Here is a 72,089-nt window from a genome sequence, read left to right as displayed (position 1 = left end):
GCTTCTCATTGATAGCAATGCTTGCAAGTGCCTTCTTTTTGGTGGTCTTGTCATCATCACTATTATCATCATCACTTGAGGAAGCATCACTATCCTAAGTGACCGCATATGAACCACCCTTCTTCTTCTTGAATATCCTCTTGTCCTTCTTTTCTTTCTTTTCCTTCTTGTCCTTCTTATTGTCATCATCATTGTCGCTATTGTATGGGCATTGAGCAACAAGATGGTCCTTGCTTCCACAATTGAAGCACCTTCTTGACTCTTCCTTGTTCTTGGATGAAGACTTCTTTCTTCTAGCACTGGTAGCCCTTCTTCATCATGAACTTGCCAAATCCCTTGACAAAGAGAGCCATCTTCTCATCATCCATCTCATCAAAGCTCAAGTCCTCATCTTCACTTGATGATTCTTGCTTTGCCTTACCCTTGGATGATGTGGCCTTGAACACCACACTCTTCTTCTTCTCATCCTTCTTCTCATCTTTCTTCTTCTTTTCTTCCTTCTCGTCATCATCTCTATATGTATCATTGATCATTATATCTCCCAACACTTGGTTTGGTGTCATGGTGTCCAAACCACTCCTCACTAGAATAGTGACCAATGTGCCAAATCTTGAGGGTAAGCATCTCAAGAACTTATGGGAGAAGTCCTTGTCCTCCACCTTCTCACCAAGTGCTTTGAGATCATTGACAAGCACTTGTAACCTATGAAACATCTTTGGCACACTCTCATCCTTCTTCATCTTGAAACTAACAAACTTCTCCTTAAGGATATATGCCTTGGCATCCTTCATGGCTTGAGTGCCCTCAAATGATTCCTCCAACTTTTTCCTATGCTTCATGAGCCATCTCAATGTTCTTGATTTGCTCAAATGTTCTCTCATCAATAGCATCATGAATGGCAATAAGAGCAATGTCATTATTTTAGAGAAGCACTTCTTTGGTGGCGGTGGGGTTCTTCGAATCCTCTATCTCAATCTTGGTCTCCACCACCTTCCAAACTTTCCTATTGATTGACTTGATATATGTTGTCATTTTAGCCTTCTAATAGGGATAGTTTGAGCCATCAAATTGGGGTGGCTTCTTGGTGTTGTTGATTTGAGCCATTTTTACACCGAAGGTTGTTAAGCCTCAAATCATGGTGACCACTGGCTCTGATACCACTTGAAAGGTCCTAATGGCTAGAGGGGGGTGAATAGCCTATTAAAAAATTCTACAACAACACTTAGCAAACTGGTTAGACAAATATGAGGTGAAGCGAGTGTTGCGCTAGCCTACTAAAAATGTAAGCCACCTACCACAAGTCTAGTTTCTATAGTCTCTATCCACACAATGGCTATATCACTACACTAAGTTAGTGTGCTCTCAAAGGCTAACTAAAGAGCCACACTAACCAAACTAACAAGCTCTAACGACTAGCTACACTAAAGAGCTTGGCAACTAGTTTACGGTAATGTAAAGAGAGAGAGCAAGATGGTTATACCGCTGAGTCGAGGAATGAACCAATCAATCACAAGAATGAATACCAATGAAGACCAATCACCTAGAAATCAAATGATAGCACAATGATTTTTTACCAAGCTTCACTTGCTTGCCAGCAAGCTAGTCCTCGTTGTGGCGATTCACTCACTTAGAGGTTCACGCGCTAATTAGCATCACACGCTAAACCCTTAATAGGGTGCCACACAACCAACACAAGATGAGGACCACACAAGCCACGAGCAATCCACTAGAGTGCCTTTTGGCTCTTCACCAGGAAAGGTCAAGAACCCCTCACAATCACCATGATCGGAGCTGGAGACAATCACCAACCTCCGTTTGACGATCCTCACTGCTCCAAGCCATCTAGGTGATAGCAACCACCAAGAGTAACAAGTGAATCCCGCAGCAAAACATGAACACCAAATGCCTCTAGAAGCAATCACTCAAGCAATGAACTTGGATTCTCTCCCAATCTCACAAAGATGAAGAATCAATGATGGAGATAAGTGGGAGGGCTTTGGCTAAGCTCACAAGGTTGCTATGTCAATGCAAATGGCCAAAAGGGTAAGCTAGAGCTAGCCAAATGATATTTATAGACACCCCAAATAATAGAGTCGTTGGCTCAATTATTGGGCTGACTGCTGGATGACCGGACACGCGGGTCGTGTGCACCTGGACGCGTCATGTCACTGTGTCCAGTCGAAGCCTGACCAGCCATGTGTCCTAGCTATTTGAAACTATCCATTGGCGTGCAACTGCTCACTCAGTGCACGCTCACTAACAATCGACCAGACACTCCTGTTCAATTGACCGGACACACCACACATCAGAGTTCGATCATTTCCAGAGAGCTCCTAGAGAGATAAAATTGTGATCGGACTGCGTCCTATCATAGGTGACCGAACATGGCTCAGGGTCCAGTCCTCACTGGCTTGTTCTGATGCTTGCATCAGCATATGTCATAGCCTGACCGAACGCACCCCCAGCGCGTTTGGTCCTATTTCTTCTTAGTGTCCGGTCAAAGGACCAAGGGTGGCCTTCACTGCGCACCACTGACCGAAAACAGGGTCAGAGTCCGGTCACTGCCCAAGGTAGAGTCCGGTCAATACGAAATAGCTCCTTTTTATCCCAAACTTTACCACCCTTGATCAAATGTGCCAACCACCAAGTGTATCACTTTGTGCACGTCTGTTAGCATATTTTCACAAACATTTTCAAGGGCGTTAGCTTTCCACTAGGTCCTAAATGCATATGCAATGACTTAGAGCATCTAGTGGCACTTTGATAACCACATTTCGATACGAGTTTCACCCCTCTTAATAGTATGGCTATCGATCCTAAATGTGATCACACTCACTAAGTGTCTCGATCACCAAAACAAAAAAGCTCCTATCAAGTTTCACCTTTGCCTTAAGCTTTTTGTTTTTCTCTTTCTTCTTTTCCAAGTCCAAGCATTTGATCATCACCATGCCATCACCATCATCATGATCTTCACCATTGCTTCATCACTTGGAGTAGTGCTACCTATTCCATAATCACTTTGATAAACTAGGTTGGCACTTAGGGTTTCATCAATTCACCAAAACCAAACTAGAGCTTTCAACAACCCCATGATGAAGAACTAGGATGGATAAAGCCTTTCTCCAATAATCCCTCCTACTGCTTCTTCATTTCTGCTAGTTCTTTAGGAGCCATGCGGTAGGGACGCCATGAAATAGGAGCAATGCTAGGTTCTAACTCAATAGTAAACTCCATGTCCCTATCCGGTGGCAACCTAGGTAGATCTTCAGGAAAGACATCCAAAAACTCATAGACCACAAGAATGGAAGCAAGATCAAGAGAAGCTTCAACACGAGCAACAACTGGTAAGGCTGGATCGGAGAGCATAAGAAGAGACATCCTATCTTCAGAAGAAGGAAGTCATAACTCAACAACTCTTTGCTTAAGGTTCAAGACTACCCCATAAACTTGCAACCAGTTCATGCCTAGAATTGCATCTATGCCTTGCCCAGGCAGCACCATGAACTAGAGGCGATAAGTGTGAATGGCTAGCACTAATCTGACTATGTCCATCCGAGTATTAACTCACAACTACGCACCTAGAGTACTGATTCTATAGGCAATAGGAATAGTCATAAGAGATATATTGTGCCTCTGTGCAAACCCCATGCTCATAAATGAATGTGATGCACCAGAATCAAACACAAATACTGGGTGAGAATCCATGGTAAACATACCAGCCATCATAGGTTCATTCTGCAAAATCTCCTCAAGCTCAGTGAAGTTGACTTGTCTAGAGCGGCTTGCGGGCACCTTCTTCTTGATAATCATCCTCTTGACCAGACGGGAGTTGGCTGAAGGCTAGGAAGACTACGCAGGCTGGTTCTGTGGACACTCCCGAGCATAGTGGCCCTCCTTGCCATACTTAAAACAAGCACTAGGCTTGTTCCCCTATCCCTGATGAGGTGGAACTTGTTGTCCCTGAGGCTGCTGTTGCACCTATAGGGTAGGTGCACAGTACTGAGTGGGAGGTGCTTGGTGACTCTGCTGAGTCTGGCGAGACGGTTGTCCACCCAGAGAGTGATAGGACATCCTCCTAACAACCTGCACCTTCTGAGCCTGTGGGTGACTAGAAGATCCAGTGATCACCCGCTTGTGCTTCCACTCCACCTAAGAATCATGCTGGAGTCCCTCCATAGCAATGTCTGCATTCATCAAAGCACCAAAAGTCTAATATTCCCTAGTGTACAGCTCCTTTTGCAAGATGCAAGAGAGGCCACAGTAGAAACATGGTCCCTCTTCTTCTCATTAGTGTCTACATGGGTCCTAGCATACTATGCAAGATGGTTGAACTTATTCACATAATCCATCACAGTCATACTCCCTTGCTTTAGATTTAGGAACTCAGTCAACTTTCGGTTTAGCAAACCAATGGGAATATAGTACTCACAGAAAGCTAGTGGTAAACTCCTGCAAAGTCACATGGTGGTCCATAGGCTACATGGCATTGAAAGTATCCCACCACGCGCTGGTAGACCCTAGAAGCTGCTATGTGGCAAAGCGCACCTTATGCTCTTCAGTCACAGTGAGCAGCTAGAACTTCTGCTCTAGGATACGAAGCCAATGCTCCGCATCCTAGAGGCTCAGCAGTTGGCATGAACGTGGATGGGTGTGTCTTCAAGAAGTCCTAGTAGGAACTAGGGCTCTGAGGGAGCATGGGCACCACCCATGTTCCCTGCTATTGCCACTAGGGCCTCCACGAGCGAAGCCACCAATAGCCTGGGCAAGCATCTCCAAGGCACGGGCTGACCCACGCCCAGCAGCCAGCATCTCCACCATCATCTCCGCAGGGGTTATCAGAGGTGGTGGTGGCAGAGGAGGAGCTAGAAGTGGGGCCCCTATAAGGTCGAGATGGCGGACTAGAGGGGGGGTGAATAGTCCTTTCTAAAATTAATCGTGTCGGTTTACCGAAACAAATACGGAATTAAAACTATTGGTCTAGCCAAGACTACACTCTATCTATGTTCTCTAGCACCTTGCAAAGATCCTAATTAAGCAATTAAGGATGTCAGGCTAGCTAGAGCTCACCTAATCAATTCTAGAAGCAAGGTCACACAAACCTATGCCACTAGTACTTCAAGCAACAGTGGAGCTCCTACACATGCTAGTAAGCAAAAGCACAAAGCCAACTAAGCTCACTAGCAATGCTCAATAACAAGGCAACCAATGCCAAATTAGAGAGCGCAAATACTTAGCTACACAACCTAAGAAAAGTGACTAACAAGGTTACACAAACCAAATTAGCCACGCAAGGAAGCTACTTCTATGCTACACAAGCAAGAAGGTAACTAATGAGCTACACAAGCTAACTAATCACAAGAGCAACTACACAAGCACAGTGTATATAAAAGTAATCACAAACTTGTGTAAGGGGATTGCAAACCAACTGGGAAGAACAAGGTTGGCACGGTGATTTTCTCCCGAGGTTCACGTGCTTACCAACATGCTACGTCCCTATTGTGTCGACCGCTCACTTGGATGGTTCGGGGGCTAATTGGCATCACCTGCCAAGCCCGCACGTCGGGCACCACAAGAACCTACCCTGAAAGTGAGGGTAGCTCAATGACATGCTCAACTAGAGTTGCTCTACGTGGCTCCCATAGGGTGAGCACAATGCCCCTCACAAAGCTCTTCTCCGGAGCACCGCACAAGCTTCTTGTGGGCTTCGATGGAGACCACCACCAAGCCGTCTAGGAAGTGGCAACCTCCAAGAGTAACAAGCACCACCGGCTTACAACTCGATCACCTAGTGCCACTCGATGCAATCACACAATGCAACGCACTAGAATCACACTCACTCGCAATCGATTCGCACTCTTGCAAGCACAAGTGAGTTAGAGGGCATCCAAGCACTCCTACACAAGCCACATAGGCATGAGGGTGCTCAGCTACCAGCCCAAGGCCGGCCACACACTCCTTTTATAGCCCCAAGGGCTAAAATAGCCGTTACCCCTTCACTGGGCAAAGCGCGTACTGATTGGACACGCAGGTCATAACGACCGGACGCTAGAACCCAGCATCCGGTCACTTATAGAGAGGTTCTAGTGACATTTTTCAACGACCGGACTCTCCTAGCGTCTGGTCGCTTCTGGACACGCTAAAAACATTGACTGGATGTTGTGACCGGACTCGCAGGTGCTGACCAGACGCAGACCCTAAGCGTCCGATCATTTTTCGTGCCACCGTCCGGTCACAGACCTTTCAGCGCTAAAACGACTATAACTCTTAGCTCCGAACTCCGATTTTAATGATCTTGGACATTTTAGAAAGTTTACTCAAAGGGCTACACATCCCACATGCATACTTGATCCAAATCACAATGCATCAAAGCAGTATTCCAATCCAAGGACCATCCTATAGTTTGGAGTACATCGAAAAAACCTTTTTCTCTTCTCTAAGTTGATTCACAACAACTCTAACTTCTCCTTTGCAAATGTGTCAACACCACCAAGTGTGCACCACCATGTGTATGTGTGTTAGCTTTTCACAAACATTTTCCAAAGGATTAGTCACGCAATTTGCCACGCCACTCGATCCTAGCGATGATGCAAAGTTAGATCACTCGAGTGGCACTAGATGACCGATATGCAAACAAGTTTGCCCCTCTTGATAGTACGGCCATCTATCCTAAACCCGGTCATCAACTTATCTACACACCTATGACCAGTGGAATGAAATGCCCTAGGTTATACTTTTGCCTTGCGCATTTCGTTCCATCTCCTCTAATGTCAATGCAACACATGCACCAACATGATAAACAATGATATGATCCACTTCATATGATCACGTGATCATATTGGTTCATTGATCTTGACTTCACTTGCTTTTCACCGTTGCCTTCGTCCCTCAGCGCCAAATCTTGCTTAAGCTTCACTGCCACGCGGTCCATCACTCCAAAGCCTCCAACTTGCCCTTCACGCTTGCAACCGATCCATCAAGCCAAGTGATGTCTTAATCTTCTCCACCTTGATCACATGACTCAATGTCATGCCTCATTTGCAATGAGCTCCTTCATCATCACATGTGTGAGCTTTGCAACATCTCCAAGCCATTTTCACTTTCATGGCATATGTTGCTCACACACATGTACCTATGGACTAATCACCTATGTATCTCACATAAACACAATTAGTCCACCTAGGTTGTCACTCAATTACCAAAACCACACAAGGACCTTTCAATCTCCCCCTTTTTGGTAATTGATGACAACTCTACAAAGATATGGAAATTAAGCTCTTTTAGATTCATGTTGCTTGCCCAAGCAATTTTGCCATGTGAAAATGATTTTGGACAAGTAACACAAAACCAAAACGGTAGTATTAGCTCCCCCTACATATGTGCTAGAGTGTTTGGCTTGAAGCTCGCACATATGCATAGATTGGAATTGTGGGAGAGTAATTACTACCAAATGATGCTAAGGATGTATAGAGTAAACCTTTGAAGTGTGATACCAATCGAAGTTGCACCTTTAAGTTCATCCTTAGCACCATGGTTAGCTAGATAACACTTGGAAAAAAAGCACTAGATACCTCATGAGATCAACATTAAAAGCAAGGTACTAGCATTACTTGAAAAGCATACCAAGTGTCTAGCTATCATCCTATGCATGCTAGTTTTCATTTTATTAATCAAATTCTACAACTAGCATACATCACACAAGCATGCATATTGAATTTAAGAACTTATGCAATGCAAGCAAGCACATGAATATGCACATATCAAATGCAATTTATCAAAGTTCATGAGCTTGCTCCCCCTACTTGTGTGCTTCTCTTGTCCAAGAATTTTGATCCATCTCTTTTCTTCAATGTTGCTCTCTCTTTGTCCTCCCTCTTTGTCCATGTCCATGTCCATGTCCAACCTCTACTTCTTTATCTCAATCTCTCCCAAAGCTTTCATATCTTATCTTATCTCTCTTGTACAATCTTAATCTCAAGGCTTTCATATCTTTGTACAATCTCTCCCCCTTTGTCATCAATTTCCATAAAAGGTGTGCTTCTCATTGATGCAAAGGTATGCATTTGGGGTAGATGGTTGAGGCTTGAATCTAGCATTTTTATGGACATCGCTTGATTGTTGGAATGTAGGTACCACTTGTAACTTGTACCACTTGTATTTTGTGTAGGGCTTTCTTGAGATATGACACATAGGATCTTTGATCTTGATATTAATTTGTGGGACACCTCCCCCTATGTGATAGCATGGGTCATCCATTTGATACACTTGAGCTCTTGTAGGTGAGGGGATGCATTCTTCATTTGATGATCACTTAAAGTTGAGGATCACTTATGTCGAGCACATCCTACTTTTCGCAAAACTTTTGTTGGTCAAATTTTAGGTTTTAAAAAGGATCATGAAACTCGTAACTCATTATTGGGTCTGATACCACCTGTGGTAGAACCGCCCTGAAATAGCATGCTTCTAGAGCCGCTCATCTTCCACTAGACGCTAAGCACCCCAAAAGTAAGCTACATCAGACGGTTCCATCGAGCACACCCTAAGGGAGAACTCAAACAATCCATGTTTTTCACCCCAGGATCCAATAATGAGAACGAGCTTATAATACTTAGTCCATTTCACACAACCAGAGTTCTCGAAAATACATTATTATATTATAAGTTCAGAGTGCGGAATTTAGACAACAGAATTGAAATAAACATCTAATGATAAGATACAAGGATCCTGTCTGTGCCCATCAGAAGAATCCTCCACACAATAGCCACTCCTTAAGCTACAACTATAATAGGGGTAAATAAGCCCTGAGTACACAATGTAGTCACAAGACTTACCCGACTAGTGGGAATAATTTTCCTGACTCCAAAGGATATGATAAGCTTTATGGTTTGCTGGGTTTTCTTTTTGTGAAAAGCAATACTAGTAGTGAATCCTTATGTATGTGTTTTATTAGCAGTCATGATTAGTTCATTAGCTAACCATTCTATGTAAGCACCTGTTCTACTTTCAAGCAAGAGTTGAGCAATCAGGTCTATTTCACCATCTTTCATCTTTTAGTTATTACTATAGTGCTAGATCATAGACAAGTCATACCGTATCACACAACTGATTCACGAACCAATGTATCCTAGCTAGGTACCCCAAAACACATGCCCTGCTTATACCCCTAGGCACAAGCAAGACCAACCCACCACTCTCCTATCAAGGGGTCTAGGTCCCCATCCAAACTTGGACTCTAAGCCCCCACTCCTAAGTCCCAGACTCAGTGTGGTGCTTAGACCTCCACCATCCCTGCCTCCAATCAGTCAGTCTGGAAAGAGCCAGAACCCACAACAAGATAGCAACGAGCTTTCCCGCTCCCATAAGCAAGTAGGTGCTCAGGATAATAAGTCTATGACCTGACTAGAATTCATAGCAATAGACTGGTCCTTAACCAACATGGACAGGGAAAATAGTATAACCAAGCTATGCCCCACTGCCCACGGGACACAACCTCTTACACCCACCAATACCTGTACCATATCCATGTCCGGTCTCCATTTCCTTTCACCATTTTATCATGAGTAATAATAATAATAACCTATTGTGAGTAATAGCAGGTCACTCACGCTACTGATAGCCCAAGCATAGCAGCTACTCGACCTATGCTAGTAGGACTCATAGGTAGGTTTATCTATGCATGTAGTTTTAATATAAATCATGTAACTTAAATGCACATCACATATATATATATATATGAAGTGATTATTCAAAATAAGAGTTATGCACCGAGGCTTGCCTTGGGTAGGCGGATTGTTAGCTAAGTCAGTTAGTGATGGCTCTAGGACCTCCTCCTACACAAGGACCTCCTCCTCATACTCCTCAATCACCTCTTCGTACTCCTGCTCTCCGGCGAGCATGAACTCCACCAACTTGTTCTCTACATGCATGCAATGATGATGCAACACTTAGTATTTTAGCAGTAGCAACTCTTAAAATAAGAATACACATGCTAAGCTACTAAGCTAACTCTAATGACTAAGATACTAAGCTAATCATTATCTCTACCAAATAGATTCCAAGCTCACCCTACAAGTGCTTAATTTTTATAAACCAATATCATGCCATTATTCATTTAGCCTTAATGGGTATTTAGCTACCATATTAAATAGTCTATTTTAGGGCTACAAAAATTACAGTGAGCACATATTAATACAATGAAGCTACTATAAAAATTTTAGGTTTTTTGCTATCACCAATCTACCACAAAACTCCCTACAATAATTAACTTAATAATATTGAGCACTCTCAAATGATTTAATAGCTCCTGGTATCAACACACACATATATGAACTAAATATACTAACAGATAGAGCACAATTTTAGGAACCAGACAAAATTTGTTTCACAATTTTGGGATATCTACATTATTTTATATTAATTACAAAATTCAGCTCAGAATTAAAATGAAAAGCTATTTCTATTTTCCACGAAAAAGATAAACCGATTTTGGCCCAACGCGGCCCACTTGGGGCGCGGCCCATGCACGGAGGCGGCCCATGGCGGGGAGCCCCCGCGCACGCTGGCACTCTAGCAAAAATGCCCTCGTGTTATCAGACAATAGCGTGAATACTACACTTACTATTTCTATAGACAACGACTTTGCAACGGAGCCCTCATGTCTTTTCACCTTCGCACCAGAGAGGTCCCTAAGACGCCCCACGCTTGCTGGCATGGTGGGTGGTGGCACTAGGTGGTACGCTGGCCACTCGAGACCCTTGCAGACCTAGCTAGGGGACCGATGCTCACCTATGGGTCTATGCGCGACGATGGGCGGTGGTTGCACGAACGGGGGTGAAGTAGAGCGGGCTCTTCCCGACGGCGGCGACCTATAGTAGCGGCAACCGTGTTTCGATGAGCCATGGCATACAACAGATAATAGAGGTGATGGATAAGCATCAGTGATGCACCACGATCCTACCCATGGCGGTGTCCTAGCCGGAGACGCCTTGAGCAAGTCTAGCTACGTGCGCATGGCGAGCTCGACGGCGAACCATAGTGACACGGCTGTGATAGCAGCGTGGAGGTGGCACAAGGGCTGCGACTAGCATGCGCATGATGAAGAGGGGTTCTAGGTGAGGCTAGTGGTATGGTCAATTCGACGTGAGATGGTGAGGTTGGAGCTGGCCACGATGAGGCGGGCTGGGCCTTAATGGCGCGGCGGTGGGAGCAAAGCTCCAAAATTGGAGCTTGGCCTGGCCATAATCAAGGTGGGGTAGGGCGGTCAGCAAGAGGACATAAAGGTAGAGATGTAGGCATGAGGAATTGATGAGAGGTGCTCACTCTCTAACTCACCATGATTGTGACTCGATGACGGCGGAAAGCAGAGGAAGAAAGAGAGAAAGAGGGAGATAGGGCATGATAGGTGGGCTTGGCTCATCCTTGCCTTGGTGGGCCATGAGCGGTAAGATTGGGAGACCCATGTGCCGGTGCTAGCCAATAGGCGCGTGCCCGACCGGCATGGCCCACACGGCCATAGTGTCATTAATGACAAGGAGACGGCGAGCCCGACCACGTGTGCACGATAGAGGTGACATGCATTGGGCCAATGTTGGCACATAAATGCGTCGACACACAGCAAGCCAGAAGGATCTGCTCGATGGAGCTGTAGATCTGCTTGGCTTCAACATAGGAATAACCGATCTTGCATATTCCTACCAAGACGTGTCAGTCAATTTGACCCTGCAATTGACAAGGAGAGAAAGTTTATTAGTAATTTAAGGTGAAACATGCTGGTCTGTGCCCTAGACAGTTCCAAGTGTGCCACTTCGAGAGCAGCCAGACGGGAAAATCGACTAAATAGCCGATACACACAGAAATTGGCTGTTACAGACAGTAAAGCTCATGGATCGCGATTAATTTTATGTTGATAGGTACAATGCCCGTAGATGTAAATGAGATCATCAGCTAGGTGGATATTACTAGTATGAATCATTGAGCCGATAAATCTAATCAAGAAAGGATATAACATGCAAATAAATCGACAATCTAATACAAATGGACCTACAGACGCTCTGAATCTAATCTATTACCATCAACGGTGAGGTTCGACCGGATCGATGGCAGCTATGATGATAATAACAAACTAAAACCTTAGAATTCATAAAACCATCTATACTTCGATAGGCTTTCTAAAAGACATGATATACAGTGAAGGCTCAGATGAATCGGCTAAAAATAGCCAATTTAGGTAAAAAAGAAGAAATACCACAGTGTGTGAACAATCGACTATTTCACATGACCAAACCTATGGACTCCTCAGACTTAACCTGCTATCTCTAACAGTAGAATTTGACCAGATCGATGCAGCCATGAAAAAGATAACAAATCAAACCCTTAAAGTACATAGATCTATTCACGCTTAACAGAGTCATGGACGCACACTGTGGGCGTTAACGCACAGGTGATTGGCTATTTAGCCGATGCAGGCAAAGCAAATAGCTAAGGTCACGCCTAATCAAAGAACAAATCTACTAACTAGCATCCTCCAATCTATAGTGCCATCAGTGGGGATCGACCGGATTGTTACAGCTATAATGGTGAACTATAAACTAGATTTAACTAGTCATCAAACCTCTTCAAGATTATTCGTGCCTTAATCACATACTGATGTTGCTACAAACTAATGACAATGAAGGCATCAGCAAGATTGGTAACTTAATGAATCTACCCGAAGGACGCCACCCTTGGATAGAGCCGATAACTTAACCTTAATCTAGTTCGAGCAGTGGAGGTCGACCAGATCGATGCAACCGTACTTGAACTAGACAAGAGTCAATAACTAGCTTATACTAAGGTTCGAAGTGGAGGTCGACCGGAGCAATGCAGTCGTACAAACCAAAGTATAAACCATGATGGTACTTATAGACAAACCAGAGGTCGACCAGACCGATGCAGCCCTACTTGCTAAAGAACTCGCCGAGATCTACTCTACTCCGACTCCTAAGGATTGGTTAGAGCCAAAAAAGTAAATAACTTGTGTTTGATTGATTGGATGTCCTTTTACAGTAGCCGAGGTCCAATATTTATACTCGAAGCCTAAACATGAATCCTACTCAAGTACGACTCATTACAATCTTTGGTATAGAATAAAACATTCCTAATTTAAGATAACTTCGACCCTAATCTTTCCCTTTTTATAGAGTTTGACATGTTTCTTCCAGCGCCAACCATAGCTTTTGTCATTATCTGCTGGCGCTATCTAAAGAGAGCCGATTCCAGCGCTGCATTTGAATCAGCTGATATCGTCTTTATGCAATTGATTCCTTGATGACACTGATTTTGGGAGCTTCGAGTTCCTACAATTCTTCTTTCCAAATTTTGGTGTAAACAACCGGCAACAGTGTAGAGATGCAGCGGATAGGCGTGGACGCGATGACGATGCGATGACAGCGACAGCGCGGCGAGGCAGCACTGGCGGACGCAACGGTGAGGTGATAGCGCTGGCAGTGGCTTCGTCATGGCACAACAGGGCCAGCGGTAGTAGAGCCATAGCCAGGCCAGAGGTAGCCACGGCCAGCCCCGCATGGCAGCGCACGCATATGCGACCAACGCAGCGACGCCAAGCGTCCGAGCATGGTGATCATGGCCACGCGGCCAACCAGCCCAAGACCGTGTCTTGCATGAATTTTAAAAGCACTCAACATGACCAAACGGTTGCTCCAGGAGCCAAACCAGCTTCACCATGCTTAAGATGGCATATCAGACTACCAAATCGAGCTATAACACTATACCCCCCTTTAACCCAATCTCTCACAATAAATTGCTAAACATAGCAATGTCTAGCTATTGGCAGACTTAAAAATTCCTAAGTTTTTGAGCTGGATTTGTTTTCAAGTTCTGTTTCTAGACTATTAGAAATACCAGCTAGTAACATGATTTTCCTACAGCAAGTATTTCACTGTCATCTACAAAGTTTGCACTTCAAACTTTATTTAAGTGTCACGTATATGTTCTATAGTATTTTTGTTCAATAAAAATTAGTTTTCAACCCTACTTGATATACATGAACTATCGAATCAACTTTCGTTTAGCACTTTTATTGATCATTTTGAGTTACGGAAATTGATCTACACACTTTATCACATGCATTATCACAAAAACATGATTCTCATGACATAGTTTAGCAAGTTGTTTAAGCGGTAACACTGAGGGTGTTACAAATCCTGCTTACTCGCACCTTCTAATTGAGATGTTCCAAGGTGTCACAATAGATGGGTCATCTTCATGCATCCCTAGACAACAAGCATATGATGTTGTAGGGGATGACACGGTTGAGGTTTCTAGGGGCTGCTGCTTGGAGTCCTACAGGAAGTGATGTAGATGTGTTTGGGAACAGTCTAATGAGTAGTTCTAGCCACAAGAGGGCAAGCAGCAGTGCCACTACAGCCGAGAGTTCATCCAAGAAATGCAAGTCAGGCGATAGTCCACCCTAGAAAAGCAAGACACCTTTGCTGAACATGATGAGTGGAATCATGTCCACTCGCCATTGACTCGTTTGATTTACTTACTGATGTTTATTAGGGAACTTAAGCTAACATGTCCATTGACCATTGACTTATTTGATTTACTTACTGTTGTTTATTAGGCAACTTGAGTTGTGACATGTCCATTAGCCATTGACTTGTTTGATTTACTTACTGTTATTTATTAGGGAACTTGAACACATTTCGGATTGCCTTTGCTAACTACTCCTATGCCATTTAATCAGCTATAGACTAGCTATTCAGTTTCATGTACACTCTCTAGTTTCTTATATATTCCACCTTACCAGCATTCTAGTATGCTTCATGTCAGATAACTGTTAACAATTTTTATTTTATCTTATATATACTGGTGGGTGCTTCAGGTAGTTGTGCATGTTAATTTTTATGCTGCAAGTCTGCAATTGCATTTATGTCTTAATTGCATGTTATGTAGAGAAGTTTTATCTTGTAGACTCGGGTTACCCGAACCAAATGAGTTATCTTGCACCGTACAAGGGAACAAAGTATCATCTCCAGGAGTTTCGGCAAGCACCAATGCTAAGAGACAAAAAAGAGCTCTTTAATTATTCGCATTCTTCACTTCAAAATGTCATCGAGCGGTCTTTTAGAGTTTTGAAGATGAAGTGGAGGATATTGTTAGATTTGCCGAGTTATCCAATGGCAAAGCAAAGCCAAATAGTTATGGCTTGTGAAGGGGACCATGACGCTTAAGAGGGGGGTGAATTAGGCAACTTAAAAATCTAACTCTTAAACTATGGCCTCTTTTTCTAACCCTAGCAAAACATATGCAATAGATAACCTATCTAAATGTGCAACTATGGTTTTGCTAGTGTGTTGTTATCTCTACCACAAAAGGAGTAATACGATCAATGTAAATGCGGAAAGCTAAAGAGCAAGGTAGAGATATGCAAACTCCCATCGATGACTCCGGTACTTTACCGAGGTATCAAGAAGTGCGCAAGCTTCCCCTAGTCCTCGTTAGAGCCCCTCGCAAGGAATCCCTCACAAGGGCCAAGCTCCTGGTCAGGTAACTCCATGGATAGCCTCGGGCCTTCCCCATGTGCAAGTGGGTCCTCAGACGTGCCTTCTGGCAAGCCTCTCCCAGATGCTCCTCACCGTCTTCACTATCAAGCTTTCGGCCAAAATGCCACTGGGCCTTGTTCCCTTCGGTACATGGTGGCGGCCACACCACAAACGCGGTTGGTGTGATCTCGCAAAACTACAAGCCCCTCTGATGTACAACAATGGTGCTCGCAAGCACCAAGTGATAAGAGGTATGCAAACCTCACTAAACACTAGGCCTAAACCTAAAGCAAGCGCATAAGCGGTGGTCTAATCAACCTAAGAACTTCGCAAAGCACCTACGCTAATCACCTAATAAAACACTAAGCACTATACAAGTAGAGATCACTAAAATGGTGTATCAACACCCTTGGTATGTTTTCTCAGCTCCACTCATGTCAAATGGCCGGTTGGGGGTTGTATTTATAAGCCCCATTGAGAAAGTAGCCGTTGAGGACGAAGTCCTCGCTTTTCTGCTACTGACCGGACGCTGGAGTCAGCCCTGATCGGATGCGTTCGGTCAGTCCCGACCGTTGGAGCCGCGAACAACTGATCGAACGCTGCCAGCATCCGGTCACATGCCACCAGACGTGTCCGATCACAAGTTCGCCTGCTCTGGAACCTCTCTATACTCGATCAGACGCTACAATCATGTGTCTGGTCGGTTTACCGCCAGCAGTCCGGTCACTTGTTGAGTGTGTTGTCGGACTAATGAATAGTGCCATTGGTGCGTCCGATTGATTCACTTGGTCAGCGTCCGGTCGCTACTGCTGACGCCTGCTATTGCTGAGCCACTGATCGGAGTGTCCGGTCACTTTCTTCCAGCGTCCGGTCCAGCGTTCAGTCGCTTCTGTGAGCCCGTTTCTTCATGATCTTGTATGTGGCTTGGTTTCTATCTTTATGCTTGGACTTTGCTAGATATCTTGGGTCTTCTCTTGTGCTCCTAAGGTCTTGCTTGAGGTGTTGATCATCGGATCATCACATCGCCTTTGTCCAAGTCACGTCTTGCATCCTATTGAACTACAAAACAATCACTTGCAAATTCATTAGTCCAATTTGGTTGTAGTTGGTCATCAAACATCAAAATCCAAAGTAAATGGGCCTAGGGTCCATTTTCCTTACAATCTCCCTCTTTTTGGTGATTGATGACAACACGACCAAAATAAGCAAATAATACAAATTTTGGATTTAAAAGCCTATCTACTTGCTAGGATGCAATGCAAGGGGCAAGATTATATGATGCTAAAAGATACTACTTGTAAGACTACATAAAAACTCATCTTGCCCTTGCAAATGTCCCCATGTTGTATTATGGATTTAAATCTTATTTCCTACAAATTCTCCCCATTACATAGACTAATCCATAATCCACTATCCTCTCTTTCTCGGACCATTACTACAAATTAATGCTTGCTTTTGGTCCTCTAAATTCTCCCCCTTTGGAATCAAACACCAAAAAGGAAGACATTAATAGCATAAGGGAGGGTCAAACTTTGTGATCCTTTGTGTGTAGAGTGAAATAGATCACAAAATTTGACTCTCACATTATATAGACTAAGCTCCCCCTAAATATATGCATACATTTGATAGAAGGCAAAGCATATGTATAATTGGCAAAGTATTGCACAAGGAAATTTAATCTATATAATGCATGGAGAAAGCATATAAATATCAAAATGAAATCAACATGATGATATTGGTTTAGAAATACCACATGTAGAAATCAATTTGATTTCTACCACTTGCAATCGGTGGTGGATTTTTGGCGTATGATGCTTAACTCCGGAGACTCTATTTTCCTTGCAATGAGATTACTACACACATGATAAGCTTGAAAAGGTGTTAGTCTCAAAGCATCCAACTTATAGAGTAACCTCCCCCTAAATTTGTGCACACAAGTATGGAATACTTGTAGGAAACATGCACATTGATTTTAGAATCAAAATTATGACTTGAAAGATGACATCACATGAATGTGAGGGTCATTTTCGAAGGCGATATTCAGGAGAAATTATCTACAATTTGGATTTTGGCACATATTAGATGAACAATTGAAGAACAAGCTATGTGTCAGTGCTCCTAAATAATTTTAAAACATGTAGGATTGCTCCAAGGAATAAGAATGAAACTGAGTAAGCCTACCATATGAAATACCTAGTGTATGCATGACAAAATATATAAGAATGCAAATGCAAACCTAGGCATGAAGAGTAACTAGATGCTAAAAGATTCCAATTGTAGGAAAATTTAAATCTAATACCAATTGAAGTAAATTGAATCTAGTTACCTAACATGGGAAGGGGAATTTGGGTCCATAGTATTCACTAACCCACTTGGCAATGACTTTATCCATCATAATGCACCCCATGAAATGCATCCACACTTTGCCAAGTCTCCAAATTCCCTAAAGTCCATTGGACTTCTCACTTCCCTTTTGGGATCCAAACCTTTTTGGCGCTCTTCATGTTGGAGATGATTTCCTTTGGCACCCAAAAGCGTTTGACCCCTATTGTTGGCTTGCTTGTTCACCTTGATGGCCACCACCTTGTCATTTTTCTTCTTCTTTAGCAAGTATGGTGTGGAGGCCTTCTTGTCCACCTTATTGGTGTAGGTGTTGGAGAGCTTGCTTGTTTGCTTTTTCTCTTTCTTGTTTGCTCCTTCCCCATTCTTCACCTTGCACTCATAGGACTTGTGACCTTCCTTATGGCACACGTAGCAAACCATGGTTTGTCCTTCATCAAGCTTCTTCACTCCCTTGACGGTGCTATCTTGATGAAGTTGGGCTTGCTTCGCCTTGCCTTTCACTTGAATCAAGTCCTTAGTGAGGCAAGCTACTTCTTGCTTGAGTTGCTCATTCTCCTTTGCAACCTCTTGTGTGCATGTATCTATAACAACTTTCTCAATACAAACTTGGTTGCATAAAGGTGAGTCTAAACATAAATCATTATAAGTAGAGGCATACTTTTTAGACATGTTAATGATAGAACTTTTCCTTTTAGATGCCTTGGTGGGGGTTATGCTAACGGCTTCAAGATTAGCAACTTTATTAGTTAGCTCATCACAATGTTTGCACATGGTTACCATTTTAGCAAGCAAACTTTTATAAGCATCTTGTGAGCTAGCTAACTTTTCTTTTAATTTTTCATTTTTCTTTATAAGTTGCTCATCATTGATTGTGCATGCATTTGTTGTTGCACTAGCCTCAAGTCGCTCAAATTTAGTAGATAGTTCAACATTGAGATTAGCAGCGTTCTCATATTGTTCAAGCAATGTTTTGTAGGCTACTTGTGAACTATCTAGCTTTTCTTTTATTTTTCCAAGCTTCTTTTGTTGACTAGTACAAACTTTAGCATAATTAAGATTTTGTTGCATAATTTCTTCATAAGAAGGCATTTCATCATCACTATCACTCTCACTAGAGGATGAGCTTTCGTTACCTCGTACCATAAGGCACACGTGTGAAGAGCTTGATGATGAATGCTTGCGCCCTCGCCTCTTGTGATGGTGTTCTTCTTCACTTGAAGAATCATCCCATGACCTTATTAACGTGAGGGCTTGGTTCTTGCATGCCTTCTTCTTTGTCTTGGGTGTGTGCTTGTTTGGACAAACTTCCACAAAGTGCCCCAACTCACCGCATTCATAGCATCCTCTTTTTCTTTGCTCATTTCTTTAATTGGTGAAGATGATATTTTGAATTTGGATGGGCACACCCTTGACATTGAGCCTTTGGATCATCTTCTCCACCTTGTTGATAAGTTTGATTGATTCTTCATCAAGGTTGAAGGTGGAGGAGGAAGATTGATCATCATCACTTGAATCTTCATCGTCATCATCATCCTCATCTTCTTCTTCTTCTTCACTTAAGGAGCTTGAGCTTGAGCTTGTCTCAACTTGCTTGTCCTTCATCTTGTTTTTCTCGCCACATGCGAGAGCTTTGCCTTTGCTTGATGAAGAGGCTTCTTCTTGAGCCATCTTGCGTGACATTTCAATTGCCACTATCTTGCCAATGACTATGGCCGGGATCATGGTGCTCAAGTCCTCTATGTTGTGAACGATGGTGATGATGCTTGCATATTTCTTTTGTGGTAGCACATAGATGATCTTCCTCATGATGTCTGCATCATCTAGCTTTGTTAATCCTATAGAATAGAGCTCATTGATAATTAGATTCAAATGAGAATACATATTATGAACAAGCTCATCATCATTCATTTCAAAGGAATCATAATTTTGTTTAGCTAGACAATGTTTTTGCTCACGAACATTACTTGTGCCGTCACGGAGCTCTTGAAGTTTTAACCAAATTTCATGTGCCGTAATTAAAGTGAATACTTGGTAAAAACACATCCATGCTAAATGATTCAAACAAGCAATTCTTTGCTCTAGCATTAAAATGAATTTCCTTTTCATCACTCTTTGTGGGTTTATCGGGATTATTAATAAGTTTTATCCCGTCACTGAGTGACTCTCCAAACTCCCAAATCAACCACCTCAAGGTAGCAAGCCATTCTAGCTCTATAATAGGGGAAGTTAGTGCCGTCAAAGTGTAGAGTCCTAGAGGTATCCATCCCAACCACTCTAAATAGCGTCGGCTCAACAGCGGTTAAGCCAAAGGTCCAAATTGAGCCAACCAGCTCTGATACCAATTGAAGGGGACTGTGACGCCTAAGAGGGGGGGTGAATTAGGCAACTTAAAAATCTAACTCTTAAACTATGGCCTCTTTTTCTAACCCTAGAAAAACCTATGCAATAGATAACCTATCTAAATGTGCAACTATGGTTTTGCTAGTGTGTTGCTATCTCTACCACAAAAGGAGTAACACGATCAATGTAAATACGGAAGCTAAAGAGCAAGGTAGAGAAATGCAAACTCTCGTCGACGACTCTGGTATTTTTACCGAGGTATCGAGAAGTGCGCGAGCATCCCCCTAGTTCTCGTTGGAGCCCCTCGCAAGGGCCAAGCTCCCGGTTGGGTAACTCTATGGATAGCCTCGGGCCTTCCCTACGTGCAAGTGGGTCTCCGACGTGTCTTTCGGCAAACCTCTCCCAGATGCTCCCCGCCATCTTCACTATCAAGCTTCCGGTTGAAATGCCGCGGGCCTTGTTTCCTTCGGTACACGGTGGCGGCCACACCACAAACGCGGTTGGTGTGATCTCGCAAGACTATAAGCCCCTCCGATGTACAACAATGGTGCTCGCAAGCACCGAGTGATAAGAGGTATGCAAACCTCACTAAACACTAGGCCTAAACCTAGAGCAAGCGCATAAGCGGTGATCTAATCAACATAAGGACTTCGCAAAGCACCTATGCTAATCACCTAATAAAACACTAAGCACTATGCAAGTGGAGATCACTAAAATAGTGTATCAACAACCTTGGTATGTTTCATCAGCTCCACTCATATCAAATGGCCGGTTGGGGGTTGTATTTATAAGCCCCATTGAGAAAGTAGTTGTTGGGGACAAAGTCCCGCTTTTCTGCTACTGACCGGACGCTGGAGTCGTCCTGATCTGACGCGTCCGATTGTCCCAACCGTTGGAGCCGTGAACAACTGATTGGACGCTGCCAACGTCCGGTCACATGCCACCGGACGTGTCCGGTCGTAAGTTCACCGCTCTAGAACCTCTCTGTACTCGATCAGGCGCTGTTGTCCTACGTCCGGTCTGTTTGCCGCCAGCGTCCGGTCACTTGTTGAGTGTGTTGCCAGACTGATGAATAGTGCCATTGGCGCGTCCGGTCGATTCACTTGTTTAGCATCCGGTCGCTGCTGCTAACGCCTGCTGTTGCCGAGCCACTGATCGGAGCGTCCGGTCACTTTCTTCCAGCGTCCGGTCTAGCGTCCGGTCACTTCTGTGAGCCTATTTCTTCACGATCTTACATGCGGCTTGGTTCCTATCTTCATGCTTGGACTTTGCTTGATATCTTGGGTCTTCTCTTGTGCTCCTAAGGTCTTGCTTGAGGTGTTGATCATCGGATCGTCATGTCGCCTTTGTCCAAGTCATGTCTTGCATCCTATTGAACTACAAAACAATCACTTGCAAATTCATTAGTCTAATTTGGTTGTGTTGGTCATCAAACACCAAAATCGAAAGTAAATGGGCCTAGGGTCCATTTTCCTTACAGCTTGCATGGTCGTTCATAATTTCATTCGAGAGAGTGCTTTAGCGGATACGGACTTTGATATGTGTGATCAGGATGAAAATTACGTTCCAATGGCCGAAGCATATGTCAAGGGGATGAAGATCAAAATATGAATCAGTTTCGGAATTGGATAGCTGATGATTTATTTAGGAGATCGTAGATCTGATGATTTGTAATATTGAATATTTATGAACTACATGAACACTATTTTGAATATATGAATGGTTTGGGGAGAGGAAAGCCTGCCGACAACGCGGCAAGGCAAAGCAAAGCAAAGCAGCGTGCCAAGGCAAAGCAAGCAAGCGCGGGAACAGGGGTACAACCGCCAGCTGATTTGTGTATTGAATAAGGGTATCATGGTCTTTATGCAGCAGATCAATCCCTTGAACCAAACAGAATGAGGGACTACTAGTTTGATCCTTGTGTAGTCCCTAGTCTCTAGTCCCAAAGAACCAAACAGGCCCTTAGTATGACTATAACCTAACTAAAATTAGCGGCCAAAAAGTTTAACCTTGAAGACCATAAGATGTCAACAGGCTCAAAGTATTTATGACCTACGACCGAACAAAGTAATAACAGGAAAAGATTGTGACTTCGTGTTAAAAAAGAGAGAGAGAGAGGTCACGTATCAGGGAGCACAGTGACCACCTTTCTGCTGGTCGTCCTTCACAATCACGGGTATTAGTGGGCCTCCTCGTACTTAAAACAGCAAGGAGGGTGGAGAGAAGATTCCCTCTCCTTTCGTCCCAAATCTGCAGACACGTAAAACACAGCCCATTAAATCCTGCAGTTGCAATGCAAACAAAAAGATGCCTGCATCGTACGGTTTGTTTGTTTATTCTAACTAAATTATTGTGAGAGAAAAATACTGTTCTAACTGAAAAAAAAAATAGTGCCACTTTTAAGATCAGCCGAACAAGGGCCATAGCTGGAACACTCTAGGCTTCACGCTCATCTGTTAAATAACTCATTAAGTTTCACGGATGATGCAGGAAACAGATAGAAATTAAAAACAAGTATATAGCTGGCATTGCTAAAACGTGATAGCACACTTTAAACTTTTACTGCTCACAACTTACTGGCCGGCCTGTCCCATGGTTGTAGCGCAACGAAAAGAGAGCAACCTAACAAGGTTAAGGCAGCTGTGATACTTTAGGGGTCTCACTCATTTCTTGTGCATCAGTTATTAATTAGCTGCAAAACAGACGCCGGCAGTACATCAGTTGTTAATTGCATTTCAGTTTAGAGCTCACACGTTTCTGGTACACTGCTGAAAGGTGATAGCATACCAACTGTTGAATGGACAAGGAAAGCCCAACCCCAGCACTGAGTGCTTGACAAATATGATATGAATATATGAATACATACACGATGATGACGATGCCCACTCCACCACTCACTAACCAAATGAAAGCATATAACATTGAATGTCACTTATTGTCTTTGCCGTTGTCATCAATACATTAGTTGTATTTAATGACAGTAACCTCATGCATTCCATGTTCGAACAAAGTACTCCCACCATTTCAAAATCTAAGAATTACTAGAAGCTATTAAAAATATAAAACATTGTAAACTTTGACCTCCATTAATCAATATATATATATATATATATATATATATATATATATATATATATATATATATATATATACACACATACATACATATATATATACATATATATATATATACATATACGTATATGTATGTATACATATATATATGTATATATATATGCACGTTTAATGTAGAAAGATGCATCATTAGATTCATCTTCAAATGTATTTTTGTTATTATAAAAAAAAGTCTTTTTGTTAGATGTTGGTTTATAGCGATTGATAATATTTATGAGGGAAAATGGTCAAAGTATACCTTTAAAGATTTCCAAATAACCTTAATATGCCCTACCTATAAGAATCCAAGGAGTAATTCATTTGTTTAGTTAGTTTAGCTTAGGCTATCATCAAGAAGCCCTAATGAGATAAAAAAGGCCTTTTGCCCCCTAAAAGAGAGAGCCCTTTTTAAAGTAGGTCTCAAAGCCATTTTTTTAGCTCAAAAATACTCTCAGAAGCTGTTTTGCCAAACTTTAGCCGAAGTCAGCTTAGAACAAGTCAGAGAGCCCCAACAAGCAGGCCCTTTATATTGATGTTAAAATGCATGCATAATATTAAGCAGTATATACTATGTAGATTAATGTAGTATGCATTGTACTGACAATAATAACCTAGTAAAATGCACAATGTGAAGTTGTTTCCCCTCTTAAAGCTTCTAGAAAGCCTAGCTTGCATGGAACTGAAAGATGATAGTATAAGTGTTGAATGTGTAAGGGACCGTGACGCCTAAGAGGAGGAGTGAATTAGGCAGCTTAAAAATCTACTCTAAACTATGGCCTCTAATTTCACCATAGCAAAACCTATGCAAGAAAGTAATCTATCTAAATGTGCAACTACGGTTTTGCTAATGTGTTGCTATCTCTACCACAAAAGAGTCTTGCAACCTAGGTTCCAACCTTATCAACTAGCCTATCAACTAAGTTAGAAAAGTAAAGCACACAACCTAGGAAACAATGTAAATACGGAAGGTAAAGATGAGGTAGAGATGCAAACTCCCGTTGATGACTCCGATATTTTTACCGAGGTATCAAGAAACGCTCAAGCTCCCCCCTAGTCCTCGTGGGAGCCCCTCACAAGGAATCCCTCGCGAGGGCCAAGCTCCCGGTCGGGTAACTCTGTGGATAGCCCCGGGCCTTCCCCACACGCAAGTGGGTCTCCGGTGTGCCTTCCGACAAGCCTCTCCCGGACCGCTCCCCGCCGTCTTCACTATCAAGCTTCCGGTCGAACCGCCTTGGGCCTTGTTCCCTTTGGTACACGGTAGCGGCCACACCACAAATACGATTGGTGTGATCTTGTAAGACTACAAGCCCCTCAATGTACAACAATGGTGCGCGCAAGCACAAGTGATAAGAGGTGTGCAAACCTCACTAACTACTGGGCCTAAACCTAGAGCAAGCGCATAAGCGGTGGTCTAATCATCCTAAGCACTTCGTAAAGCACCTACACTAATCACCTAATGAATCATTAAGCACTATGCAAGTGGATATCACTAAAATGGTGTATCAACCACCTTGGTATGTTTCCTCCGCTCTTCACTCAAATGGCCGGTTTAGAGGTACATTTATAAGCTCCAAGTCGAAACTAGCTGTTGGGGGCAAAAACCTAGCTTTTAGCTAGCGACCGAACGTGGGTCACGTCTTGATCGGATGCGTTCGGTCCTCCCGACCGTTGGAGACCGTGCGTTGATCGGACTCTAGGCCGAGTCTGGTCTCACTCGATCGGACGCGTCTAGTCACGCTGGCACCGTTCTAGGAACCTTTCTGGACATGATCGGACGCTATTTCTTGGTGCATCCGGTAGTCTTGCCGTCGCGTCTGGTCACGTTGAGAACGTTGTCATGATGATGAACAATGTCACCTAGTGCGTCCGGTCACAGCTTTGCTTAGTGTAACACCCCTGGTGTTACGAGCTTGCTTAGCACCGAGATTTAGGTCCAAGAAGGAATAGCAAAACAAGTTTCCTGAGTTTTAAAAATTTATAACGCACATGAGGCGAAAAAACAATTTCTAGGAACAAGGATCAAACATAACTTGTATTTAGTACTTAAATAAAAATTGAAGTATGAGTTTAGTAGATGGAAATGCAACCTTAACTTTTGGAAAATAGATGTTAATTAATGTTTTGGGAGCTCAAAAATCAAATTTAACGTTAAGATAAGCTCTTTTTGTTAAGTTGGCAAACACTTGAACTATTGATAAAATACCATTTTTGGCAAATTATATTGAGCAAAATAGTTAAATCGTGCTCAAATATTTTGCTCCTATGGGTTAGTATAAAGTATGGACTATCGCATGAAATACTTGTTGGTAGCAGTTAATAGGGTTTAGGCCTTTTAAAAAATTTAACAAAAGTGTTAATGGCTGTTAGTTTGAATTGAATTCTTAACTTTCCTAAGTATGGAAAAGTAGTAAGACAATGCTATTTTGACATTTAATTTCTAATAAAAATGTTTAAACACTAACTGCATATTTTGGTATTGTTGATTGCATCAAAGTGAGTATATAAGCATGGTGTAGGTCAAAGTTGTGTTGGATGTCACGTTGCTCTCGTAAAAATTCCCCAACTTTGTTGGAACGCGCGGTAAACCACGTGTTGGTGCTCTGTCCGTGAACTGGCGTTCAGCGTAACGAGCTCATATTGTCATCCATCTATCTCCTTCCCTGGTTGCTCTCCGGTCATGGCGATGGCGTTGCTAGGTCGTTGGCAATGTGAACCTTATAATAGGGGAGTTAGTTGAACCTCAACTATGATCGTTAGTAACTTTTGCTATGCTTCAAAATTCGTGCATGTCACTACTTATCGTTGTGCGGCCCATGTCTACAGTCACCACGTGTGCGCGCTGCTACTGCCGGGCCATTCCTGGTCGTGGTTGTTGCACCTTTGGCCAGCCTCATCGGTTGTGGGCCATCGGCCACACACCGAGCTGTGCCAGCCATAGTCGCCTTTTGTAGGGCCGGGCGGAGCTATAGTGCTGCTGCGCAGCTACTGCGTGCGCGCTGCCGACCAAGCCGTGCATGGGGCCAAGCTGACGTCGCAGCAGTCGTCGTCTAGCCGACGTGGCACTCCTTCCGCCGCTTGAATCACCTACTCGTTGAGTCGTTGCCTGCCTCCGTAGTCATGTCACACTAATGCCTATGTCACTGGTGTCACTGCCTCCCTCACGTTGTCTTGTTGCATAGACCCTGCAAGATGGCCCCACACGCGACCGTTGTTCCACTACCACCGTTTGCGCCCCACCAAGACCGAGCGGATCCCATCACGGCACCTCATGGCACGCTCCCTCTGAGACTCACCATGCGGATGTTCCCATTCATTTAACATAGCTTTGGTCGAGGTTGTTCGAGCCTGGAAGCCACTGCCCCATCTCCCTTGCCACCAACGGAGCCGCGTTGCTTTGCAAGCTAATACGTGTGGTTTGGGACACCACACCTCAATTCGGCATTCCAGTAGTTAGACAGGAAAGCTAGCTAGCAGCCCACCCCTCACTTTGGCGCAACCGAGCACTACTGGCCACCAATTTGGCGTTTTTCTCTCCGTCAGCCAGGTGCGCCATCGTGCCAGTGAAATTGGGGTAAGGTCCGAATTAGTTCAATTGTTTGTATCCAAAAGCTCGCCATGACTTCCCCTATTTGGTGCTCGTGCCATTTGGCCAGGGCACTTACCGGAGACGTGGTGACGCGCGCGGTGTCACTGCCGCCCCGCTCGGTCGCACGTGGCTAGACCGCCACAGCGCTTCCCAGCTTTAACCGTCGGTAGGGCGTACACCACGGTGAGCTATGAATGCTTCTCTACCATCTCTACCTTGCCGTGAGGACATAGGCTCGTTGGAACAGTCGCATAACCGCCATTGCTACCGGTGTGCCACGCCGCCGGGCGCGAGCACACTGAGGACTGCCCCGTTGCAAAGGCAACACATTCTAGGGTCTTTAATACAAAGCATGAGTCTATAGTAATAGTGTTCTGTTGCTCCGCATGATTATCCAAAACCCGAGCCCGCTTTTGCAAAACACGAGCGCACGCGGGCGCCCTCAGGCCTTGGGCCGTTGCTAGGCCGCCACAATGCATGCGCAGCTGCGACGCGTGGGGCTGCCGGGCCAAAATGGTCGCTACCAGACCTTTTCCTTTTCTAAGCATTTTTCAATTTAGTTTCTAAGGTAAACTTGTAAATTCGATATAAAATTGTGTAGTGAACCAAAAATTGTGAAACCAATTTTGTTAAGTTCATAAAATCATGATCTATTTGCTAGTATATTTTGTTCACATAGTTTTATAATATTCTCCAGACTTATCTAATTAATTTGAGATGTTTAATATTATAAAATATAAACTTGTAGGGATTTTGGTGATAAATTGGTGATAGTGTTGGCTCTGAAACTTTCACATTAAATTCCTAACATTATTAGGTGCTCACTGTAATTTTTGTAGCTCCATAATAATTAGTTTGCTAAGGTAGCTAAATGAGCCCTAGTTCAAAAATATATATTTAATCAATAAAATGTCAAAGCACCTTGGGATTTTAAAACTAGAACATTTTTCCAGAGACAAAGCCTTACTTGACGACGTGGATACATAGACTAGTACGTAACTCATTAAATCTGGCTCGTTAGCTTGCGGAGCATAATCATATATTTAAGAGTTGTAGTTACCATTGATTATTTGTCTCTGCGTTGCATCCACGTATATCATAATAGGAACAATGATGGATCATGAAGTCGACTGAAGTAGCGGGAAATATGATGCCTTCATGATCATGTCACTATGATGGAATGCGAACTTTTGGTTATATCTTACCCAGACAAGCCCCGGTGCATAACCCTTATTTTGAATAATCATCGGATATATATGATATGCATTTACGTTACAGGATTTATATTGAAACTACATGCATAGATAAACCTACCTATGAGTCCTACTAGCATAGGTCAAGTAGCTGCTATGCTTGGGCTATCGGTAGCGTGAGTGACCTGCCGTTACTCATAATAGGATATTATTATTATTACTCTCATGATAAAATGGTGTAAGGAAATAGAGACCAGGACAGGGATATGGTACGAGTATTGGTGGGTGTAAGAGGTTGTGTCCCGTGGTCAACGGGGCATAGCTTGGTTATACTATTTTTCCTATCTATGTCGATTAAGGACCATCCATTGCTGTGGATTCTAGTCAGATCACAAACTTATTATCCTAAGCACATACTTGCTTATGGGAGCGGGAAGGCTCGTTGCTCTCTTGTCGTGGGTTTCCACTCTTTTCGGACCGACTGATTGGAGGCGGGGATGATAGAGGTCTAAGCACCACACTGAGTCTGGGACTCAGGAGTGGGGGCTTGGAGTCCAAGTTTGGACAGAGAGATGGACCCCTTGACAAGAGAGTGATGGGTTGGTCTTGCTTGTTCCTGGGGTACAAGCGGGGCGTGTGTTTTGGGGTACCCAGCTAGGATACATTGGTTTATGAATTGCCGTGTGATACTGATATGGCTTGGCTATGGTCTAGCACCATAGTAAGAACTAGAACTTGAAAGGTGTTAAAATGATTTTGACTAGTTACCACCTGCTTGAAAGTAGCATAGGTGCTTACATAGAATGGTTAGTTAATGGACTAATGATGACTGCTAATAAAATTGAATATAAGGACACACGTTTAGTAATGCTTCCTGCAGATGCAATAACTCATAAGCCAGATGGCCTTGTATATCCTTGGAGTCTTTTATTTTCCTCCTGTCGGGTAAGTCTTGCTGAGTACAATTGAATACTCAGGGTTTTATTCCCCCTGTTGCAGGTGATCGGAGGATGCTTAGAGCTGACTCTTGTGTGTGGAAACCTCCTAGGTGGGCTCAAAGAGGATTCCTTTCACGCTACGACCGTAGTATTTATTTATAACCCTCACTAAAGGTTTTTATAAAAAAAGATGTAAAATCTACTAGCGTCTCTTGTATGAACTGTTCACTATGTTAATGCTCCACCATGTCATTAAATTAATCTTGCTTCCTCTGTAACTCTGATAATATTATTATATTCCACTGTTATAATCAATTGAGGTAATATTTTGTTACTGTAATAAAGTGATGTAAGAAATGACTTAAGAGAATGTTGTAGGCTTTATTCTCTCATTTATGATCCTGATGGAAAAATGTGGATTTTTGAGTTCTTCCTTGGGGTGTGCTCGACGGAATTGCATAGTTTAGTGTCCTCTCTTGGGTACTTAGTGTCTAATGGAAGACAAGTACTCCTGAGAGGCATTAGATTAGGCGGTTCTACCACACTCAGTGTCCGAGCATCGCGCAACGATCGGACACGTCTAGTGCCTTCATGGCAGCGTCCGATCCTCTCTATCGAGCCCCTTCTTCATTCATTTCTTCGCGATCCTTGTGTCCGGCTTGGTTACCATCTTCGTGCTTGAACTTTGCTTGGTATCTTGGGTCTTCTCTTGTACTTCTAGGGTCTTACTTATGGTGTTGATCATTGGATCATCATGTCGCCTTCAGTCCAAGTCACGTCTTGCACCCTATTGAACTACAAAACAATTACTTGCAAATTCATTAGTCTAATTTGGTTGTGTTGGTCATCAAACACTAAAATCTAAAGTAAATGGCTCTATGGTCCATTTTCCTTACATAATGGACAAGGAATACCCAACCCCAGACCTGAGTGCCTGACAAATATGATATGAATATGAATACATACATGATGATATGCCCACTCCACCACTCACTAACCAAATGAAAGCATATAACATTGAATGTCACTTATTGTCTTTGCCATTGTCATCAATACATTAGTTGTATTTAATGACAGTAATCTTATACATTCCATGTTCGAACAAAGTACTCCCGCCATTTCAAAATCTAAGACTTACTAGAAGTTATTAAAAATACCAAACATTGTAAACTTTGACCTCCATTAGTCAAAATATACACATGTTTAGTGTTAAAAAGATGCATCATTTGGTTTTATAGTGATTGATAATATTTATGAGAGAAATTGGTCAAAGTATACCTTTAAAGACTTCCAAATAACCCTATAAGAGTTCAGGGAGTAATTCATTTGTTTGGTTAGTTCAGCTTAGGCTATCATAAGAAGCCCTTACAAATAGGGTAAAAAAAAGACTTTCGCCCCCCGCCCCCCCAAAACCCTTCCCATCCCAAAAGCCACCAAGGAGTCAAAACCCTTTTTGAACTAGGAGCCAAAGCCAAAGTTTTTAGCTCAAAAATACTCTACAGAGCCGTTTTGCCAAATGTTTCTATAAAGTGCCTTTTTTATGAAGTATAAAGTGTTTTAACTCCAGTAGAGAGGAGCAGCTGGAATCATTTTAGCAGGAGCTGGAGCCCCGCCAAGCAAACTCTTGGACCCGTTCGGCTTGCTGAATCTTGGCTGAAACTGGCTAAAAAACACTGTTCTGAGTGAATTGTTGTGAGAGAAAAACACTGTTTCAGCTGAAAAAACAAGCCGAATAAGTCGAATATGGGGTAAGCCGAACGAAGCCAATGTAGATGTTAAAATGCATGCATCATATTAACAGGAATGTTTATCAGAATTAAGTAGCATATACTACATAGTATGCATTGTACTGACCATAATAACCTAGTAAAATGCACCATTTGAAATTGTTTCCACTCTTAGCTTTAGTAGAAAGCCTAGTTTGCATGGAATTGGACCTTGAAGAGCCATCTTCTGTGGCCTCGTTCGGCTTACCTTAAAAACGACACTATTCAACTTATTTTTTCAGTTAGGAACAGTATTTTTCTTTCACAATAATTCAGCCAGAAGAGTGTTTTTCAACCAGTTTCTGCCAAGTTTAAGCAAGCCGAATGGGGCTATGGGCCTGTTTAGTTCCCCTCCAAAACGTCAAATTTTTCAAGATTCCCCTGTCACATCAAATCTTTGGACGCATGCATGAAGCATTAAATATAAATAAAAAATAAAACTAATTACATAGTTTAGACGAAATCCACGAGACGAATCTTTTAAGCCTAATTAGACTATGATTGGACACTAATTGCCAAATAACAACGAAAATGCTACAGTATCGTTTTGCCAAAATTTTCGGATAAGTAAACTGGGCCTATGTATGCAAACTTCCAGGAGATTTTCCGGCGATCTTTCTTCCTCCTGAAAATGATGCTCTCTTCTATGATGTCAGGCCACATTTTCTACAACCCGGTGCTGAAAGCAGCACCACACATTTCCTGCTACCGGCATTCATGGTCTCATGGATGGCAGTAGCTTCACAAGATACTGTACATCCATTTGAAAAACAGAACAAGCAAGCGAGGTAAGGAAAAAAAACAATATTAACTCGTTGGCCCAACCAATTGGCAAAACCACAGGTACGGGAAACTAATAAAGAAGTGGAAAAGTCGCAGAGAAAGAGAAAGAGAGAGAGATGCCTGTCATTCTTGTAAGGGCCTGTTTAGATTTAAAAAAAAATTCGTAGTATCCGCCACATCGAATCTTGCTGGTATATGATAGAGTACTAAATATAGGCTAAAAAAAAACTAATTGTACAGTTGAGTGAGAAATCGTGAGACGAAACTTTTGAACTTAATTAGTCCATAATTAAACACTAATTGCCAAATACAAACGAAAATGCTACAGGTAACTAAAATCTAAAAAAAAATTGGGATCTAAACGAGGACCTAAATGAAGGAGGGGGCGCCATTGCCGCAGCTTTGTGAGGGTTGGTTGGTTGATGAAGTCCATAAATCCCGGTTGTACCAGGGCAGTGCTCCCCCAGCAAGCATTCAATGGCCCTTACTGCAGCTGGTGAGCTCTCTTCAATGCGGGCTCGGGCTCAGCCACCACTCTGCACTCTGATCTGATGTGGCCTACTGGGCCTTCCATCCCTCCAACGCCGCACGCCGGCCGGCTACATAAACCAGCTCCAACGCTACAAGCCGGGTTGAGAGGTGGGGAGCAGAGGGTTCAAGGGAGGGGACAGGTCGAGCAGCTCACCTTTCTCTGCTCGAGAACGAGAAGAGCAGCTCTCGTCTTGCTTGCTAGAACTTCTCAAGGTTCAGTTCAGTCCAATGGCGTCGAGCAGCAGAGCGGTGCTCTTCTTCGAGCTCCTGGCGTGCCTCCTCTGCCTCTTGGAGCTGTCCCAAGGTGCGTGCGCGAGCCTCTGTTTCACCTTCCGATACTGCAATGCTGATGAAAGACAGCCGAAACCATGTTACGGTTCCGACTGAAAAAAATAATCTAAAAAGTACGGATTATAACTCATGCGAATGCACGATACGCGTCTCTTTCAGTCATCTTCTTGCACTGTACTTACGATGTTCTTTTTCCCGTCGTTACCTGTTTGTTGGTTTCTGCCACTACCGGTTCAGAATGCGGAAGTGTTACACCACCGCTTGTTAGGAAGGATATAAAATCACTCACATCGTCATATATCGAATAAAGTAATGGTTTGGTTAGGAAGAAATAGCTAGCAACAGACAAGAATATATATGAAAGATATGCACCTGATATGCCATCCAGGTCCAGGGTGGCACGATGTCACAGCCTGTGTGATGTCGAGCGCACGTAAGCTCAATCAGATCAGAAGCATGTTCTGCCGAACTCAAGAAAAATACGATAGGATACCAAAACTCATAGCTTTTACAGCAGAACCAGAAAGAATCAAAGAATGACGCAGAGGCTTAACGGTAACTGACTAACAGTGCAACTGTTCGTCCTCCTGTCGCAGGCAAGGAGCCATTCTTCACCTTGAAGAACCTCCCGCCGCTCCAGAAGGCCAGCAGCTACCCCGCGGGGCGCGCGACGACGTACGACTACATCATCGTCGGCGGCGGCACCGCCGGCTGCCCGCTTGCGGCGACGCTGTCGCTCCGGTACAAGGTGCTGCTGCTGGAGCGCGGAGGCTCCCCGTACGGCAACCGCAACGTCTCCTACATGGAGAACTTCCACATCGGGCTGATGAACATGGCGCCGGACTCCTCGTCGCAGGCCTTCATCTCCACCGACGGCGTCATCAATGCCCGGGCCAGGGTGTTGGGCGGTGGAACCTGCATCAATGCCGGCTTCTACAGCCGGGCCAGCTCAAGGTATGCGACGATATGTTATGTTCTGCACCTCTGGTCGTCTATACTGGTTGTGATAGCTCCCCCTGTGCTGCTGTGCATGACAAAACAGGGAGATTTTTGCCCCCAAAATGAATCCACTTTTTTTTTACTATCCTTGCCCACAATGGGCAACATTAGATTCACACAAGAAGAACACAGGGCACAGGGGAGCAAAATCCTCAGAATGGAACCAAAATCAATCAAGTTAGCTTAAGCAATATACTGTGGCAGTGCCATCATTCAATCTATGTAGCCATCCAGCAAGCAGCAATCTGACCAGTCACTTTCGCAACAGAGAGCAGTGGTAGCGACAGGGTGAAATAAATGGTAAGGTCTGCCTGACTGCTCACATCCTGCACTATCTGCTACTATTACTCACTCTCTGCATTCCTGCACACTCATATTGAGCACCCTTTCCATTGATAACCCAGCACCATCAGCAACGACCAAAAAACGCCTATCAACATATCACTTTCCACAATAGCATTCAATTATCCATATATTTCTGGTGAATCGGACCTCAGGCTATATAGCCTACAGGCACTTGCATCGACTTCAATAGCTCAATCACACAGAAAGAAACTACCAAGTGAGCCAAATGCATGCTAAAGCAGCTAACTACCATACCGAAACAGGCAATCAAGCCTTGAGTGTGCTATCTCCTACACTTGAAGCACACGATACACTCACACTGCACTTGACTATATGTCTTGTCTTGGTCCCCTGGTTGGACATGTTCTAGTTTTCAGGCGCCATCACATGACTATTCTAAAATCAGCTATAGTTCTTATTCTTGAGAAATGGCATACAAAAGCGTGTTTGGTGGATAACCTGATGACTTAAGAGAAACATTCAGATACTTACTAGATTAGTGTGCATTGAAGTGCTTCGGCTGTGCCTGTAACACATGCTGTTCTCAGAATATAAAACCTTATTAAAGACCACCTCGTGTTTCTTGTCAGTCATACTGCTATCTACGTACCACAGCAGCGAACTAGATTCAGAAGAGGCAACAAGCAATATCACATGGGGTCATAACTGCTTTGACGCCATGGGCTATGGTAACTATGTTGACTGGACAGGTTGAGAAATAACCAAGGCCCTGTTTAGTTCCCTCCCAAAACGCCAAACTTTTCAAGATTCCCCGTCACATCGAATACGAAAACGCATGCATGAAGCATTAAATATAAATAAAAAATAAAACTAATTACAAAGTTTAGACGAAATCCACGAGACGAATCTTTTAAGCCTAATTAGACTATGATTGGACACTAATTGCCAAACAACCACGAAAACGCTACAGTGTCGTTTTGCTAAATTTTTCACGATCTAAACTGGGCCCAAGCCCCAGTACAGCTCAGACCAGCTACAACTAGGATCAAGATCCACCTACCAATTGATTTTTTTATAGTTTTCATGGATTTAAACTAGAAAAATTCAAGGTGTATTTTTTAAATAATAATACTGTTATGCCACAACCTTGTGTTCTTGTACCTACAGCTTTATCCAGGAGGTCGGCTGGGATGAAGACCTGGTGAACAAGTCCTTCCCTTGGGTAGAAAAGAAGATTGTCCAGTGGCCTAAGATCGCACCTTGGCAGGCCGCGCTAAGAGATGGGCTGCTACAAGCAGGTGTAGCCCCTTTCAATGGGTATACCTACGATCATGTTTCTGGAACAAAGGTGGGTGGAACCATCTTTGACGAGACTGGGTACCGCCACACGGCTGCCGACTTACTAGCAGCTGGAGATCCTAACAACCTGAGGGTGCTGCTCCATGCTAGTGTGCACAAGATAGTGTTTGACTCGCGACAAGGTAATAATTACCCATGTACATACATGTAAGCACCCTTCCGTAAACTGGTCATGTTACAAAGAAGATGAGTTAATGAAATATACCTAGAATAGAAAGAGTGAAAGTTACAGTAAATACGTACCATTTTCAGAAACATCATTCTGATGCAGGACGACTGAAGGCAAGAGCTATCGGAGTCCAATTCACTGATGAGAATGGGAGACACCACCAGGCATTTTTGAACAGCAACAAAGATAGTGAAATAATTGTATCTGCTGGTGCGATCGGTACCCCCCAGTTGCTGCTGCTCAGTGGGATTGGACCCAAGAATGACCTCAAGAATCATAACATTCCAGTGGTTCTCCATAACAAATATGTGGGTAAAGGGATGGCTGACAACCCCATGAACTCCATATTCATACCAACAAGAAGCCCTCCTCGGCAGTCTCTCATTGAAACTGTTGGAATAACTGGAGAAGGTGTGTTCATTGAGGCTAGCAGCGGGTTTGGTCAGTCATCAGAGAGTGTCCACTGCCACCATGGAATCATGTCTGCTGAGGTCTGGCATCTCTCTTGCCTACAGTTCCAAATTGCATAAATCTATTTTTTTTGCAAGCTTCATTTTGCACTTTGATGCTTTGTGTGCAGAGAGTAGAAGAGTAAAACAGATAGTTTGCAGCCAATGCCATACAAAATTAGAAAGCCTGCTTTTTTGTGCTAAATCAAGTATATCAACTAGGCAAAAGTTCTGATGTGCATATAGCACTTGGTATTAAGACCATAACTGAGAAAATAGAGCCATTCATTGCTACCAATGGACATGCATATGCATGTCATAGTACATTTTAAGAAATAAGCTCCTTGAGTCAGGTTTTATGTTTTTTTTATGTTCTTATATTTCAGAACCCCCCCACCCCCTTTGATGGCACACATGAGCTGAACTCATGCAATGCACTCGCAAATGACACCATAGCTTTCATGATTATGTGGAATTCATTGCCTGTTTGGTTTCATTAGCCTAATATGGTACCACACTGCATTCCTGCAAAATACAGATTGGACAGCTGTCTACCATTCCTCCGAAGCAAAGAACCCTGGAAGCAGCCCAGAAATACGCTCATAACAAACTTAATCTACCCAAAGAGGTATTCCACGGTGGTTTTATACTTGAGAAGATTGATGGTCCGCTGTCCACAGGCCATCTGGTCCTCACAGACACTGATGTCCAGAACAATCCAGCAGTTACCTTCAACTACTTCCGTCATCCACAGGATCTCAATCGTTGTGTCTATGGTATCAAGACCATTGAAAGGATACTCAAGACAAACCGTTTCTCTGAACTCTCTGCTGATGGTGCTGGGTTATCAATGGAAAGGGTGCTCAATATGAGTGTGCAGGCTAATGTGAACCTGATACCCAAGCATACAAATGACACAGAATCCCTGGAGCAGTTTTGCAAGGACACTGTGATCACCATCTGGCATTATCATGGTGGGTGCCATGTAGGGAAGGTGGTTGACCAGTATTACCGGGTGCTTGGAGTTTCAGGTCTCCGTGTGGTCGATGGCTCAATATTTTCTAAATCACCAGGGACCAACCCTCAAGCTACAGTCATGATGATGGGCAGGTACAGTACCTCACACAGATGAAACTTCCTTGTTTTGCTACAAAAGTTTAAATTCTAAGTGTAGAGACTGAATAGCTTTTTGTCATACTTATTGTTCAGATATATGGGAGTGAAGATCCTAAGGGAAAGGCTGGGACGAGCAGCTGGAGTGTAGTCGATTCCTGGACATTTGCTTTTTATTATGTGTGGCCTAGGAAAGAAATTACTAATTTTTTGTGGGATCCAGAATGAATCGCTAAAGAAAAACAAGCTATGTGTTTCATCTGTACCCAGTAATCATTCGTCTAATATGGTTGACTGAGCCCCTCTTTCTTCTTTTTTCTTGTTTATTAAGTGGATTTCGATAAACAAACTCTCATGAACCGCTCCCTCATCAGGCTTCGGTTGGATGTTGTCGTATTCACCTCAATCCATATGAGTTGGGGTGGATTGGGGTGGAATTTAGTTTAAGTTTCACTCCAATTCACCTCAACCCATGTGGATTGATGCGAATCCGACTACATCCAAACAAGGCCTTAAAGGAAAATTGAGGTTGTTTAACAATATCACCCCAAACGAAATAAAATCCATGGCGGAGTGCTGTATATCAACAAAAGAGAAGAAAATCCATTCATAAAATTCAATAATCTGACTTTATTGCCTCAGAAAGTGTTTGGTGTAACTCTGCTACATAAGTTTCCTCTTTGAGGGGAAGAATGAAAAGGAAAATCGCGATGCATCGAGAGCTCAACAGATTACATCTGCTCATCATTTTACTCGGGTGGAACTAAAGAGACTCCGAAATCATCAATTAACAGCACCCAACACATAAAACAATGCATTTGTTCCAAAAATAATAATAATTCTAGAGCCTTACAGGTATCCTGAGACCGTCATAGCTAAGCTGGATGTCAAGACCCTCTGTTTGCATCAGCCTGGCAAGATCACTGTTTACTTTCTCATGGTCCATCAAATGCATCATTCCTGAAGACATCATTCAATACAACTTAATCATTGGCAAGACCAGACAAACTGTATAAACAATGAAATATGGGACATTAGCCTTGTAATGAAATCGGGTCAAATAATTATAAGCATCGATGTCTATAAACAAGAAAGGATATCACTTGAGCTTCTAATGCTTCAATGATGGGGAAAAGGGGGGAATCATCGAATGCTAACAACAGTAAGTTCTCAACAGTGATGGTGATGGGCGTATATCTAGTCTTATCTTTCATTAGTATTGGGAAATAGTATCAAATAAGGGTAAAAGTTTCCAATATTCTCAGAATTAAATTATGAAGTTACGACTATCTCTATATTCTTGCCGTGGCATAAATATAGCCACAAAGGGATTGTAGTTCAGTGGTTCATTGGTTCAACGCACCCAAGCAAAGGCAAACACATTTTCATGTTGCCGACTTATAAAATAATCATGCAAGCTTTTCTCTAGCAAACTAAGCAGTCCGTGAAAGAGTGAGCTTTGTACTCGTACAACCATTGGGAAACGAAATGCAAGAGTCAACAAATTTTAAAACAAAAGCATGTGTACGAGTGGTCAGTGAGTTCCTACCAGTAAAGAGTGTTTTCTTTGGTTTGATTTTCCTAACTTCCTCAAGGGCCTGCACAGTTTAAGGATACATCAAAAGGATTCCAGTGAACAAGTTAGGATATGTTATAGTAGAGCTTTAGGACTAACCCTTGGTAGTCCAAAGTGTGTCGATGAAGAACGATCAGGTCTTAGAGCATCCTGTACAAAGTTATCCACCAAACTTAGATGCAATCAGACATTAATAGTTGAGAAAGATGCACAAGAAGTTAATAATAAGAAAAGCTTTAGAGCTTTGCCGTAAATCCAATAACTTTATGATGTAACAGTTAGAAGCAAATAATTGTTATATATGATACCATTATAAGAAGTTCACAGTTTTCCAGAAGCTTGTATGTTTCTTCAGGTATATCACTGACATCACTGCATCCATCACAGAAATTCAGACAAGAGACCTTACAGCAACACAGTACATTGTAGCAAAATTAACCTTGCACTGAACTTGGTCTACCTTATATAGCATACATCACCAAAACGAAAACCAAGAGAGTGGTAACCCTGACCGTGCCAAACAGGTAAAGGAATCACCTGAGATGAAGAAACCGCAGCTTCAGAAAGTAATATGAAGCACTTCTATCTTTTAGATGATTATTGAAATACGGTTAGTATGCACCGATATAGAAGGAAAGGCAAATGAAGGGGCAGTTACTTTAAAGAACAAATGATAGTTTCTTGACAGGTCTACTAAAATTCACATGCTGGCAAGTATTGCCAGTTTGCTTCTGGCAGTCATTCTAACCCAAATCACTGAAAATAGAGCTCAAATTGCTCATTTACTAAAGCGAAATGCTTCAATACATGAGTACAATCCATTCAAACAATTCCCTTACAGATAGGTATTTCATTTATAATTGAACAAGCACCCAAGTTTTTGAACCATTTCATCAGTTTGTTTGTGCCAATAAGTTCTATTACTTAAACATTCTCAATTAATTAATTGAACCTGTCACATGATAATTCACCAAAATAAGGCAATAAGCACAAGTTTATAACTGTGAATCCCAATCCCATACAGCATCCACTGAGTCAAGGAGGGTACTTTGCGATTATAAAACATAATGACACAGGTATGGGGCATTTGCTAGTTACAGCTTCCTATTACAAACCTCAAGATTGTGAACCATAAATGGTTCTTCTTTTATAATGTTGAATTGCAATGCTGAAACTGCTGCTCCAGGTATAACTACACTTGTGTCGATCAGGTAATAGTGGGTCATCTTCATCACCTGTCACAGAAAAACAAATAAATGAGCCAGTTTTTGTGATCAGGACAAAAACGAAAAGAAGACAATGATCTTTTTAACAGATATTTCACTTATCATTTGCTACTGTTTTAAAATGACCAGTCAATTGGCTAGACAGTTGTCTATCTATGTAATCCGTAAAATTTGTCTTGTCTTCAATACAGTAACAGAGGCCGGGGTGGGGGGGGGGGGGGGGGGGTGTGGGAATCCAACCTCATAATCACGCTCCGCCACATAAATTGGGATCGTTGACTGAACATTGTTCGTCCAATCACGAAGACAATCAAGCCCTGCACCGGAGACGTTATCTTTATCATTTTTATGAAAAAGGCGAGATAAAAAGGACATGGAGTGTTGTCCCAACTGATACCAACACCAGTGCTTTAAGTTAAACAGTTACAACATGACCAAAAAGTAGCAAAGGTTACAGACCTCCAATGGCATCAGCATGAGAATGGGTAATAATGACACCATCGATCGTCCTCAAACTGAAAAGTAGGAGTGAACACTTTTCATGACCAACTTTGCAACCAAACAAACTGTGAATATTGTATCAGATCAGATCAAAGACAGCACCCAAACGTGGGGAACCACTGGAGAGCCGAGTGGTAGAAGAACCTGAGAAGAATAAACAAACCATAAGCTAGTTATTCGGATCAGAGAAAAAATGAAGCAAAGCAAGTTGTAGGGCTCATTGATAGCACATACTTGCCGGCATCAACGACGATGTTGGTGGTGCCAGACGCGGTGACGTGGCGCAGAAGGATAGAGGTGTTGCGCCTCCTGTTTCGATTCCCCGGCTCAGCCGCCTTGGTACAAACCTGCATGCAGGACAAGACAAAGCAAGCTACAATGAGCAACAAAAAGGCAGCATAGACGATGCAATGTTGTTGGGCAATATAGAGAGATGGTGAATGAGGCAAATGGCATACGGGGCAAGTCTTGGTAGGGTGGGTGAGGCAGCTGACGCGCGGGATGCCCTCACTGGTGCCCGTGCCGAGGAAGATGAGCTCGGACTGCAGCCGCTGGTCCTCCTCCGACGTCGAGGAGCCAGAAACGGTGCCTCCACCGGAAGACGAACGTGCGACGCTGCTGTAGAAGGAGCGCGCTGGAAGAGAAACAAGCAAGCAAACAAGAGGGAGGCGTTACGTCGAGCAGCTGATACGCAGCCGCGCGGGCCGTAAGTTTTCGTACAGCTTGGCGCGCTTGCCGCACCGGATCGGAGGCGCGGGTGGAGGGCAAGCCGCGGCGAGGACGTGGACGAGGAGGGAGCGAAGCGCGTCGCGGCCGCGGTGGCGAGGCCGGGGAACGCGTGCGCGATGCGCGACGCCGGCGGCGCCATGTGCGGGGCCTGCGCTCGCAGGAACGCCGCAGCGATCGCGCCCGTAGCGGCGCGGGGAATCGTCGTCGCCGCCGGCGGTGGCGGTAGCGGCAGCAGCAGCGGCCGATTCAGTGGCGGAGGCGGGTGCGGGTCCCTGACCAGCGTCCGCTTGTCGCGGGGCGGGGAGGGACGCTGGCAGGTGGACCCGGGGTGCCCGTGCGCGTCTGGTGACAGAGAAAGGTCCAAAAGGTTTTGTGTACTGTGCTCGGAAAAGCGTACGTCAACTGACAGGTAGGCCGAATATCATCCGGTCCCGCATGTCGGTGAAAGGGCCTTTGACAATGTGACCCACTATCCACGGAGCTCTGGACTCGATTGGGCCGGGCCGACGAATATACCCATCGTTTCATCCGTTTCCCTTTGCCCAAAGCCCCCCAAACGTGCGGTGTCTCTCGATCAGTCGATCCTGCATCTCTGCACCTCCCCGGAGACAATCGACTTCGCCGGCTTGCCCCGCCGGCGACGACAGGCAAGTGCGCCACGCTCCTCTCTCTCTCTCTCTCTCTCTCTCTCTCTCTCTCTCTCTCTCTCTCTCAATTTTTCTGTTAGACGTGAGGACCAACTTGAGACATGGTGTTCGCTTGATCTTGGCACAGTGTAGGTCGTAGGAATGATCGATTCTTAGCAGCGCTCATGCTTCAGTTCACGACATAGAGAAAGGAAAAAAACTCTTGACTATTGGATGGGTGAATAGTATTCGGCGTCCGTAACCGAACATCAGTTTATGTTACTAATATGGCGGGGCTCCCAGATTCACTGAAAAAAAATCATTTGTCTCGGGACTCGCTTAAAAAACTAGATCCTAATATGAGCACCCTTGCTGATTCTGAAATATCCAACCAGAGCACTGGTTTCTTCCCTATGCAATCTGTAGTGGCGACGGGAGATACTCATTAAATCATGTCAGTTTTATACATCTTTGCTACTGGTTTGGTGGCTTATTACTACCAAAAAAAATACTTCCTCTGATTCAAAATAGATATCATTTTAGGATTCCTTCTGGTTAACTTTGACACCAATATACACCATATGAGAATTGTGTACATTGACAATGTATGATAGATAGTACTACATTCATCACGAAAAAGTACTTATATTATTTAATTATCTTTATTTTAAATGCTAGGTTTTTAATAGAATTTTTTAGTGCCTGTTTCGTTTCTAAAATTTTGCAAAATTTTTCAAGATTCCCCGTCACATCGAATCTTTAGACGCATACATGAAGCATTAAATATAAATAAAAAATAAAACTAATTACACAGTTTAGACGAAATTCACGAGACGAATCTTTTAAGCCTAATTAGACTATGATTAGACACTAATTGCTAAATAACAACGAAAGTGCTATAGTACTATTTCCCAAAAATTTTCGAACTAAACAAGGCCTTAGTCTAAGTATCACTTTGTAGAACATGCTGATGTCCTAAACGTCATGTATTTTGAATCAGAGGTAGTAGCGTGTCTTGCTCAGAACTCTCAATTTACTGTTAGGTGGGTGGTTAATCCTTGTAGTGTAAGCTGGCCATCACCATTTTCTTCTGTTGCAATGAACCGTGCGAAGAGTTAAATGTTTGCACTGTGGTTTATATGTGCCCCTTCTTCAAGTGAAGGTCACAATTTTTTACTTGTTTTTCCTTATGCGTGGGAGTTCTTTCATTTTCAGGCACAGTGGAGCACGGAGGAGGAAGTACACTGCTGTGAATGGGAAATGCCATGAACAAAGACAAAGTTCATGATAAGGAAACTCACTGGAACAAGTAGCGATATAACTGAGAAGACATCTGTGGAAAAGGTGAAGGGTCCAGATCTGCTTGAGCGAGCAAAGGAAGAGATCGAGGCTCTTGCTGGAGCTGTTCATACTAAGATGGAGCACCATTCCAGTCCTCATGAGAAGGAAGGTAAAATTATCTAGAATGATGTTACTTCACCTTTGCTACCCTGTATATTAAATATGAAAAGGAATGGAGAGCGAGAATCTGGAGGATAAGAAGAAAGAAATGATATTAATGGTGCCTTGAATCAACTCGCATCTTTGCACTTTTTTATAGTGGTTTTTATAGTATAATCTTTTACCCTGCGTATTGTTCATCTTTACCAACTGAAGCTAAAATACAACTTTAGCTACTTACCAATAGAATGTGTCATCCTTCATACCAAAGACATTGGATGTAATTCACCAAAAAACCATTCAGCCCATATACTATAGCTCAGTGACGAAGCCAGAAAAAAATTTAGGAGGGGTTGAACAAAAGAATAGAGGTTTTTTTATCTTCTCTTAACCTTAGCCCCTCCTACCTAATACATGTATGCATAAAATTTTAAGGGAGGACTTAGGAAAACTCCACGTGCTTAGGATGGGTAGGGGGGGGCTGAAGCCCCCCTAGCCCCACCGCTGGCTACGTCCCTGCTATAGCTTGACCTTGTCATTTATCGACGTCATTTGCAAACTATAATGTGATTCATGATGAGAGCCATTAATTTTACAGTAAAACAACTGCAAATGTGAAAGTTCGGGTTGCTTCTCCTTTTAAGAGCATGTGCTGTCCCTTTGTTTGTATTAATGAAAAAACATGTCTTGTGCATTTGTCTTAATTCTTTCACCGTTTTTGGGAAAGAGTAGGTTTGTTCAACATTTTCCCCCTGAAAGATCACAAAAGTATGACCGAGAACATTAGCATGCAGACATTTTCAGACTTGCAGAAAGGACTTCTGAACATATTGAGTTCATAATGGTTGTCATTGCCCAAGAATTAAAATTTACTGATGCTTAATCATAGAATTTTGTGTATATCCTTTCAAGTATAGAAATACTCTTAGCTCTACTAAAGTACTGCTTTTTAGATGCTATTTGAAAAACAGGAACAGGGTTCAATGGTTGTTTAGAACCTTATAGAACATCTTAATTCCAAGTTTGTAATGCTATTTTCATGCTTGGTGGTGATTTTGAATCAATATTACTAACACCACTTCAATTGAGAGCTTTATCCTCAGTACGATGCGGATCTGAAATCTGAATACATGCAGAATCACATAAGGAAGACAAGGAGGGGAGCCTGCACAAAATAAAAACCCACACGAATGAAACTCACGGAACAAGTGCTGACATAAATGAGAACACGCCAGTCGACAAAGTCAAAGGCCCGAATGTGTTTGAGCGTGCCAAGGAAGAGATTGAAGCTATTGTCGAAGCTATCCATCCGAAGAGTGGATCAGACAGTAAGTGAAGACTGAGACCTCTGGGGCTGTTTTGCCTTCACTGGCTGCAGAAGCTAACATGAGGTCATGAGCTACCAGATAGACACATCCTTTCAAAGATGTCCACCCAGGTGGTGTTTTGTATAAGCGTTCTGGAGCTGTAAAAGCTAAGAGCTAACTTGTTTGTATGCTACACTGTTTTCCGTTGTGCCATTGTGGTTTGTTTGACCAGAGGTGTGTAGAAATACTCAACGTGGAATTGTGATGCTTAAATTGTTGTGCTTGACAGAGCATATCTTGTTTCGGCAACTCACTATGTTCCGGAAGTTGTAATAAGGCCAGTCTCAATGGGATTTCATCGGAGTTTCATGGATATTAAATATGCTAATGTGGCAGCGTATTAATAAAGAGAGAGATGATAAGTGTTTCATGGGAGCAGAGAGAGTTTCAAGGGGATGAAACTCTTTTGCATTATTTCCAAAATAGGATGTGTTGGAAACTGGGACATGAAACTCCCTTTTGAGACTGGTCTAAGAAGAGTAATCATGAAATAGAGCATAAATCTATTAATTTTTTTTTAGTGGAAGCCCATTACTAGGTTGTGGTTCTCTAAGAGATCAATGCTTATAGTTTGAGGGAACTACAAAATTGCTGGTGCTTTGAACCATTATTGCAAGTTTGTTATTAGGAAAAACTGCAAATTGTTTCATGTTTTGTCGAGCTAAACCAATTTTTTATGAGTGTTCTAAAATTAGACTAGATTTTAGAATAATTTTAAATTGCATAACTCCTAACAGGGGATGCTTTTTCAATTAAATCATTTTTATAAAGTCTATTTGTTCACTAAACTTTCAACATAATCTGCAAAAAAAAAAAAACATCTGCAGTTTAAATGTGGGCCAGAAGCGAGCAGAATTCTGGTTGAAACAAGCCCAGCCCAAGCCGCCGTCGCTTTCACCTCCCCGTCGGGATTTTTCCCGACTCCCTTCGCTTCCCGAAGCAACAGCGCTGCGCGCAGAGCAAGGCGGCCATGGCAACGGCGGCGGCGCTATCTCATCCGGCATCAATGGACGCGCGCGGGTGGGATGAGGCATCCTACCGCCGCGGCATCCTCCGTGCCCGCGACCTCTCGTCCCGCACCCTCTTCCGTGCCGTGTTCTTCGAAAACAGCGACGACCCGGACCCCGACGTCCTACTAGCCGCCGCCTCCAGCGACGGCTCCCTCGCCTCATTCTCACTTTCATCCTGCATCTCCGCTGGCTCCGCTGCCTCCCAGGTTCGTACCCTTTGGCAAAAGCTCATTTTTGCGGGACTCACGTAGTCACGTCCAGAGAGGAGGCGTAGGCGTGAGTTTTTCTTGGTCTTGTTCGCAGGTTGAGACCGCTGCCGCTCTGGTCGACCCCGTCTGCATCGTGCAGGCGCACAGAGGCCCCGCCTACGACGTCAGGTTCTACCCCGATCCGCAGCAGCCGCTGCTCTTCAGGTGACTGACCGAATGTTTGACTTATGCTGTTTCGCTTCTCCATGGCAATGTTATTCATTTGGTCGGAGACGGTGATGTGTTAACGGTGATGTGGTTCTTTGGTTGCTTACTTCCTTGTGGCAGCTGTGGTGACGACGGCCGCATCAGGGGCTGGAGGTGGCATGAGATGCAGAGCTGCCTTGTCCCGCTCTCCCTGCAAGGTGCTGCATTCAAACTTCCATTCTTTTCTGACGTTTTTTCTTTCATGAGTGGGCATATGCTTTACCAAGCCACTAGGGCATTGCTACAGCACAGGTGCTCAAAAAAAGGCGCACATTTTTTACAAAGGTGTAGGTTTGATGTAAATTTCGCCTTCACAGTGGAATTGTTCCGGGAGGCAAATAAAATCTAGAATCTTGCCAGTGCAGAGCATGATTCATTTGAAAACGTTTCATAGCTGCTACTCATTTTATCTATAAAATGCAGCCATATCTTTTATAGTCTTTTTTTGTGAGTGTTGCGCCTTGAAGGCTTGAACCAGCACACAAGTTGATAACCTTTCAATTTTGAATCAATACAATATAGTTGTGTTGATACAAGGAGAAAGGGGAAAAAGAAACAAGCATCTCTGTGGAATTGCGCCTAAAATGGCATAGCGTATCTTCTACATTTCAATTATTTTTATTGCTTCTACCAATTTTTATGTTACCTTTTTTTCACAGGGGATCATCTCGAACCAGCACTTGACTTGGTCAACCCTCAGCATGAGTAAGATTCTATGATAAGACTGCGCATCTCATAGACCTTCCAGTTTACACCGTTTATTCTAACAGCTGTACCATCCCATGAATCTACCCTGTTTCAATTGTTGCTGCTGGCAATTTTGTAGGGGTCCTTGGGGTGCTCGGTCTCCAATACCTGAAAATAATGCCATTGCAATTAATAAACAGGTTAACGACTGAAACTTTTCATGTTTTTACATCCTCCAATAGTGTGACGGTCCCAGATGTCCACTCATGCATATTGCTTGGTTCAGCATATCTTATTTGCTGGTATCCTTGTCCTTCCAAACAGGATGGATCCATTTTGGCAGCAGCGGGGGATGCATGTGCTTACTGCTGGGATGTGGTATGTATTTTCTTAAGGTAAATGCTACCTATAGGAGTCTTGAACACACATAGAAGGAACTGCACTTCTGCTTTAGAGTCTTTATAAGCTTGGATAATGTTATGGTGAAATGTCTATCGCCGTCGCGCCAAGACAAGTGGCTGAAGGGTGGGCCGCAGCGAGGAACGCCAGAGCGCGGTCACCATTCAGTTCGCGTCAACCGCGTCACCAGGAAGTTCGCGTCTCCATTTCACGATCCGAACAATTAGGAATGCTAGTTAGTTGGTTTTGTTATCCCTTAAAGTTAGCTAATGAGTTGTTAGGATTTTCATATAAGTATGGAACAGTTTGTTAATGAGAAGGTTAGCCAGAGATTGAGATTAATCTCTCTCGCTCCCTGGCGTTCTAGCTCGCGTTCTCGCTCTCTCTCTCTCGTGCATTCCAGCCCTAGCTTCGGCGCCGAGCACGGCACCGCCAGTTCGCCGCTGGGCGTTCAAGCATCGCCCCTCGACCTCCCACTCATATCACCTACGCAGTAACCCAAGCTCCAACAGATAACACCAGTGTTTTGCTTGAGGAGGTATCTGAAACTAGTGCTGATCATGGCTGCTTCTCTCAGGAGACTGGTAAATGTAAAATCAAATTCAAGGGGCATGCTGATTATTTGCACAGCGTTGCTGTTCGTGAGTCAAACCACCAGGTTATTTGATTATGTTGGTTTTCCATTATTTGATGTTTATCTCGCCTATATTATGTACCATATGTGATATGGTTACTAACTGATTTATTTTTGGTCAGGTTATAACAGGATCAGAGGATGGGACAGCTCGTATCTGGGGTGAGTGATGATTTCAAATCCATCATTTTTTTTTCTTGTCATGTGCATCACGTGTAGCTTGATTTTCTTCATTTATCTGAATTGTATAACAGAAATTTGCAAATTCAGCACAATGTTAAGAAGTTTACCTGTTTATTCTGTACAAAAGAAAAACATGAACATGCTCTAGCAGCCTCTGTTCTACTGACTATTTGTTAGTTTCTTTTTTTTTTCTTTCCTGCACATAAGATCTTGTTTACCCATTTTAGTTAAATATTTAAACTGTTTATTGCCATTTAAAGCTACAAGTGCCTGAATTTGTGTCCATGCTTGTTCTTGCTGTTTTTGCACATTGCAGATTGCAGAAGTGGGAAGTGCACGCAGGTTATACATCCAGTAAAGAGCAAGGCATTTGATAGTTCTTGGGTCAGCTGTGTTGCCATTGATGCAAGTGAAAGTTGGCTGGTATAACTTCATGTCTTTAGACGTTTTTAAATGGTTTAAACTTGTACATCAAGTATCTTGCTACTTATAACCAGTTTGCTTTCCTTATATTCTGTTCAATATATATATATATATATATATATATATATAATCCTCACGTCATCTTCAGGCCTGTGGCACGTCTAGTGGTATATCAGTTTGGAGCCTTCTCTCAAATGAGTGCATCTTTAATTTGGACTGTCATGCTCCTGTTCAAGATTTATTGTTTGACAAGAATCAAGTGAGTACTTGTCCCTCCATCTCTTACATCCTATCTAAACTAGCATCCAATAAACATATTTAGATATATCATTTCGGCATTTGTGTTACCAAGCTTAAAGGCTGTAGCTGAGTTGCTGATCCAAATATTTGATCACTCAAGTTATTTCCATTATCTCATTTGGTTAAGGTGTATATTCAATAATTCTTTAGTGTCCTTTTCCAAGCTTCCATTAACTATTTGATAGCAGATCTAATTAGGTCTATGAATTTCTAAATCTGTGCAGATCAGGAAATTAATAGTTCATGTCCTTAAGAAAAAAGGCTGTATGTTTGTGCGGGAAAAATGCAAACAAAATAGAGGTTATTCATAGTATGATTTAGCATGCAGCTTGCCACCTTTTGAAGCTTTGCAGTTTTACTTCATAAGACAACACAATGGGAACAAGAGTTGACTCTTTCATCTTTCATATGGATAGTAGGATTTAAGTTGTACTCCGCACAAAAGAATGCAATTCTAGCATAGTAATGTGTTAAAGTATCTTGAATCTTGAGTTTGACTACCTATAAATAAAAAAATATTAATATTTGTAATATCAAATAAATACCTATATTTGCCATGAGATATATTTTCATACTTATTTGGTGTCACAAACATTAATATTTGGTCAAACTTTAAACACATTAACCAAGAATGCACCTAGAATTGCATTCTTTCTTGGGCTGTAGTAACACTATAGCTGAACAAGCCCTTATTCTTCATAAGAAGAACATGGTTTTTGAATGCTCTCATTTACTTTAGTTGAGGTTTATAGCATCCATTATTACTCAACCTTGTTATATACAAAAAACATACTAACTGGACCTTCGTTTCCCCTTTTCATTTCATTTGCATCCCTTCAGATTTTAGCAGTTGGTGCTGAACCTGTGCTCTCCCGTCTCACAATAAACGGGAACAGTCCTTTCACAAATAAAATGTGCTCCTCAGTCGGCGTTTTCTGTCTCGATGCATTCATCTGGGGTATGTGCCTATCTTCTTGCTGCTCCTCATTTGATTTTACTTCTTGGTTGTGTCCTCCCCTAATTCTGGTTCTATGCAATCTGTTTATGTCATTCAGATGGCAGCTGTTGCTGGATACGGAGGTCTGGTGGATGTGATCTCAGAAGTTGGGAGCCATCTGTGCACATTCCGTAGCCGGGGCCTAGATAAGTAAATGACCCATGATCTCCCTCTGAACAGCACGGAGAAAAGATCACATTGAGTCTTGCTACGCAATGTAAGGGTTGTATCTTTTTGCGCTGCAGTTGCACATGTTTCATGCAATGTTGCAGCTGACAATGCTCTACTGACCAAGATAGCTAGACGGTAAAAACATTTGCTACTAGTTCGAGCTAAACAAAGTTCTGTTCTAATTCTCACTCGTCTACCCTAGGCCCCTAGTTGGGTTTTGATGATTAATGACGACACGAGATTACTACGACTAGCGTAGTGTTTTGCAGAGGCAATTTGAGTTAGGTCATGGTAATGGCAATTGATTGGGCAATTATGGTTTTCATGCCCCCGTCGATGGAATTCGTTTCGGTTTTTAAAGGATGGACCACAAGGTTAAGGACGGCTAGTTCTAAGTGTCATTTGCAGTTGAAGTGACACTTATAGTAGTTTAGTACTTTGTTTTTCCTTTGGCCGTACTATTAAAGGGGTATGGACGAGTAGCTTGACCTAGATGAGACTAGTGGGTTAGGTGTGGTGCACACTTATCAAACCTAGCACTAGGTAGCTCCAGAATAGCCATAAGATCAATTGGAGTCAATTTCATTTATATAGAATTTCGAGTTGAAAGTGAATGGAGGGTCAAATGACTGATTGAACGCTGGTCTGGTTGTGATCGGATGCTGGAGGGTGAGTTCGGTCAGTTCATTTGATCAACTGCAGTCATCTGGTACTGACCGGACGCTGAGTGGAGGAGCACCGGACGTTGGGGTGCCTGCGTTCGGTCGACTCCAGAGAGGTTTTAGAGGCTTTTTCTTGACCGGATGTGTTCGGTGGGTGCTAACCGGATGCTGGTCAGAGTCCGGTCAGAGGTTAACGACTCTCTCTGACAGTGGCAGACACAACTGACCGGAGCGTCCGGTCACCCTGACCGAAGCGTCCGGTCAGCCCGCAGAGTGATGACTTAGCCTTCAAACATTATGTTTTGAATGAGGGGGTATAAATACTTAGTACACTCGTCCATGGGATGTCTCTTGCTCATTTGTTCAGCTGAGAAACATCTTTGGAGTGCAAGGGAGAGTAAGAGCCTAGTGGAGTGATTGAGATTTGATAATCTAAGATTAAGGATCTCATTAGTGCATAGGGAGTAGGAAGTGTGCATCCACCTTACTTATTAGGCTTGTCTTGGTCAAGTGAGAGTTTGTGCTTGTTACTCTTGATGATCATTGGTAATGATCTGGCGGAGCTTGTGGATAACCTAAGTCATGTTGTGAGCGGTTGTGGGCGATTCACCGTGATAGAGTGTCAAAGAATCAGCCTATAAAGAGCACTTGATCCTTACGCGGATCAAGGAAGAGCTACACTCTTGTGCGGGTGCTTCAACGAGGACAGTGGGGAGTGACGACTCTTCGATACCTCGGAAAAACATCGCCGTGTTTCCTTTCTCTCTCTTTACTTTGAGCATTTACATTTGAGCAATTCATTTCATGTCTTTATATTCCTAGAATTGTCATGCTAGAGTAGGATTAGAATCTATGGTGTAAAACTTTTGTGCGGAAAAACAATAGAAACACATTTTAGGCACAAGGGGTGAAATGGGCTAAGTGTAGGACTTAAGTATTGCTAAAATTTAGAATTAGCTCAATCCACCCCTCTCTTGGGCATCTTGATCCTTTCAATTGGTATCAGAGTCTCGTGCTTCCTAAATTAGGCTTAACCGTCTAGAGCAAGATGTCTCACAGGGATGGACCCCCTCCTATCTTTGAGGAAGATGATTTTCTTTATTGGAAAATTTGCATGGAGGCATACTTAGAGGCTTTAGACATTGGAGTTCTTAGAGTCGCCTCACAAGGCTTCCCAAAACCTAAGGATCCCGCCAACCTTCAAGACGATGAAGTTAACTACGAGAAGTGGAATGCAAAGGCTAGAAACTACTCTCTTTAGAGGTCTTTGCAAATATGTTTTTAATCGTGTACGGAACCACAAAGACGCTCATGCACTATGGTTGGATATTTATGCGCTCCATGAGGAAACCAAGAGTGAGCGTGAGGAACGCTACCACCTTGTAATAAAAAAGCTTAATTCATTTGAGATGCTTCCTAGAGAAAGTGTCAATGAGATGTATTCACGCTTAGATGTTTTTGTAGAGGAAGTCAATGGACTTGGACTCACATAAATGTAACCCTCCGATGTTATGAGAAAGATCTTGAGTGTCCTCTCCATTGACAAATATGAGCATATTGTGACAGTGCTTCATCAAGGTGATCTTTCTACCACTACACCAACTCAAATATTAGGGAAGATCAATGCACATGAGATGTACATGCACATCACTCTACAAGATGGCTCTTCTTCTACCAAGAAGAAAGATTTGGCATTCAAAACTAGCCAAGAGAAGAGGGGCAAAGCAAAAGTTGATCATGATAGATCAAGTGATGATGAGATTGATGATGCAAGTCTTGCTCTCATGGTGAGAAAAACCGCCAAGATGCTTAAGAAGCTAAACAAGAATGGTGTCAAGTTTGATGGCAAGAAGAAGAAATTCTTCACTAGTAATAGAAGGAAGCCCATCTCCGAAATAGATTGCTATATGAATTCTCGAATTTGGATTCAAATTCTAATTACTCGAATGATTTATTTTTTGTTTCAAAAAAAGAAAGCGTTGTTCTCCTAAACGAGCTGACTCCAAACCGGTTTCGGAACGGCCCAACTCGTCATATGTTCTAAGTCCATTTTTTTTGTTTTCTTGCCCAAAGAGAGGAAAAGCCATGTTGAACACTTGACCTGCAGATTGGTCGCTAGTTTTTTTCCACAGGCCTGGCCCATTACGAAAATCTGGGCCCTTAGCCCATTTTGAAAGTATTTGCTCGTAAGCTCCTTTGGGCCCAGACGTCATTTCCCCAGCATCTCCCATGGGCCGACAAAAAAATGGCAAGGCATACATTGTTGGAGATTAGCTCACGGACATTGAATCATCAAGTGGCTCATCCGATGATGAATGTGAGAATGAGAAGGAGAAGGTGGCCTCTCTTGTGATTGATTCTTCACTATCTTCACCGACACTACCGTCATCATTCCTCTACACCTATGCCTTATGGCCAAGGGTGAACGAAAGGTACAAATGATGATGATAGTAGTGGTGATGATAATGCTAGCAATGATGAAAGTGGTAGTGATAGTGATGAAGAATTTGAATCACCTTCTTATGATGATTTTGTCAAGTTGTTAAACCAATATACTAAAATCATTAGAAAGACAAGAGCTAAAAATGAAAAGCTAGAATTTGAGAAGGACTCACTCTTAGCAAAGTATAACATAGCCAAAAAAGCTAGTGTTGAGCTTAGAGAAGAAAATAAAATTATGTCATCCAAACTCAAGGATCTCAGATCCTCAAAAAAGGAGCTTAGAGAAAAACATGATAAACTTGAGGGGATACATAATGAGCTCACCACTAGTTACAATTTGCTAAAAGAAGAGTACACCAATCTCAAGATTAATCATGACAATCTTGTTCTTTCTCATGAGTTATTATTCAATGAGCCACATGATGCTACTAACAATGTTGTTAAGATTGATATAGCTACATCATGTGATGACTTGATTGTTGAGAACATTGAACAAGGTTCTAGTAGCAAAGGCAAGAAAGTGGTTGAGTCCAACAACTATGATGATTATGTCAAGCTCAAGAATGAGAATGAAAAGCTATCAACCACCAACACAATTATAATATATAATCTTAACAATGATTATGATATAGCTCTTGAGAATGAGATGCTTAAAGAAGAGAACAAGAGACTCAAGATGGAGAAAAATCATAATGAACTTAGAGAAGAAGACAAGAAGCTCAAGTTGGAGAAAGAACATCTCAAGATCGGGTTGAGCAAGTTCACAAGAGGCCAATATCTCCAAAGTGAGCTACTCATGAACACCGTGATGAAGATAGATAGAAGTGGTATCGGGTACATGGCAAATCAAGAGAAGAAAGCTCAAGCTCAACATCAACAATAATATAAGTCAAAACCTAAGCCAAAGAGATGTTTTGAGTGTGGACAAGAAGGTCACTTTGCTCATGAGTGTCAAACTCCACCACCATAATATTTGCCCAAGCATGCTAGACCATTTGCTTTCAGTGCTCACTACATGCTTAGAAAGGATTCAAGTGGAAAAATAAAAGTCATGTTCTTAGGTCCACCCAACAAGAATAGGCCTAAGCAAATTTGGGTCGCAAAGTCACTAGTTGAGAAAGTAAAGGGCCCTCATCAAGTTTGGGTCCCTAAACAACAAGCTTGATCTCTTGTGTGTAGGTGAACTACAAGACCGGTGGAAGTCATTGGGTTATTGATAGTGGTTGCACTCAACATATGATCAGTGATCCTCGTATGTTCACCTCACTAGATGAAGCAGATGGTCAAGAAAGGATTACATTTTGTGATAATTCAAAGGGCAAAGTTCAAGGATTGGGCAAAGTTGCAATATCAAATGATCATTCAATATCAAATGTGCTATATGTTGCTTCATTAAGTTTCAACTTGCTATCCATTGGTCAATTGTGTGATCTTGGCTTTCAATGTTTGTTTACCGAGAAGAAAGTAGTTGTGTCAAAAAAAGATGACGATCAAGTTATATTCAAGGGTTTTAGATACAACAACCTATATCTAGTGGATTTCACCTCCGAAGATGAAAACTTGAAGACATGCTTATTCACCAAAACATCACTTGGGTAGCTATGGCATAGAAGACTTACACATGTTGGGATGAGCTCACTCAAGAAGCTAATGAAGAATGAATTGGTGAGAGGTTTGAAGGATGTGAAATTTGAGAAAGATAAGCTTTGTAGTGCATGTCAAGCCAGCAAGCAAGTTGCAAACACTCATCCAACAAGAGCTTACATGTCAACAAGAGTGCTAGAGCTTCTTCACATGGATCTATTTGGACCAACAACTTACAAAAGTTTGGGAGGAAATCTCTATTGTCTTATGATAGTTGATGTCTACTCTAGATATACTTGGGTGTTCTTCCTTCATGATAAGACCAAAGTTGCCGTATGTTTCAAGAAGTTTGCCAAGAAAGCACAAAATGAATTTGAAGTGAAGTTCAAGAAGATAAGAAGTGACAATGGAAAAAAATTTGACAACACAAACATTGAAGCATATTGTGATGAAGTAGGGATCAAGCATGAGGTCTCTGCAATATACACTCCTCAACAAAATGGTGTAGTAGAGAGAAAGAATCGGACACTTATCACACTTGCAAAAACAATGCTTGGTGAGTATTGAAAGGATCAAGATGCCCAAGAGGGGGGTGAATTGGGCTAATTCTAAAATTATTTGCAATAATTAAACCCTACACTTAGCCCACTTCACCCCTTGTGCCTAGAATGTGATTCTAATGATCTACCGCACAAAAGTTTAGCACCCTAAGTTTCAATCCTACTCTAGCATGGCAATTCTAAGAATGTAAAGACAAGAATTGAATTGCTCAAAAGTAAATGCTCAAAGTAAAGAGAGGAGAAGGAATGCAGCGATGTTTTGCCGAGGTATCGGAGAGTCGCCACTCCCCACTAGTCCTCGTTGGAGCACCCGCGCAAAGGTGTAGCTCCCCCTTGATCTGTGCAAGGATCAAGTGCTCTCTACGGGTTGATTCTTCGACACTCCATCATGGTGAATCACCCACAACCGCTCACAACTTGAGTTGGGTCATCCACAAGCACCGTCGGATGATCACCGAACTCCCAATCGCCACCAAGCCGTCTAGGTGATGGCGATCACCAAGAGTAACAAGCACAAACTCTCACTTGACCACAACAAGCCTAATGAGAAGGGTGGATGCACACTTGCTACTCTCCTTGTACTAATGAGGCCTTAATCTTGGATTCTCAAATCTCAATCACCTCACTAGGCTCTTGCTCTCTAAGCACTCTCAAGGGTGTTTCTCAGCTATTGAAATGGGTAAGAGACCTTCCTTGGATGAATAGAGGAAGTATTTATACCCTGTCATTCAAAACGAACCGTTAGGAGGTAGAAACACCACTCTGTGGGGTGATTGGACGCTCCGGTCAGTTATCCCTGCCATAGAGCCATTAAGTTGTGACCGGACTCTGACCAACGTCTAGTCAGCACTGATCGAACGCGTCCAATCATGAAAACTGCTCTCTAGAACCTTACTAATGTTGACCGGACGCTGGCGCCCTAGAGTTCAGTCACTTTGCTGTTCAGCGTCTGGTCAGCAACTAGAACCTGACCAGCGTCTGATCAGGATTCTCTCTCTCTGGAACCTTACTAAAGTTGATCGGACTCTGACACCCAGCGTCCGGTCACTTTACACACAGCGTCCGGTCGCATCTAGACAACTTCAGCTTGATCAAATGAACTGACCGGACTCTACTGCCAGCATCCAGTCACACCGAAACCAGCGTCCGGTCAATATTTGACCCTCCATTCACTTCTAACTCCAAATTCTATGTGAATGAAGTTCGCTCCAATTGATCTTAGGGCTACTTCGAAGCTATCTAGTGCTAGATTTGATAAGTGTGCACCACACCTAACCCACTAGACTCACCTAGGTCAAGCTACTAGTCCATACCCCCCTTAATAGTACGACCAAAGGAAAAACAAAGTCCTAAACTACTCTAAGTGTCTCTTCAACACCAAATGACACTTAGAACTAGTCCTATCCTTAACCTTGTCGTCCATCCTTTGAAAACCGAAATGATTTCCGTCGTAGGGGCATGACAACCATGATTGCCCAATCAATTTCTATTATCATGACCTAACTTAATTGCCTCTACAAAACACACGTTAGTTATAATAATCACGTATTGTAATTAATCATCGAAACCCAACTAGGGGCCTAGATGCTTTCAAGTATAATACACCCGAAGCTCTATGGGTAGAAGCTATCAACACCGCATGTTATGCATCCAATCGCCTATTTCTTCAAAAGTTTCTTGGTAAGACCCCTTATGAGTTGCTCAATGGGAAGAAGCCGGATGTATCATTCTTTTGGATGTTTGGTTGCAAATGCTACATCTATAAGAAGTGGCAACACCTAGGGAAGTTCCAAAGACGTTGTGATATTGGTTTTTTTGTTGGTTACTCATCAAAGTCCAAAGCATATCAAGTATTTAATCATGCCACCGGCTTGGTTGAATAAACATATGATGTGGAATTTGATGAATCTAACGGCTCCCAAGGAGCACATGAGAATCTTGATGATGTAGGTGATGAACCATTGAGGAAGGCCATGAAGAACATTCTAGTTCGAGACATTAAGCCCAAAGATGATGAAGTAGATGTACAAGTGATTGATCCACCATCTTCATCAAATGTGCCACAAGATGATGATAAAGATGGAAGACTAGAAAATGAAGGTACTCATGTCTCCCATGATCAAATGGTGGCACAAGCTCAAGATGTTGATGCTCCACAATCTCCCTCTCAAGTGGTTGATAGAAGAAATTCACCCCTACTACAAGCACATCCGCAAGATCTCATTATAGAGAGTCCTTCAAAGGGTGTAATGACTCGCTCTCAAAACTTGCTTCATTTGTTGAACATCCCTCATTTGTTTCTTGCATTGGGCCTACAAATGTAGAAGAAGCACTTCAAGATCCGGATTGGAAAAATGCCATGCATGAAGAGTTGAACAACTTTACCCGCAATGAAGTTTGGACACTTGAAGAGCGACAACAAGGTGTAAGAGTCATTGGAACAAAGTGGGTGTTCCACAACAAGCAAGATGATCAAGGCATTGTTGTGAGGAACAAGGCAAGACTAGTTGCAAAGAGGTTCTCTCAAGTTGAAGGGTTAGATTTTGGAGAGACCTTTGCACCTATTGCAAGACTTGAAGCCATTTATATCCTCCTTGCATATGCATCTCATCATGAAATGAAATTATATCAAATGGATGTTAAAAGTACATTTTTAAATGGTTTCATAAATGAACTTGGCTATGTTGATCAATCTCTCGGGTTTGAAGACCCTAGATATCATAATCATGTCTATAGGTTGTCCAAGGCGCTATATGGGCTTAAGCAAGCCCCAAGAGCTTGGTATGAGCGCCTTCGGGATTTTCCTCATTGAGAAGGGCTTCACCATTGGGAAAGTCGATACCACACTATTCACTAAAAAGCTTGATAGGAGAGATTTTCATTTGTCAAGTATATGTTGATATCATATTTGGCTCATCAAATGAAGATTATTACAAAGAGTTTGGTGAATTAATGTCGAAAGAGTTCAAGATGTCTATGATCAGAGAGCTTACATTCTTTTTTGGTTTTTAAGTCAAGCAAATGAGAGAGGGGATTTTTATCTCTCAAGAAAAATATACCAAGGACCTTCTCAAGAGGATCAAAATGGTTGAATGTAAGCCAATCAAGACACCTAATGCCATCTAATGGACATCTCAACTTAGATGAGGGCGGTAAATCGGTCGATCAAACTCTCTACCATTCTATGATTGGTAGTTTATTATGTTTGACCACTATATAGGCCTGACATCATGTTTAGTATGTGTATGTGTGCTAGATTTCAAGTTAATCCTAAGGAGGCTCACTTGGTTGCCGTTAAAAGAATCCTTACGTACCTTAAGCACACACCAAGCATTGGTCTTTGGTATCCCAAAGGAGCTAGATTCCAACTAGTTGGCTATTCCGATTCAGATTATGTCGGTTGCAAAATTGATAGAAAAAGCACATCTGGAGGGTGTCATTTGCTTGGTAGATCACTAGTGTCTTAGACCTCCAAGAAGCAAAATAGTGTGGCTTTGTCCATCGCTGAGGCAAAATACATTGCCGCGGGTACTTGTTGTGCACAAATTCTTTATATGAAGCAAACTTTGCTAGACTTATGGTGTAGTTCTAGAAAAGGTACCTTTTTTATGTGACAATAAGAGTGCGGTAAAACTTGCTAATAATCTGGTTCAACACTCTCGCACCAAGCACATAGATATCCATCATCATTTTCTTAGAGATCATGTTACGAAAAATGATATATCACTAGAAGGTGTAAGGGTCGAGGATCAATTGGTGGATATCTTCACTAAACCGCTAGATGAGGACTACATTTTGTCGGTTGAGGAATGAGCTAAATATGCTTGATTTTAGTAACTTCACTAAAAAATGAGCTTGTGTTGTCCCTTGCATTGCATTGCATTATAAAACATGTTTAATTTTTTTTGTAATGCACTTAGGGCTTATCTAACATGGTTAAGATAACCACCGAAAGGCGTGTGAAGAAGCTTAACCTTGGATCAAACTTGACAATCAACTAGACTTACTTTCAAGTATTGCATTGCATGTGCAAGTGTGTTGCTCTGTCGTTTCTTTTCGGTTATCTTTTGAGCACCCGCTGTGTTTGTCCACAAATAGGGAGAGCATGTGAAGCTCATATTGGTCATAAAACCCTCTTGTGTGGTCACATGGTGCTCCTCGCCCCGTTTTATTGCATATTTTCTTAAAAAATTATAGCCTAAGGCAAAATACTTTAAAAATTTTGAGGGCTTGAGAGTGGTCTCTCACATTCAATCATAGTTGGTGTTTATTTGTGTCTTATTGAAGTTGAGACTTGATTAGGAAAAGGCAGCGTGAAGGAACTTTAAAGATTTGCTGAAAAATGGTGATCGGACGCTGAACAGTGTTCCTCCAGCATCTGATGTGAAGATGGCCCTGCGCCCGGTCAAACAAAGAAGAAGATGTTGGGATCAATCGGACTCTGTTGTGCGTCCAATCAAGGGGCACCAGATGCATCCGGTCATGACTTGAGGGGTTTTGGACCTCTCTGTTGTCGACCGGACTCCGAGTGGCAGCGTCCGATCATTGCCACCGATGCGTCCGGTCAGTTGAATCCGAGTGGATCTAAAATTCATTTTCTTCTGTCACGTGGGGCCACCTTAAATAGTTTTCTTCACCACTGGTGTGCCCTAACCCACCTCCACTACGCCGCCGTCCTAGCCGCTGTCGTCGATCCTCTGTGCCACCACGCTGCTCTACTCCGCCACGCCCACGCCTAGCTCGTGTTGCCGAGCTGTGCCACGCCACCACCGCACTGCGCCCATGCCGCAGTGTCTCCACCACCGTGCCCGTGCCTGCACCTTCACCCACTGTCGCGCTCGCGCCTATGCCTCCATCACCGTGTCTACGCTAGTGCCTCCATCGTCATGTCTGTGCCTTCACCCACCGCCGCGCTGCTCTACTCCACCGCACCGCGCTCGCGCCTGCACCTTCACCCGTGCCATACCACCACCGCACTGTGCCCATGCTGCTATGCCCACGCCATCATGACTACACCGTTGTGATTTCTGTCTAGGTGCTAGAACCCTAGCCCTAGGCGTAACCTTATCGATCCTGAGTGGTGCCCTGTGATCCTCTCCTTTGCTTGTCGATCGCTGGATCATCGGATTTCATCAGGTAGCAAGCTATCTATTTCAATTTTTCATCTACTGCTTGCTTCTTAGGGTTTCTCACCTCTATATGAATATAGTGATTAATTATATTTCCTATCTATTCCATCGTGCAGCAAGTCGGTACTCTTGTGGTTGATTTGACAGTGGCAATTTTACTTGGGGCCAAGCCAGCGGTATGGATTGAGGCCAAGCCTCTTGAGTGTCAGTGGTTCTTGTTAGCTTCAGATATGGCACGTTGCAAGAATGCCACGGGTGGTCCCGGTGATGAGGATCCAAGACCTCCGCCTCGCCTGACTGCTCAGCAAAAGGGAAAGGCGAAAACTGACTACAAAGAAGAAGCGCAAGAGAGATGATGTTGAGGCAAAGAGAGTAGTAGCAGTGGCAGCCGCCGCAGAGCGTGCAGATAGAGGTGGATCTAGGGGTGGCATTCACCTAGGCGATCAGTTCTCACCAGCTCAGAGGGCCACCGTCGAGAGGTTTGAGACTAGTCTTGGTAGTCCACCCGGGACTATCATGCTTGGAGGACGGCGTGTCTCTTTAGAAGATGCTCCAGAGGTCTCTCGTCCACAAGAGAGTCAGACTCAGGGGGTGACTGATGTAACACCCTAGGTGTTAGGCTTGTGTAATTTCACTTGCATTGCATTAGCATAAGCATCAAGCATTCATATATGAGCTTTAACATGTGAAACGTGCCTTGTTATTTTATGTTTCCATATGTGTATGCTTATGATCATGTGTGAATAAGTGTAAGTGGTTGATGTTGGTCACTAAAACACCTTAGCTATACTTAGGATGACTAATGGAACAATGTTCATGTAGATCACTTTATCTAATTAAGCTCCTAAGTGATGATGTGCTTGTTGACCTAGGAAGTATCTATATGTAACCAATGTGTAAATGTGTATGGAACCTTAGGAATACCTTAAACATGTTTAGAATGTCACTAGGAACAACTTTGGTATTCATGGCTAGGGCTAGTTTGGTCTCTAAGTCATAGATATAGAGTAAGTCATCATTTCAAGTGGTATGTTTGACCTAGGTTGAACTATGTCATAGAATGTTTGCATGGTTGTGTACCCTAAAGCAAAGTTGTATAACTCAAGTAGTGTAACAACTTTTATTTTTGGGTCATAGGCTAGTTCAACTCCTAGCATGCTTGAATTTGGCTCACAAGAATCAACATTTCACTACTTTTGGAACTCGAAAAATTTTCTAAGTCATATTGAGCTAACAGTGTTGACATGCCTGACTTTGGGATGATTTAACTTGCTCACCATGGCAAATTGGACCTAGATCATTTAATCAATGTTGTAGCCTGTACGTAGCTCTACAAGTTTTGTTTTAGCGTCGTGCACTGATTTGCTTTGGTTTAGGAGATTAGAGGCATTGAAATCGTGCTGTCAGACATGTAATCAGACTATGATGGCCGTGTCGTCGCTCGCCGTGGTGGCCGACCAAGCATAGCACTTGGCCGCCATGTGGCCACTGCTAGCCGGCGTCGGGCCCTCATCGCAGTGTGCGGGCACATGATAACTGGGAAGCTACGCTGCCTATTTCGCTCGCTCCCGCTCACTCTCTCCCTCTCCACTGCTCTCTCTCGCTCTTGCCATGGAGAACCGAGCGTCGCTGAGCCACAGCGCTGCTCTGCCATCACCTAGTGCCCACTCCACCGCACCATTGCCTCCTCGATCTAGCCAGCAGCTGCGCACATGTTCTCCTCTACCTCCTCGATGCATTAGTAGTGCCAGATGAGCTACGGTGAGGACGAAATCATCATTCTTATCATCGCCGGTGAAAGCATTTAGGCCCCTAGTTGGATTTCAGTGATTAATGACAATACGTGATTACTGTGACTAATGTGTGTTTTGTAGAGGCAATTAAGTTAGGTCATGGTAATGGAGATCGATTGGGCAATCATGGTTGTCATGCCACTACGATGGAAATTATTTCGGTTTTCAAAGGATGGATGACAAGGTTAAGGATGGACTAGTTCTAAGTGTCGATTGGAGTTGGAGAGACAGCTTAGAGTAGTTTAGGACTTTGTTTTTCCTTTGATCGTACTATTAAGAGGGGTATGAACAGGTAGCTTGACCTAGGTGAGTCTAGTGAGTTAGGTGTGGTGCACACTTGTTAAAACTAGCACTAGGTAGCTCCATAACAGCCCTTTAATCCAATGGAGCAAACTTCATTCACATATGCTCGAGAGTTGGAAGTGAATGGAGGGTCAAATACTGATCGGACGCTGGCTCTGGTGTGACCGGACGCTGGCTCAAGGTCCGGTCAGTTCATTTGACTAAGGTGAAAGCGTCTGGAAGTGACCGGACGCTGAGAGGTCAAGTGACCGGACGCTGAGGGCCAGTGTCTGGTCGACTCTAGTAATGTCCCAGAGAGGGAGAATCCTAATCGGACGCGTCCGGTCAATGCTGACCGGACGCTAATCAGGTTCTAGCTACTGACCGGACACTGCTCAACAAGTGACCGGACGTTGGGGGTCCAGCATCTGGTCGATATCAGTAAGGTTCCAGTGAGGGGAAAACATGACTGAATGCGTCCAGTCAGTGCTGACCAGACGCTGGACAGCGTCCGATCAACACTTAACCATTAGAGTTCGTGGTGTACTGACCGGAGCGTCCGGTCAACATGACTAGAGCGTCCGGTCACCCCGTAGAGGCACATAACGGTTCATTTTTTAGCCGATGTTATAAATACCACCTCCACTCATATGTGGGGGTACTTTTGCTCATTCCAACAACTGGGAAACACCTTAGAGAGTGCCAAGAAGAACGAGGTCCTAGTGAGGTGATTAAGATTTGAGAATCCCAAAGAGAGCCCTCATTAGTGAAGATCAAGAGTAGCAAAGTGTGCATCCAGCGTTCTCATTAGGCTTGCCGTGGTCAAGTGAGAGTTCGTGCTTGTTACTCTTGGTGATCGCCATCACCTAGACAGCTTGGTGGTGATTGGGAGCTTGATGATCATCTGGAGAGCTTGTGGGTGACCCAACTCAAGTTGTGAGCGGTTGTGGGTGATTCACCACGACGAAGTGTCGAAGAATCAACCCGTAGAAAGCACTTGATCCTTGCGCGGATCAAGGGGGAGCTACACCCTTGCGCGGGTGCTCCAACGAGGACTAGTGGGGAGTGGTGACTCTCCGATACCTCAGCAAAACATCGCCGCGCTCCTCCTTCTCTATTTACTTTGAGCATTTACTTTGAGCAATTCAATTCTTGTCTTTATATTCATAGAATTGTCATGCTAGAGTAGGATTGGAACTTAGGTTGCAAGTCTTTTGTGCAGTAGAACAATTACAAACACTTTCTAGGCACAAGGGGTTAATTGGGCTAACCATAGGATTTAATCATTGCAAAGAATTTTAGAATTAACCTAATTCACCTCCCCTCTTGGGCATCTTAATCCTTTCAATTGGTATCAAAGCCTTGTGCTCACGTATTTAGGCTTAACCTGCCTAGAGCAAGATGTCTCATGGGGATGGACCTCCTCCTATCTTTGAGGGAGATGATTTTCCTTATTGGAAAATTCGCATGGAGGCGTATATAGAAGCTCTAGATGTTGGTATACTTAGAGCCATCTCACAAGGCTTCCCAAAACCTCGGGATGCTACTCACCTACAAGATGATGAGGTGAATTACGAGAAGTGGAATGCAAAGGCTCGAAACACCATCTTTATAGGCCTTTGCAAAGATGTGTTCAATCGGGTGAGGAACCACAAAGACGCCCATGCACTATGGTCAAACATTTGTGCGCTCCATGAGGAAACTAAGAATGAGCATGAGAAACGCTATCATCTTGTCATGAAAAAGCTCAACTCTTTTGAAATGCTTCCTAAAGAATGTGCTAATGAAATATATTCATGTTTGAATGTTCTTGTAGAGAAGTCAATGGGCTTGGACTCACTCAAATACAACCATCTGATGTTGTAAGAAAGATCTTGAGTGTCCTCCCCATTGACAAATATGGGCATATTGTGACAGTGCTTCATCAAGGTGATCTTTTCCACCGCTACACCGACACAAATCTTGGAAAAGATCAATGCTCATGAGATGTACATGCACATCACGCCACAAGATGGCTCATCCTCTACCAAGAAGAAAGATAAGGACTTAGCATTCAAAGCTAGCCAAGAGAAGGGTAAAGCAAGACTTGAGTATGAAAGCTCAAGTGATGATGAAGTTGATGATGAAAGTCTTGCTCTCATGGTGAAGAAGACCGCCAAGATGCTAAAGAAGCTCAATAAGAGTGGCATCAAGTTTGATGGCAAGAAGAAAAAGTTCTTCACTAGCTCTAGAAGGAAGCCAATCTCTGAGATGGATTGCTTCAATTGTGGAGAACTTGGTCATCTTGCACACCAATGCACTAAGCCCAAGAAAGACAAGTTCAAGAACAAATACAAGGGCAAGAAAGATGACTCAAGTAATGAAGAAGAAGAAGAGAAGAAGAAGAAGAAGAAGAAGCCATACAAGAAAAGAGATGGCAAGAAGAGGGACTTCCACAAGAAGAAGAAGAGTGGAAAGGCATACATTGTCGGTGATTGGCTCATGGACATTGATTCATCTAGTGCCTCATCCGCTGATGATAGTGACAATGAGAAGGTGGCCGCAATTGTTATCAACTCTTCATCATCTTCATCGCCACCACCGCCATCATCCTCTACTCACCGATGCCTTATGGCCAAGGGTGACCGCAAGGTATCTAACAATGATGATAGTAGTGATGATGAGCATGCTAGTGATGATGATAGCGATAGTGATGATGATGAATATTAATCACCTTCTTATGATGATCTTGCTAGATTGCTAAAACAATACACTAAGATCATTATAAAAACTAGAGCTAAAAATGAAAAGCTAGAAGCTAAAAATGACTCTCTTTTAGCCAAATGTGATATAGCGGAGAAGGCTAGTGTTGAGCTTAAAGAAGTAAATGATGCTATATCATCCAAACTCAAGGAGCTCAAATCTTCTAAGAAAGAGCTTAAAGAAAAACTTGATAAACTTGAGAGGACACATAATGAGCTCATCACTAGCCACAACAAGCTAAGAGAAGAATATACTACTCTTAAGATTAATCATGATAATCTTGTTATTGCTCAAGAATCCTTATCCAATGAGCCACATGATGCTACTAACAATGTTGTTAAGATTGATATAGCTACATCATGTGATGACTTGATTATTGAGAGCATTGAGCAGAGTTCTAGTAGCAAGGGCAAGCAAGTGGTTGAAGTCCGATGATTATGATGAGTTTGTCAAGCTCAAGAATGACAATGAAAAGCTCAAGAAAGATCTTGAAGAACTCAAAACCACCAAGTCTATTGTGCTAGAAACTATTGTTCATGATGATGGTTTGATCCTTGAGAATGAGAAGCTCAAAGATGAGAACAAGAAGCTCAAGGAAGAGAAAAACAATGATGCTCTTAAGGAAGAAAACAAGAAGCTCAAGTTCGAGAAAGAGCATCTTAAGATTGGATTGAGCAAGTTCACTAGAGGCAAGCATCTTCAAAGTGAGCTACTAATGAACACCATCATGAAGATGGATAGAAGTGGCATTGGGTACTTGGCAAATCAAGAGAAGAAGGCTCAAGCTCAACAACAACATAAGTCTAAGCCAAAGCCAAAGAGATGTTTTGAGTGTGGACAAGAAGGCCATTTTGCTCATGAGTGCCAAACTCCACCACCACAACCCTTGTCCAAGCATGCTAGACCTTTTGCCTTCAATGCTCACTACATGCTTAGAAAGGATTTTAGTGGAAAAGATGAAAGTGATGTTCTTAGGACCTCCCAACAAAAATAGGCTTAAGAAAATTTGGGTTGCAAAGTCACTTATTGAGAAGGTGAAGGGACCTCAACAAGTTTGGGTTCCTAAAGCTTGATCTCTTATGTGTAGGTGAACTACAAGACCGGTGGAAGTCATTGGGTTATTGATAGTGGTTGCACACAACATATGACCAGTGATCCTCGTATGTTCACCTCACTAGATGAAGAAGTAGATGGACAAGAAAGAATCATATTTGGAGATAACTCAAAGGGCAAAGTCAAAGGATTGGGCAAAGTGGCAATATCAAATGATCATTCCATCTTCAATGTGCTATATGTTGCTTCATTGAGTTTCAACTTGCTATCCGTTGGACAATTGTGTGATCTTGGCTTCCAATGCTTATTTACCGAGAAGGAGGTTGTTGTATCCAAGAAGGATGATGATCATGTGATATTCAAAGGATTTAGATACAACAACCTATATCTAGTGGACTTCACCTCTGAAGATGCAAACTTGAAGAGTAACAAGCACTTACTTTGAGCATTTACTTTGAGCAATTCAATTCTTGTCTTTACATTCATAGAATTGTCATGCTAGAGTAGAATTGGAACTTAGGTTGCAAGTCTTTTGTGTAGTAGAACAATTAGAAATACTTTCTAGGCAGAAGGGGTTAATTGGGCTAACCATAGGATTTAATTATTGCAAAGAATTTTAGAATTAGCCCAATTCACCCCCCCTCTTTGGCATCTTGATCCTTTCAGCCGGAAAGCTCGGCTTCCATGAATGCCTTCATGGCGAGCTCGCCGCTGCTCGGCTCACATGCGCAATCCTTCTGCTTCCTCATGTTAGGGCTTGGTTAGGATGGGTACTAGCTCATGGCATGATGTTACTACGAATGGTTGCCTCGCCGGCATAGAACATGATGTGCAGCGCTGCCGTGCTCTCACCTTTGTGCCACCGCGCACGTAGGCAGACCTCGTCGGCGTGTCCCATCTAGCATAGGTCATCTCGTTAGATTCGTGTAGTCACCACAGAGCTCGTGCGCTCCTCGCCTAGACTTGCTATGGGCGGAGATGGTTGGCGCACCTCCACGCAACGCCGCCATGGCCGGTGATGAGCATGCTCCGTTGCATCTATGCTGCCACCATCGGTACCAGTCGACATGGAATAGTGAGTAGAGCACAACGGTGGGGTCGGTTTCACCGGAGAGCTTTCCGTCGGTGAGCTAGCGCCGATCAAATGTGCCCCTCTATTTCGGTTAGGCTGACGTGTGGGGTCCACTGACCCGTGGGTCCCCTCTGTCAGTGAGTTCGGTTAGAGTTTTTGTTATTTATTTTTCTAGATTTTTATGCTAACTTTGGAAAATCATATCTAGAGCTAGGAATGTCCAATTTTGGTGAACCAAATTTTGTTGGATTTCTTATGAAGTTTACTATTTTATAAAAATATGAGATGCACTATTTTTGGTACTTTTCTAGGTGCATAAAATATATCTAGATAAGTGCTTTTGAATGTTTACAATTTTGTAAAATGTGTAACTTCAGCTAGGAATGTGATAAAATTGTGATTCCAATTTTGTTGGTCTTGTGTTGGTATGCTCTAGCTGGGAAAAATAATAAACTTGCAGTAAACTTGATTGAAATATAATCTTTCTATTTATCTATTAATAAATGGTGTTTTCTAAAGAAAATTATAGGGATCAAAATAAGTAACATTTTCCCTACAAATTTTTGTACAATATTATGGCATTAGTATGAAGCTAAGAAAAATATAGAATCTGTTATTTGACATTTTTCTATAGGGTTAACTATTTTCATTAAAATAGACCTTGCTAGCTTGTCCAGGATTAAATATATGCTTAGCCATGCTTAGACAGGTAGAAGTCGAGTAATTTCCTGTCACCTACGAGATATAGGTGGATACCGAAGCACGGTTGGCTATATTTGTTATCGTGGAAAAGAACCATGGGGTGTTGTAAATGCAGGCTGGGCGCAGTCTATGTGTAGGTTGACTCATGTGATTTCGTCTGCGCTGATTAAGGACCATACCGTTGTTGGCACTTCTGATAAGACTGAACGCATGCCTATCACTTAGCTGGCCGGATAACTCATTCCGACCACGAAGCTGAGTAGCTCAACTTAGGCTGGGCCCTATTCTATAAAAGTACGCACTCTGGATGGTAGTAAGGATGCGCAGGGAGCCAGCCATGATCCCAAGGGTAGGGTAGTCCTGATCATCCTAGTAGCTGGTTGTCCCTAATTGTGCGGCGTTGGTCGAACCCATGAAATATGTACCTAAGGTGACTGTTATCTGGTCTATCTGGGTTTGTGTTAGGAATAAATTCCCAGCTGGTTGAAATTGATTCGAATCGCCGTCTCTCTCGGATAATGAGAAACTTGGCTGGCTCCAACATCAGTAGTAATTGTGTTACAGAATGTGATGGTTCGGATAAACATGGAATTACTACACCAGTTATGGTTACTATTGTATGCTCTTAAATGATATACCACATGTTTGGCATAGGATAGTGGCTATTCTAGAGATGAATAGCTATAATTAACTTGACCAAAGTACAACTATATAACTAAGTTAATCGCTTTTTATGTAAAATACTATCAAGCTACCTCCACTTATAAAGCATTGCATAATCCTTGGAGTCAATTTATTTCTGGTTTATGATGGGTAAGTCTAGCTGAGTATCTTCTCCTACTCAGGGTTTTATTCCCATTGTTGCAAATGGTACCATCTATCACGGCTATTGCAAGAACTGCTTCTATCCCGCCGTGGATGAGGAGTGAGCTTTGGGTAGGCATCTTTAATAATCCTTCTTATATACTTTTGTGGATTGTGATCATGAGTTGGCACTGTATTTGAAATAAGTTGGCAAATGCTAGTTTTGAACTTTAATTTGCTTCCGCAACTATCTATCAAACTTGGTTTGTAATAACCTTATTTCGTACTCTGAAGAATGGATTGTAATTGTGAACTTTATTTAATATGTGACATGTATGTTGAATCATGTACAATCTTGGTTGTATGTTTATCGTTTATCGAGACCCATCGTAGTACTTGACGGACTACCGGGTTTATATGGGCTCAAGTATGACAGTGCGACCGCTTGTGGGCTACCATTGTAATTGTGCTCTTATAAATTGGTCGATTCTGCGACAGCTGGCATCAGAGCAAGATTCAACATTAATTGCCACATGTGTATTTAAAACAAAGGTTTTTGTTTTCCAAAACCAATTTCTAGCAACTAATAGCTGTATAAATAGGTGTTTGAAACCTAGAGTTGAAATCTAAAGTGTGCTAGTGATCACTTCCTTTATGCCCAGTTAAGGACTCCTAGGTGGCTATTTAAGTACTAACATGGGGGGTTTTACTTTCGTCGTCCATACGGCATGCTATTTTATGGATGCCATTCACTTGAGTGGTAATGTATGGATCAAGTGCCTCTACGCCAAGGTAAGAAGGTAAGTTGATGAGTGGCATGACCGCAAGATGTGAGCGTGCGGTTGGGGAGGGCTAACTTTGATATGGTTGTGTATGCATGCTTGCATGTGTGTATGGTGCGTATTTAATTGTGGGTAAATAATTAGCATCGGGTAGCTTTGATACGGAAGTATATGTATGGGTATACATATATGGAAGTATTTAGATTACAACTTAGAGCCTAGATTTACATTCTGCATATATAATTATGGGGTTGGGCTGAAATGAAATTCTTGTGCAGGTACACTAACAGCGAAACGTGTAGCCTAACTAGCTACGCTATATATGAGAGAACGTATGTATGCCACCGTGTATGTCGTTAGAAATAATTTTTCCTAAGTTTGTAAGGACGTACGGAATGTGCATGCATCATGATAAATTAGTATTCCACACTTGCACTATTCCTCCCCTAATAGATCACTTACTCAGTTATGTAACTCTTATCCATTATGACTTTGTCTCACAAAAGTTGCACATGTTGTTGGTACAAATAGCAGCACCGGCTAGAAGTGAGAGTTTCTTGTTGATGTTCAGAACTCTTGCTCTGCTTTGGAGAGTCTTGCACTATGTGGGGTATTATGAATCGCCCCTCTATTACTGGATGAAGTATACCTAGAGGGATAACCATGGTATGAAGTATGGCTGACCATACCGGCTCGTACCCGAGCACCCTTCTGACAGGAATGGAAGGTGGAATTAGAAGAAAGAACTCCTTGGGAGGCTACCCAAGTAGTAGCCTTTGAGGTGCTGAGTCAGATTTGTCAACAGCACGGCGATGAGCTTACCGGCAGTGCCGCTGGTACTTTTCTTCAAGTGGATCCATCCACAATAGTATGGGCACAGCGCAACTGCAATGCGTTGATCCGAGATCAGGATGAGCGGGCAGATAGTTCTAGTTTTGCTATGAGCGCCATGTTTGTAGTAATGAAGATGTTCTACACTTGTTAGGACACCTAGGGACTTCTGGCAGGAGTCCTATACTACTTGCATGGATAAGCTCATGAGAGCCAAAGCTACACAGCATAAGCTCAAGAAGCGTGTGCGCAAGCACAAAAAGGCAGCAAGTGAGGCTCGATGGGAAACTAATCAAGCATATGTAGCTTTGAGAAATCTCCACACCCAAATGGAGCAAGTTGATCAATAGAGGGTTGTCACCCAAGAGGCAAGAGTAAACGATCAAGCAATGTTAGCAGGACTACGGGAGCAGTTGGAAGCCACCCGTGCTAAGGCGTTCACAGCTACACGCCAGCGTACCTAGCAAGCAACCATGCAGCTATGGTAGAAGCAAAACGAGATAGGACCCACACCATGAGCGTCCAACAGGACCATATTGAGAGGGACTTGCGCCAGCAGCTTGCACATGCCCAAATGTGGTGGTCGATCTTCAACATGAGGTGCATTTTCTGAACAACCAATTGCACCTGATCCTTGATGAGGAAGAAGAAGATCCGGAGATGTTAGTTGAAGATGAGGGTTGGGACGAAGAAGTGGAGCTAGAGAATGAGGATGATCCTATCTCCGACCTTGACAGTGATCATAATGAAGATTAGAATCGCCTAGCGAGTAGTTAAAGTGCTAAATGTATCCCTACTATTTATGTAATGGACGTGTAGTTGAAGTTTGGTAATTGTGATTTGACTTTCATGTAATATTGGCACTCTGCATATGGTTTCACATTTGGTTGAACGTCAATGAAATTCTAGTTTTGTCTTACTAGTGATTATGACTTGAATGTTAACGCGCTACGAGCTCGATAAGTGATCAAATTGGTGATGTCATGTTGTGAGAATGAATTATCATGCCTCTATTTTATTGTATGAATTAAGATTCTCTTCAGTAATTTTAGTTTGGCATGATTAGACAATTCATCTACAATCTCTTGACATCATCCAATAATCACTTATTGTTGCAACTTTGCAAATAACTCGCACTTGTGCTGGAGCAGGCAGCACCCAAGAGGGCAATGATGGTGACTTACCACCGCTACCACCACCGTCTGCTAAGAATTCTTTGCCTAATTCCTAGGAAGTTAGAGAACCATGGAGGAAACCCTGTGCCTCATTACGCAGAACACGACTCGCGCCCACCAGCCATAGCATGGGCCTAAGCCAAATCAGTATAGCTCTTTCAAGGATTTCGTAGACACCAAGCCTCCTTTCTTCATGGTGGCCGAAGAACCACTCTAGGCGGATGAATGACTCAACACTATTGAGTAAAAGTTCCATCTGCTGAGGGTCATGGAACATCAGAAGGCAGAATATGTGTGCCATCAGCTATAGGGATTGGCCGGGATATGGTGGACCCATTTCCTGTCCTCTTTACCTGCCAATGCACAGGTCACATAGGAGCAATTCAAGCTGGCCTTTAGGGGACATCACATTCCCCTAGGGCTAATGCGCATGAAGGAAGTTGAGTTCATGCCGCTCACACACAGGACCAAGACCCTTACTGAGTACATGCATGCTTTCAACAATCTTTCCTGTTATGCCCTAGGTTTCGTAGATATAGAAGAAAAGAAGATAGAAAGCTTCAAGAGAGGTCTGGGCATGAAGCTGATGAAAACTATAGCCAACTCGTGGTGCACCACATACAATGAGTTCATTAGTGATGCCTTGACTCAGGAGAACCACAACAATCTGCATGCTGTAGCAAAGGGCCACAAGAGGGCAGCTGAGGCAGGCACCTTAGGGTCTTCTTAGTCCAAAGCTCTAGTGGTAGCTAAGCCACAGTTCCGACCACCAGCGCCCAAGTTCAGGCCTCCTCCACCAAAAGCTCAGACCAATCGACCTTAGAAGGTGTTTCTTAAGGCATTCACCATTGCCTTACCCAAGGAAAATGGAGGGCAAGAAAGCTCCACAAGACCTAGGAGCAATCAGTCATGCTTCAACTATAATCAGTT

The 72,089-nt window shown here is 42.9% G+C and overlaps 3 protein-coding genes and 1 pseudogene across 5 annotated transcripts; 3 read left to right on the top strand and 1 right to left on the bottom strand.

The window, feature by feature from the left end:
* Positions 1 to 31,908: 31,908 nt before the first annotated feature.
* Positions 31,909 to 37,127, top strand: LOC136549788 (protein HOTHEAD-like). The gene is made up of 6 exons (XM_066541194.1): positions 31,909 to 32,440; positions 33,024 to 33,381; positions 34,900 to 35,213; positions 35,363 to 35,751; positions 36,248 to 36,819; positions 36,919 to 37,127. Exons 1-6 carry the CDS (start codon positions 32,365 to 32,367, stop codon positions 36,971 to 36,973), a joined length of 1,764 nt encoding a protein of 587 aa, XP_066397291.1. The 5' UTR covers positions 31,909 to 32,364; the 3' UTR covers positions 36,974 to 37,127.
* On the bottom strand, positions 33,346 to 41,498 carry LOC136549789 (putative hydrolase C777.06c). Of its 3 annotated transcripts, none has more exons than XM_066541196.1 (13): positions 40,846 to 41,498; positions 40,584 to 40,759; positions 40,360 to 40,472; positions 40,228 to 40,269; positions 40,084 to 40,139; positions 39,865 to 39,941; positions 39,514 to 39,633; positions 38,859 to 38,935; positions 38,707 to 38,770; positions 38,498 to 38,548; positions 38,372 to 38,420; positions 37,676 to 37,782; positions 33,346 to 33,451 (listed from the first exon to the last, which is right to left on the bottom strand). In XM_066541196.1, exons 1-13 carry the CDS (start codon positions 40,991 to 40,993, stop codon positions 33,377 to 33,379), a joined length of 1,155 nt encoding a protein of 384 aa, XP_066397293.1. In that variant the 5' UTR covers positions 40,994 to 41,498; the 3' UTR covers positions 33,346 to 33,376. The 3 variants fall into 3 exon arrangements, with proteins under 3 accessions (XP_066397293.1, XP_066397295.1, XP_066397292.1); XM_066541198.1 differs by lacking the exon at positions 33,346 to 33,451 and adding an exon at positions 35,633 to 35,769; XM_066541195.1 differs by lacking the exon at positions 33,346 to 33,451 and adding an exon at positions 35,666 to 35,792.
* Positions 41,499 to 42,733: 1,235 nt separating this feature from the next.
* On the top strand, positions 42,734 to 44,587 carry LOC136549790 (uncharacterized; annotated as a pseudogene).
* Positions 44,588 to 45,135: 548 nt separating this feature from the next.
* Positions 45,136 to 49,728, top strand: LOC136551673 (THO complex subunit 6-like). Its single transcript, XM_066543217.1, is given in 13 exon segments — positions 45,136 to 45,503; positions 45,601 to 45,710; positions 45,834 to 45,910; positions 46,412 to 46,457; positions 46,579 to 46,639; positions 46,764 to 46,817; positions 47,416 to 47,496; positions 47,595 to 47,634; positions 47,972 to 48,078; positions 48,227 to 48,337; positions 49,219 to 49,266; positions 49,268 to 49,336; positions 49,434 to 49,728. Coding segments are annotated over 13 exon segments (1,146 nt in total). The 5' UTR covers positions 45,136 to 45,257; the 3' UTR covers positions 49,530 to 49,728.
* Positions 49,729 to 72,089: the final 22,361 nt, after the last annotated feature.

Source organism: Miscanthus floridulus, chromosome 4, assembly GCF_019320115.1.
Source record: "Miscanthus floridulus cultivar M001 chromosome 4, ASM1932011v1, whole genome shotgun sequence".
NCBI classification, from domain to species: domain Eukaryota; kingdom Viridiplantae; phylum Streptophyta; class Magnoliopsida; order Poales; family Poaceae; genus Miscanthus; species Miscanthus floridulus.
Note: the sequence above shows the minus strand (reverse complement) of the source record. Positions and strands in the feature narration are given on the sequence as shown.

Excerpts from the sequence above, each read along its gene's own strand:
- LOC136549789 (XM_066541195.1), bottom strand. The coding sequence starts at position 40,993 with ATGGCGCCGCCGGCGTCGCGCATCGCGCACGCGTTCCCCGGCCTCGCC. Across the intron at positions 40,760-40,845 it reads TGCGGCAAGCGCGCCAAGCT|CGCGCTCCTTCTACAGCAGC; the intron begins GTACGAAAACTT and ends TTTCTCTTCCAG. Across the intron at positions 38,549-38,706 it reads ACTGTGAACTTCTTATAATG|GATGCTCTAAGACCTGATCG; the intron begins GTATCATATATA and ends AACTTTGTACAG.
- LOC136549788 (XM_066541194.1), top strand. The coding sequence starts at position 32,365 with ATGGCGTCGAGCAGCAGAGCGGTGCTCTTCTTCGAGCTCCTGGCGTGC. Across the intron at positions 32,441-33,023 it reads CCTCTTGGAGCTGTCCCAAG|GCAAGGAGCCATTCTTCACC; the intron begins GTGCGTGCGCGA and ends CTCCTGTCGCAG. Across the intron at positions 35,752-36,247 it reads ATGGAATCATGTCTGCTGAG|ATTGGACAGCTGTCTACCAT; the intron begins GTCTGGCATCTC and ends TGCAAAATACAG.